At 47.7% G+C, this 60,948-nt stretch overlaps 2 protein-coding genes and 1 non-coding gene across 8 annotated transcripts; 1 reads left to right on the top strand and 2 right to left on the bottom strand.

Annotated features, from left to right (window-relative positions):
• The first annotated feature begins 1,478 nt into the window (after positions 1-1,478).
• On the top strand, positions 1,479-37,186 carry Atp6v1c2 (ATPase H+ transporting V1 subunit C2). Of its 6 annotated transcripts, none has more exons than XM_051205953.1 (14): positions 1,479-1,537; positions 2,632-2,784; positions 4,520-4,587; positions 15,891-15,976; positions 22,737-22,831; positions 25,716-25,807; positions 27,757-27,855; positions 28,279-28,347; positions 31,327-31,419; positions 31,521-31,614; positions 33,914-34,051; positions 34,819-34,916; positions 36,651-36,787; positions 36,951-37,186. In XM_051205953.1, the coding sequence occupies exons 2-14, from the start codon at positions 2,656-2,658 to the stop codon at positions 37,106-37,108; spliced, it is 1,356 nt and encodes a 451-aa protein (XP_051061910.1). In that variant the 5' UTR covers positions 1,479-1,537; positions 2,632-2,655; the 3' UTR covers positions 37,109-37,186. The 6 variants fall into 6 exon arrangements, with proteins under 6 accessions (XP_051061910.1, XP_051061911.1, XP_051061909.1 ...); XM_051205954.1 differs by having other exon boundaries at positions 1,490-1,540; positions 2,646-2,784; positions 36,651-36,783; XM_051205952.1 differs by having other exon boundaries at positions 1,490-1,540; positions 2,646-2,784.
• Positions 37,187-37,532: 346 nt separating this feature from the next.
• Pdia6 (protein disulfide isomerase family A member 6) lies at positions 37,533-54,530 on the bottom strand. The gene is made up of 13 exons (XM_051205958.1): positions 54,409-54,530; positions 50,793-50,934; positions 47,237-47,294; positions 46,705-46,831; positions 43,764-43,870; positions 42,447-42,577; positions 42,151-42,265; positions 41,378-41,518; positions 40,779-40,863; positions 40,602-40,674; positions 40,161-40,319; positions 38,623-38,719; positions 37,533-37,973 (listed from the first exon to the last, which is right to left on the bottom strand). Exons 1-13 carry the CDS (start codon positions 54,440-54,442, stop codon positions 37,905-37,907), a joined length of 1,338 nt encoding a protein of 445 aa, XP_051061915.1. The 5' UTR covers positions 54,443-54,530; the 3' UTR covers positions 37,533-37,904.
• LOC127237608 (small nucleolar RNA SNORA5) lies at positions 44,630-44,765 on the bottom strand. The gene has a single exon (XR_007835863.1). It is a non-coding gene; the product is annotated as a small nucleolar RNA SNORA5 (small nucleolar RNA).
• Positions 54,531-60,948: the final 6,418 nt, after the last annotated feature.

Below are 60,948 nucleotides of genomic sequence, written 5' to 3'. Positions count from 1 at the left end.
AGTGGCATTCATCACCTTGACCTCAGAGCACATGCGTGGTGATCCGACTTCTTGCCACCACCTGTCACAGCAGGTCTCAGACCACATCAAGTTCTTTCCCCAAGGATGGGAAAACATTCGCATGAGTGGATTAACTCCTTTGCCAAGGCAGCAGCAAACACCTTCTTCAACAGCTGCCTTAGCATTGTCTCTCCCAGAAGCCCCTGAAATCACTGCCTGCAGAAAAAAGACTGCCTAGCTTCCTCTTTCCAGCCCTAGAAATAAATTCAGGGGCTGGATTGTTTTCTCTGAGAGACAGTCAGTCCTGGCTTACCTCTGCCTCCCCTGTGCTGGGAGGTGTGTGGGTCACGATGTCTGACTCTTGTTTTACACTCATGGTTTAATTCTTGAGGTTTCCCCTTTCTGGTTTCAAATATTTTTGTAGATTTATTTATTCTCCTTTCTTCTCTCCCTCCACCCCCCCATGGCATGTGGTCTGTGCACACACCCCCCCAGGTACCCTTGTAGAGGTTCTCTCCTTCCACTCAGATGGTCAGGTTTAGTGGTGAGCATTTTTATCTGCCGAGGCATCTCATGACTCCACTTTCAATTTGAGATAGACTATGTACTTAAGCCTTGTAGGTAGGACCTTCCCCACCCACCCACCTATTCTTACCTACCTACCTAACTTCACTGGGAACCAAAACGGACATTGGGCTGAGCTGGCAGGAAGGAGCTCAATAGTTACACTGGAGTCCTATGAAACTTTCCCCCCATTTTATTATGTTTTTCTGTTGTAGCGATGGAACCCAGGGCCTTGCACCTGCTAGGCAAGTAATCCAGCTGAGTTCTCCCTCAGCACGACTCCAACAGCGTTAAATCCCCTCTGTGTGGGTGACGTGAGATGAAGATGACTGTTGCCTGAGCAACTTGGAACAACTGGCGCCCACGCTGACCGTAGAGGAGCCACTCCTCCCTGCAGGTGTGTGTTGGAAAACATCTGTGAACCTGTTGCGCTGCTTTCCATGGGTCTCTCGAGCATGTGATCTGGAGCAGATGATTTCCCTGGGTTCTCGGTGGGGCTGTGGTGGGGTGGGAGTGGGAGACTGTGGTGGGGTGGGAGTGGGAGGCGAAGGCTGCAGCAGCAGGACCATCTGGGAATCCCTTCGCTGAGGTGTCTGTACTAGTGCCATCTGGTCAGGCTCGCAGCTACTGCCCCCCAACTCCGGCCTGAGCCCACTTGCGGAAGAGATGTTGGACCCCCGCGTCAACTAGTGTCCCTTCTGTACCCTGCCTGTATAGTTCTTGGCCGGAGGATGCTCTGCAAGTGTCCGGTCCCCGACAGCGCCACTCGAACACCTAGGGAGGAGGGCAGTCCTATGCAAATATCCGAGGGGCCCACGGTTGGTTTGTCCCTCCCGCTGGAATAAAAGGGGGCGGGCCGTGCTGTGGACTGTAGAAGCCGCTGCCTCCCGGGAGCCGGCTGTGAGCTCCAGCCGAGCCTCCCTCCCAGCGTCCCCCAGTGTTTGTCTACAGCCCAGACAGTCTCCTGCCGCTCCTGGTAAGGACTCGTGGCCGAGTGGCGACAAGAATCAGGGGTGGGGAGCGAGCTGCTGAGGCAGCCAGGGGTGTCACACGTGTCCCCCACCGGGTCTGCACCTCCTTGTGCCCTCGCGGCTGGCCTGGGTGTGCACTTTCCCAACGCGAAGGTGGGAAGCCAGCACCCACGCTGCCCTCTCCCCGGCTTAGCAGGTGGCATCTCCCCAGGAGCTGCGCACTAGCCAGTTTGTCCCCAGGCAATATGCAGTCAGGTCGGAAAGAACAGCATTTAGTTTGTACAAGGTTAGCAGGGACAGGCAGGGTCTCTGGTGGATGTGAGATGGAGGTAGGGAGAAAGGAACACCGCAGGGGGGCTCACGCTGTCCCCTGGTGACTCCAGTTTCTGCAGATGTCCCAGGATGGAATGCACTAGGGAGGTGACAGGAGCGGAGAACCCGCCTGGGAAGGCGGGTGGATGTGCCCACGTTTGAATGAGCAGTACAAACCGAGGCTCCTACAGCCCTATGCAACGTTGAAACTGCTGGTTGTGCCGGCTCAGCCAGCTACCTAGCCCTACAAAGAGCCATCTCCCTCAGCAGAAAAAAAAGAAACCCTTCTGAAGTTTGTTTCCAATGCTAATTCCAGTCTAAACCAGCTGACATCTGGGGTTTAACCTGATGTTAGTGTGAAAAAATCCCTTGTTTCCCATCTCAATATACCCTTCCCAGGTTCCATAAAACACAGTATGCAGAGATGGACAGTGTCTTCCCAGCAGGCTCCTGACTGGCCCATCCTAGAGCTGCTGGGCACTGGAGTCCGGGAGTACAAGGAACATTGTCTGGGACCAATCAGAGCATCTAGGGAGGAAGGGTCATGAGGCTTCCCTGTGACCTGGGGCTTCCCTGGCCAGGACAGACAAATTGCTTAGGGGACAGGTGGGTGTCCTTAAAGCTGCTGAAAATGCACAAGAAGGTCAAAGCCAGGCATGACAAACAGTAAGGTGGCAGGGCCTGGAGAGGATTAATTCTGAGGTAGGAAGGGTGAAGTAGACACTTGACACATCTCCACTCCTGTTTCTGTTTGTGTGCATTTGTCTTGGTGCCCGTTGGTAACCGGATAACCGGAAGACTTAGAAACATGTCTGAGTTTTGGCTTATTTCGGCCCCTGGCGATAAGGAAAACTTACAAGCTCTGGAGAGGATGAACAGTGTAACCTCAAAGTCTAACCTGTCCCACAACACCAAGTTTGCCATTCCTGACTTCAAGGTAAGAGCCCCAGAGAGGAGGGAGGAGTTATTGATTGGAGAAGGGCAGGGATTTCTGAGTGAGGAGGTGATTTCTCCAAAGCTAAGAAGGGGAGAAAGATGTAGGGCAAATATAGGAATGGTGAAGAGACATGAGCTAGAGGGTGGACGGGGGTGTCAACGGAACTGTGGCCCTCTGGACTTGAAGCCATAAGTAAACATGGATGGGTTAGCCACGGTGGATAGAGAGAGTATGGATGGGAAGTAGAAGGGCTGCTTGGGAGAGTGGTCCTGAGTCTTCTGTTTGTCTGCAGCATTCAAACAGACCCAATGCATAGCTGAATGTGTGATTGGGGAGGCCTTCAGTTTGGATGGTTTTCTTGATCTAGAGGCAGGCCAGGGAGTCCAGGACCTTTCTGATTCTTTTGCAGGAAAAAAGGGGGTACAGTGGGGGTTCAAATGGGGGGTCCTGAGGGGACTCTTATAGTGGATGGGGAGGTTAGGATGAATGCTAAAGATGAGTGCAGTAAGGACAATCTTTTTAAAAAGTATTTTGTTTGTATGAGTGTTTTTGCTTGCATGTATATTTGTGCACCACCTGTGGAGGACAGAAGAGGCCATCAGAGACTCTGTAACTGGAGCCAAGTGGGTGCTGGGTATGGGACCTGGGTCCTCTGGAAGAGCAGCCATCTCTCCAGCCCCCAGGAATGATCTTTTTCAAAAACATTAGGCCAGGTGTGGTAGCTCACACCCTTAATTCCTGCACTCTACGGGCAAGTTAGATGATTGCTATAAATTCTAGGCTAGCCTGCTCTATGAAAGGAGTTCCAGGGCTGAACTGTGAGACCCTTCCTCCAGAGAAAGGAGGCTTGGGCTACAGTCAGTCCCCACAGCCATGTAAAAAGCTGGGTGTGGCCACCTGAGGAACAGACCCTTCCTTCCTGTGTCTCAGAAAAGACCTTTCAACAGATCTTTGGACATTACTATACTAAGAAACAGACCCTGAGTAATCAGAAAAGGACCTCTATAAACTGAACTGACGTCAGGCCACCAATAGTCCTTCCCAGGAGAGAGCTGTGTCAGCTTCTTCTGTGGGCCATCCTGTACTAGAAAACAAAATTTAAAAAAAAAGCAAGTTTGGGTCCCTAGCATCTAGACCAGGTTTCACTGGAGTGTACCTGTAACCCCAGCACTGGACAAGCAGAGACAGGGTCCATGGACATCCAGGCCAGCTGAACTGGTGAACTCCATGTTTCAGTGACTGTGTCTCAAAAGAGCAAGAGAAAGAAATTGAAGAAGACACCTTATGTTGACCTTTGACCTCTACATGTATAAGTATCTGCACACATGTGTGTACATACGACACACTGACATGTACACACTACACACAGATAACAATAACACTTAATAATAAAATTAAAAAGACAGGTTTTTGTTGATGCTTTTTGAGACAGGACAGCTTTGGCTGTCCTGGATCTCTCTCTGTAGACCAGGCTGGCCTAGAACTCACAGAGATCCATCCACCTGTCTCTGTCTCCTGAGTGCTTGGATTAAAGGCGTGCACCACCACCGCCCAGTTAAAGAGATGGTTCTTAATCTAAGTGTTTTCCCAAAGTGTTTTCCACCTTTCAGTCTGGCTGTTGGCTAAAGACATCCAACTCAAAGTGAAATAAGCACCCTGCACAGCTGTTGAAAGGATGCCTTACACTTGTTGGCCCAAAAGCACATGAGCTTAATTCCTTTATGGTCTTTTCTAGGTGGGGACCTTGGATACCCTTGTTGGTCTCTCTGATGAATTGGGCAAACTCGATACCTTTGCTGAAAGGTAAAATATTTCTTATTTACTATACACAAGTAAGAATTTGACACTGTTGTCAGAGCACACAGCACTCTTGCTTTGGAAAAAAACAAAGTATGACTTGTTTAAACGTGGTCTCTAGAAGCCGGAGGAAAGGACCATTGAACTCACATGGGGTGTTGTGTCGATAATGCTGCTAGTGCTGAGTCCTTTGCGTCCCTTACTGGGTTTCTTTGTTTGTTTGAAGACAGCTCCTTCCCTTCCTCCCCTCCTCCCGTCCTCCCTGTCCCTTCCTCCCCTCCTCCCTTCCTCTTCCACCTCCCTTCCTTTCCTCCCTTTTCCCTCCCCTCCCTCCTTCTCTTCCTCCTCCCTTTCTCCCTCCTCTTCTCCCTTCTCCCTTTCTCCCTCCTTCCTCCTCCCTTCCTCTCCTCCCCTCCTTTTGATCTGAGCCTCAGTAAGTAGCCTACGTTGTTCTTGAACTGTGTAGCAGCCATGTGGCTGCCTTTAACCTTCAGCATGCTCAGTGCTGGCCAAGGCACCATGTCCACCTTCAGTTTGATTTTTAGTAATGAATGTACATAAGAAAAAAATCCAAACAAAAATAAGACAACAGAGTGAAAACTAAATTTCTTTGCATCTGATTGCCTCCTCCCTGTTCCTCATCACCTCATTTCCTATCTCTTGAAGCTTTGTTATCATAGTTGAGTAGGTAAGGCTTCCAGAGACAGCCTATGAAAGTACAAGTTAATATGTGTATAATCTTGCTAGATGCAGGGACGCATGTCTGAAGCCCAACACTCTAGAGTTTGAGGTCAGAGAACTGCTTGAATCCTGAGTTCAAAACCAGCCTGCTCAGTTTTGCAAGATTTTTTTTTTTTGGAGACTGTTTCTCTGTGTAGCTTTGGAGCCCATCCTGGAACTCACTCTGTAGATTAGGCTGGTCTCAAACTCAGAGTACCATCTGCCTACCACTGCCTCTTGAGGGCCGGGATTTAAGGCTTGTGCCACCACCACCAGGCCAAGATTTTTCTTTTTTGTTTTTGTTTTTCCAGACAGGGTTTCTCTGTATCAGCTCTGGCTGCCTGGAATTTGCTCTGTGGACCAGGCTGGCCTTGAACTCAGAGACTGACCTGCCTCTGCCTCCCTAGTGTTGGGATTAAAGATGTGTGCCATTATGCCCTACTGAACACAGCATGATTTCAATAACAAAATAATAAAAGCTGGATGTGGTGGCACATGCCTCTAACCTCAGCACTTGGGAGGCAGAGGCAAGAAGATCCAGAACTCAAGGTCACCCTCTGCATAGCAAGTTTGAGTCAGCCTGAGGTACTTGAGACTGTCTCACAAATAGAACCGTGTAGCCTTAAAATAATTGTATATAAATAGTATATTCTATTCTCTATATAATAACATATAGTGTATCTTGCTCCTTCCCACCCTTTTGCTTAATAATATAGCTCAGCGAAAGTTTCATGCTAGCTCGTGACTTGGGGGTGTGTTACCTTGAGCAGTTCTACTCTCTCTTGATTGTTGGAAGTTTACATCTTCTAGTCTTTGGCTGTTGCCAATAGTGCGCTGATGCTGTCTCCTTGGTGTACTTGTAGAAGCAATGACAGTGGAGGTACGGACTCAGGAGTCTATGCACATACAATCGTAGGTGTGGCCCCTATCGCCCTTCGAAAGGTTGCTGATCCCATTCATATTCTCACCAAAATGGCTTCAGAACTGGATTTTCTTATCCCTGATCAGTCTTTTGCCCTATGAGACAGGATGGCTTAATACAGGTAGAGGCAACCCTTGTCACTGTCGTTTGCAAAGCTGTGAGAAGAAATTAGCCATGATGATAACCATGAGATAACAGTGGCTACTGCTCTGCTCTCATGGATGAGTGAAGGGGAGAGACGTAATGCCAGTCTTGAACCTGTGAAATAGTGTCACCCAGGAAAAAAGGAGTAGAGTGTCCCCATGTGTCAACTTCCTTTTGCTGCTGCTCTGTGCCACACAGAGGTCTGACCGGCTTTAGGTAACTCAAGTCCAACAGTTACATCAGATGATCTACACAGAAGCAAAGACCCCGAGAGCAGCCCCCTGTCGTAGACTGCCTCAAACTTTCAGCTTCCCCTCTCCAGGCAGGAAGTGTGAGATTGTGTGGCCCTGTGCATTTGGCTTAGGAGGCATGGGCTATTTCCCACCTGGCTGCAGAAACGGCAGCTCTTCAGAGTTTCCTTTTTTGAGATCTTGATACCATTAGCTGCCCTTCTGCACACACTGTAGCTCCTTCCTCACTCACTGAAGCTCACCCAGACAGCACTGAGAACTCTGATGTGGGATGATTCTGGCTTTTAAATTATTTTTTGCATGCTATTTCTTTCTGATAGGCATTCATATTTTGTCCTGTGCATTTTGATTGCACAAGTCTTCCCTGATGGTAACGCAGCATGTGCTTAAACACAAGAATACACATGCTAACAGGGTGAGGGCTGCCATTGGGAGACGCAGATGCCATAAAACGTGTTCAAAACAGAAGCAGGTGTGTTGGGGGATGCCATGTATTGTTTCTGTTTTCCTGGTTTGCATGCATTCCCAGGCACTTTCCTTCAGGCAATTAGGGCACTTGTGTGCTGTGAGAACCCTCAAATACAATCTCATATAAGGTAAGTGTCTTGCCTTAGGAGTCTGTCAGTACTGGATTCTAGTCATAAATCCTCCAGTCCTTAGGCAAGGCCACCCCAGTTCTTTAAATAGTACTCAAGGGTTACTAGCTAAATACGTGCTAGCTGGACCTGTAAGCCATGCAGCAGGAACCTGTCAGCACTGCCTCTGGCCAGGGGAACAGAGAAGGGACAGTTTTCAAGGTGTATTGTTTCCATATCCTTTTATTATTTATTTACTTGGGCACCCGAGTGTTTTTCCATGTAGCTGCAAGGCTCCTGCTTAGGAGAGCACTGTTTTTAGAAAAGCTTATTCCTTTATGACGCCTGTGTTAGTTCTCTCTGTAACTCATTTAAAAAAAAAATAATAAGAGACCTGGTGATTTTACCTTTAAAAGCCCCCTCCCCTTTAAATAGTCAAGTCCTTCACAGATCCGTAGCCTATGCTGTGGTAACAGTTGGCCTTTCACAGGCACGTTGCCCCATGTGGCCACTCAGCTGAGCCTCGTGGGCTTCTCTGATACATTGTTGACTGCCACTTGCCCTTGGGTGCTTTTTTCTTTCCCGTGTGGTTCCATGAAGTTGTCTAATAGTTGACTGATCAAAGGTTACATACATGGGGTGACTGTCTGCACGGTACTGCTAGAGTTGTCATGAGGATACCGTGAATGTATTTGGGCTAGAATTCTAGAGAGGTCTTTAGGTTTCCCGTCTCTGTCTGTGTGACCTATGACTTCTAACCTTTTAAAGTTTTACATATAACCTTGATCCCTTCTTGCTTTGTTTGGATGCTTTTCTTAGCTTTTTCTGAGAAAGCATATTGAATTGCTAGCTTAGTTCAAAATTTTTTATTACATTTATTTGTTGGATGTGCACACATAGGTCAAAGGATAACTTGTGGGAACCATTTTTCCCCCACCATGGCCCCAGAGATGGAACTCAGTTCATCTGAGCCATCTTAATAGCCTTTGCTTATTCTGTTCTTTTGAAATACCAAAAGCAATGAACTTTTCCTCTGTATACATATGCTTTCAATTTTAATGTGTATTGTTTTATTTTTACTTTAGGTATTCTACAGTTTTTAATCCTTATATGTTTGAAAGGTAATTTTTTAATTGTTTTTTTTTTATTTTGTTGCTGTTTTGAAGGCTAAATCAGGATTTGGGTGGTGGTGGCACACACCTTTAAGCCCAGCACTTGGGAGGCAGAGGCAGGAGGATCTCTGAGTTCCAGGACAGCCAGGACTGTTACAGAGAGAGAAAACCCTGTCTTGAAAAACCATTAAAAAAAAAAAAACAAACAAAAACTGAATCAGGAGCTATTTCTACCTTTGAGAATTTGAATTTTCTTTATGACTTCACCTACTATTGACTCTTTCAAAAAGATGTGCTTTAGTGTGTGTGTGTGTGTGTGTGTGTGTGTGTGTGTGTGTGTGTGCATGCAATGCATGTGAAGGCCAGAAGAGGGCATCAGATTTCTAGGAGCTGGAGTTAACAGGCTATTGTGAGCCACCTACAGGGTTGCTGGGAGACAAATGAGTCTTCTGTGAGAACAGGAGAACAGTAACCTCCCTTAACTGCCAAGCCATCTCTTCCACCCCACTTTTGTTTTATGAGACAATCTCCTTAACGTAGCTCAGGCTAGCCTTGAGTTCCTCTAGTCTTACTGCCTCAGCCCTTCTGAGTGCCTTGTTTCTTTCCTATTGTGATAGACTGACTATACATTTCACTAACACATTGAATAAATTAACCATCATTGTTCTTTTAGGTATTGCTTCCGTCGTTAATGCAACTTTATGTTTTTGATGATCCTAAAATTATACCCCCAGATTGCAATTATTAGTTCTCTTTGGTTTTGATTCCCAGTAACACATACACACGTGAGCGCGCGCGCGTGCGTGCACACACGCACACACACACACACACACACACACACACACAATTACATGGGCAAATGGCATGGTATATTTAAGCTGTTTGTACACATTGCCAAGAGAGACTGCCATTCACCTGGCAGAAGGAGGAGGCTGTGTGATTGTTTTCGTAAGTAGTTCTTGGATTCATGGCCAGACTAAACATCTTCAAGTGCCTATTAAACACCTGTGGTTCTGCTTTATGCTTCACCTGTTTCCTGTGTTTGTTCACGCAGCCCCTGAACACCTCCCTAGGGTGCCTGTCGCCTTGGGTGTCCTGGATCTTCGCTCTGGGGGGGGGGGAACAGGATCCTGTATCAGGGCACAGCGGCTGGACTGCTTTGTGGACTGACTTTTGGCAAAGTGTCAAAATGTAAATTTTTACTGTGTACTGACACGTTGCTCTCCAGATGCCAGGGGTGGGAGGTGAGGCACTGAACTTTTCGTAAAATGCTCTGGGACCCCAGACCATTCATTTCATGACAGCCCTCTGGGAGCCCAATTCAGATCTAGTAGCCTGCCTTATGTCTCCTCTGGGGGCTAAGGTGCTTTGGTTTCCTGTCTTTATTTTTTGATATAGGGTTTTAGGTAGCCCAGGATGGCATCAAACTTGTTATATAGAGAAGGATTACCTTAATCTGCTCTTCCTGCCTCTGCCTCCTGAGAACTTACTCGGCTGGGCCATAGCGTGGGCTCAAGTTCTAGAATGCCAACTTGGCAAAAAGAATCCTGTTTTGCATGGCAAAGGAGATTTTGTTGAGTGGCTGTACACCATAACAGGGACACACTGGGGACAGTGGGACATGGGGCAAGTTTGGGGTTTCTGGTTGTCCTTGGGGGCGGGGACTACACTTGAGTGCCTCTAGCAGACAGAGACCTGCCCCTTTGATAGTGATGAGGAGGTTCAGATGAGCTGTGCCTTGGGGGCAGTCTTCCTGGCTCTCCGGAGCTCAGTTTCCTCCGCAGTCAAACTTTGTCTGGTTGGTGAGGATTCAGATAATGCTCTGCAGAGCCCTCTGAGAACCAAGGAAGGTTCAGGACATGGAACTTGTTGCCTGCACCCAACCTTGTAACCTGTTCCCTCCCCTCCCGGGGTCTGGTGTGTGCATGTGTGTGAAGACCAAAGCACAGCCTTGGGTGTTGTTTCCCAGGAGGTAGCCACATTTCTTCTTTTGATACAGGGTCTCTCACTGGGGCCTAAAGTCTCATCAAGTAGCTTGGACTGGCTGGCCACGAAGTCTCAGGGATGTGGCTGTCTGTCTGTGCCTTCCCAGCACTGATTACAAGCATGTACCATCACACTAGTTTATTTTGTTTTTAACATGGGTTCTGGGGATCACACATAGGCCTTTGTGTCCCTAAGCAAACACCTCACCAGCTGAGCCATGTCCCTAACCCCAAAGCCTGGCTTCTGCAGTACCTATTTGTCCTTCAGGAGCTTGGAACCTTGCATCTGCCATCTGGGGCAATGGGGTAGACTAGCACTTCTACCAGAAGACTGGAGGCCTGGGCAGGCAGGGTTGCTTAGACACTGAGACTCTACCTTGGGGCCACTGTGTCTTTAAGGCCACTTAGGAAGAATCTGCTCTTTACTTGAGCCCCAGGAACTATGATTCAGGTGACTGTGGAGTGAGCCTTTCCTTCCAGATTCATCCAGTACCTGCAGCTTCTGCCCTCCTACCTACAGATGGGGCCTTCCAGGACATTAGGCCCTACACAGCAGCCATTTCCTGGCTGTGGTTACAGAAGTTGGGGATCTGAGATCTCTCCTGCCTGGTGTTCATCTGCACTCCAGGGCAGGAGAGCTGAAGTTCTGTGCTCAGTCCTTGGAGGGGGGGGCTACTTTTGGTGCCAAAATCTAGTTTTTGCATACTTTTTTCTTTTTTAAGGTTTCCAACTTATTGGTAGAATTGTCATTAAAATAAATACTCTCACAAATCAGTACATTTGTAAGATACAGTACAAATAAGACTATTTTAAATAAACCAGGATCAGAGGTGGTAACACACATCTTTAATCCCAGCATTCGGAAGTCAGATGCAGACAGATTTGAGTTAGAGGCCAGCCTGGTCTATAGAGTGAGTTTCAGGACAGCCACGACCACCCAGAAACCCTCTCAAAATACAAAACAAGAAAAAACAAACAAACAAAATAAACCAGGGTCTGGAGAGCTGGTTCAGTGGTTAAGAGCATTTGCTCTCTTGCAGAGGACTTGAGTTCAAGTTCACAATCACAAATGCCTGTAATTTTCACCTTCAGGGGATCCGACCTCCTCTTCTATAGTCTGTGGGTACCCACACTGACAGACTCATAAACCCACACAGACACAGACACCTAAAGATAAAATATATATTGAAAATAAAATTATAGAAGACTGCATTATTGCACATTGTTTTTAAATCTATGTTTTAAAAGCAAAGTTAACCATTTTTCTTTTCAAACTATTTGTATCTTTAAAAAGTTTGCAGTTTTGTGAGTCTGCATGTTTTTCTGTGGGTGCCTGTGTGTGCCCATTTACATGCCTTTGTGTATGTGCATGTTTGTGGATGCACATGTGTGCAGGTTCACATGCCTTTGTGTCTGTGCATGTGGAAGCTACTGGTCCAACTTCTTCCAGTGCTGTCCATTGCTTACACAGACTGGACAAGGCAGTTGAAGCCTGTAATAGCATTTCCAGGGGTGGGCCGAAGACTGAAGGACCCTGCGCTTGTTGGCCAAGCAGACTTGCTAATGAAAAACACTTAAAAAATAAGGTGTGCATGTTTAAGGAAGATACCCAAGGTTAACCTGTGGCCTTCACACGTATGTCTAGATGCTCATGTGTGCCTGCTCACTTTTGTACATGCAGACAGACAAACACACAGAGTATATGTAGTGAAATGTGTACATTTTCAGTAAACAAATTGGTGTGTTTTGACAAATACGTATTCACGTGACCAAGTGAGATCTTTTTACATATTTATTACATATGATCTATACATTTTCCCATGTGGGCTAATACTCATTACGTTTTAAGAAAAATAATTTTCATCGTGTGTGTGTGTGTGTGTGTGTGTGTGTGTGTGTGTGTTTGTGAACATGCGTGGGTGCCATAGTTGACATGTGGAGGTCAGAGGACAACTTGAGGAAGTTGTTTCTCTCACTCTACCACGTGAGTCTCAGAGATCAAACTCAAGTCTTTAGGGTTGGTAGCAGGTGCTTTGGCCACTGAGTCATGTCTCCCATCCTCACTACTCATCTTGGGCAGATGTTTTAGATTTGTATGAATTCTAGAGACCCTGCAGTTTTCCATCCGTTTCTTCTGTGACACTTGCTCACAAAGTCACTGTTAAGATGGCATTAGCCATCTGGAAACACTGTCCCCAGAGTTGGGCCTCCAAAACATGGAGGAAGCAACAGAGGAAAACAAAACTAAACAGGGGATGGACTTGAACTTGTAACTCAGAAGAAAGTGGCCTTCTGTAGTCAGCAGACCTGAGGAGGGACCTCCCTGAGGATCACAGACACGCAAATTGGGATGACAATGAGATTTCCAGCTAAAAGACTGGCAGAGATTAAAGGACTCCTAAGGTTGGGGTTGGTCAAGGTATTGGGAAACAAGGAGGCTTCTGCATTCTGCGGGGAGTGGACATTTGCTTGTAATTAGAGAGGACTTACTTGTCATTATAAATGTCATTACTTGTCATTCCTTTTATTCCAGTAGTCTGTCTACACACCTGTACAAGGGGGTAAAATGTGTGGATCACTGCAACATCAATTCAAATGGGAAACGACTCCCCTGTGGTAGGGCAGCATGTTGGGATACTTCGCTATAGAAGAAATGAGGGAACCTTCTCGCTTCTGACAAGAGACACATGTGATGTAAAGGGAGGAAGGGAAACGTGAAAATGGCACGCGACCCTTAAGTTCCTTTCGTCGAGAAAAAGTCTTCTGGTTCAGTGACATGGTAATTCTCTGGTGATCACAGTTACTGATCACAAGTTGCTTTTGTTCTGAAGAACAAGTGATTTTTCTAGCTATCAAGCTTCATCAGAGCATGCTATTCTGAGATGTCCCGGAAGCTGTGTACATGCTGAGGGGCCATGTTTGCTATAGTGACACTCTGAAAGGAGGGGCTCAGGTGGAGAACAGTAACCATAGAGGGTGGGCAGCTTTTGTTTATTCATTCAACAGGCATTGCTGAGCCGGGTGGTGTGGTAGCTATCACCTGGAATCTCACCTCCTTCATGTGAATAGGGAATTATTGGATGGATTGCAGTAGCCACAGTAATGGGTCCAACTCCCTTGTGTTACTATGGTGATTTGTATAAGAAAAGGAACTTTCAACAGCGCTGAAACTGCAATTCTGTGACAGCAGGGACTTTGCTTAGTTTGCAGCACCTAATTCTGCTTGGTGCAGAGTAGTCATGTAGTGTATACAATTTCCCTAATGAATCAGAAAATGACAGGAGGGAGGCTCACTCATTTCAGGGTGACTGGAGGAGGCCTTGTGATGAAGAGGCCCAGAGTAGCCTGGGACAATGAAGGGGCCTGGGCTGAGATACAAGTCCAAGGCTGCAGGAACTGAGATCACTGCTGGAGGGAAGCAGGCTGGACATTTGGTCTCCCTTTCTTTGATCTGCTGAACCTGCCTAGGAGCCAGAGGGCAGAGACCCACAGCACATCTCTTTTAAGGCAAATGCCTGGGAATGCATCCTCTACTCCATATAAAAGCCTGGGACACTGTCATAGCACCTCAGCCTAAGGGCTAGAAAACGGCTCAGTTAGGTTTGTGGCCAGGGCTCTCCTCAGTGATACTATTTACTGCCAATCAAGGAGAGGCAGGCAAACTATGCTGGGAGGCATTTAAACACAAGGCAGGTCCCAGTGACTTGTCAAAAATGCAGCATGATCTCCTGGCCAAGAGCCTTGTCTTTGAAGCCCACTTGCAGACACTTGATAGGGGCATATTGTTTCAGTTTTCTCATCTAAGAGGTGGGATAATACTCAACTTCCCAAAGTTCTTGTGAGGCTAATACAATGATTACGGAGCAGTTGACACCTAGACTCCTACAGATGAGAGCTGGTTATCAAAGGAACCCTAGGCACACTTGACCCCAGTGGGAGGTGAACTCTGGAAGAATGCCTACTTGGTGTGTTTCTTGTACTTGGATGACAATAGTCATCCTCTCAAAACATTTTATTTACCAGGGGCCACAGGCAGGTGGATCTCTGTGAGTTCGAGGCCAGCCTGATCTACAGAGCGAGTTCAGGACAGGCTCCAAAGCAATACAGACAAACCCTGTCTTGAAAAACAAAAAATTATATTTATGTACTTAAAAAAAACCCTTTTTAATTTTTTTTTTAATTTTATGTGCATTGGTGTTTCATTGGCAGGCCTGGAACTTGCTGAGTAGATTAGACTGGCCTTGAACTGAAGATCCACCTGCCTCTCCCTCATGAATTCTGTGATTAAATGCATGGGCCCAATGCTTGACCTTACTAATTTTTGAGACAGGGTTTTGTATATCTCAGGCTGGCCTCAAACTTGCTAATTAACCTCCTTTCACTTACCGAGAGTTGGCATTTTGTATTGTTTGTGGTGCTGGGGATTGAACCAGAGCTTTATCTGCTAGGCAAGTATTTGAGCTGTATCTCTAGCCTGGTTCATTTAATTATTTATTTGTATCTTTTTAAGCTGTGCTAGGGATGAAAACTAGGGCCTCGCACATGCTAGGCAAGTGCTCTGGTTGTTCAGTTAAAACTACTTCATCCTTGCATCTCTCAGTTTCTGGCCATCAGCCCTGATTTACTTCGATGGTCATGAAAACATGTCTACCCTCTTTCCCTTACTTGCTTTCAACTACACGGTCTTTCAATCTGTCTCAGTTTCTATGGCAGGCCCAAGGTACCATACTCTGCATGGTCAGTGGGAATTGTAGCTGCAATAATGGAGGACCTTGGAACTGGGGACAAAGCTCAGTTGGTAGAATGTTTGTCTAGCACATACAAGGGCCTGGGTTCAGTCCCCAGCACCACAAAAACTGAACATAGGGTTGCATGGCTATATTCCCAGCCCTGGGCAGGCAAAGACAAGAGGATCAGAAATGTAAGGTTATCATTAGCTACATAGTGAGTTTGGGGACATCCCGGGGTACAGGAGACCTTGTATCAGTTAGAGGAGAGAGAGAGAATGGAAATGAAAAGGGACATAGTCCATCCTCCATCTGTGATCTGGTATATGGCTTGAGTCCTTTTAGTATGTTTACTGGAGGCCCAAGATTTATTTTTTTCTATAAAATCAATACCAGATTATACTAGAAAAACAAGTAGAAATATTTGCCCATAGCAATTGCCAGCGATTGTCTTACTAAGTTTCTGTGTTGTTTTTTTTTTTCTTTCCATCTGACAATATAATGTGTGCCTTGTTCCACCGTATTTGAAATTCTTTGTAAACCTTATTTTCAAGGGCTGCCTAATAATCCCTGCTTGGGTAGAGCATCCCTCAAACAATCCTCTATTGTTGACTCTTCAGGCTGATTCCAGCTTCTTATTGTCAGAGCCCTGCTGCAAAGAACATTTTTTATTCAGAGAGCTTTTCTGGGTTCTTTCCTGTTTCCTCCTGATGGTTTCCCAGAAGTGGAGTGACTGGTTCAAAGGTTCTTAATGTTTTAAGTCTCTCCTTAAGATTGCCAAACTGCTGCCCCAGTGGCTTCAAGGGCTCCTTTCTCTGCCAGGAGGATGGGGGGAGCTCCTCACCCTCACTGGATCTCTCTTCTCTCCCCTAGCCTCATAAAGAGAATGGCTCAGAGCGTGGTGGAGGTCATGGAAGACTCCAAGGGCAAAGTCCACGAGAACCTCCTGGCTAATGGAGGTAGGTCCTCGGGAACCATGTCCCTCATGATGGTCACAGTGGGAGCTCTGTTGAGCCTAACTATCCCATTTGTGAGAAATCTCACACATCTCCACCCACTTATCATTTAGTACTAAGCAAGGCCTGGAATGTGGCTGTATGAGCTGAGAAATGCCTCTAACCACAACACTTCACTTCCAAAGTTTTGGCTTCCCATGCTGGATGGATATGTGCCCCAGTACTGTTTTTGCTGTTAAGTGTACACATGCCATTTGGGCTGTATTTTAAATGGGCAGCAAAATGTGGAGACTTTGGTGGCTCACACCTGTAATCCTACCGCTGGGGAAGTAGAGGCAGGAAGATCAGGTGTTCAAAGACATCCTGAGATACTTGTAAGTTCAAGGCCAGCCTGGGTTATCTAAGACTGTCTCAAAATATTTATAAAAGCAAAACCAAAAACAAAACCCAAAAAACAAAAAAACAAAACAAAACAAAAAACCAAAACCAACCAAACAAACAAAAACCCCAAAAACCAAAAGACAATAAAACCAAACCAAAACAAAACAAAAAAAAAACCTAAACCATACACACTTGAAACAAAACTTGAACACTTTGAAAACTCTAGAATTAAATATTTACATGTCTGTAGAGAGAATGAACCCTGACTGTACATATTTGTTGAAAATGAAAGCATACATATTTACAGTTACATCATTTGGATAAATAGCACATATAGACACACACGCATGCCACCTAGAAATGTCTGAAATCTTTTACTGGTTTAAATTGGCCATTCTGAACCTGGAGCTACAATGTCTTTGTGGTTTAACAACCCCATCTTATGTTTCAGGTCTGAAGGAAAAGATGAGATGTTTAAAGAGTAGGTTGTGTCTTGTTTGCTGTGCACATGCCCATTGTGCTGCTGCATGTCCCTGGGAGAGTGGGGTCTCAGGCTGCTCGTAGGGTACAGTGATCAGGTCTCCACAGTTTCTCAAGCAGCCACTCTCGAGCTTGGTCACCATACCCAGACGACACAGTTCACAGTTGTTCCTATCTTCCTCTCGTCCTCTCTGTTCTCCTGGGCAACCTGCATGATACCTGGACATGGGTTTGGGGTAAACTTCGGCATCTTTTTGCTTGTTCTCTGCCTGGCCTTGAGGCTTGTCTCTGGTGACCCACCTGCTCTGTACTTTACAGCTCAGCGAGGCCTTGTTTCATGAGGTTCACCTGGATCATGAGTTCTAGAACAGGCTACTCCTGGTGTAGCTGTTAGAAAGAACCATTGGCTTAGTATTTTCTCTCATGTGCTGTAACTGGCAGAAATGAAAAAATGAGTAATATTATTTCACATTATTTTTTGAGAAGGTGTCATGTGCTCAAGGCTAGCCTAAAGCTCACTGTATAGCCGAGGGTGACTTTGAACTTCTAACCATCTTGTTGCCACTTCCCAAGTGCCAGGATGATGGGTGTGTACTACCACACCTGGTTTATGCATTATTTAAGCATACACTAAAATGCTGATCAACATGCTTACCACATCCCAGGGCTGGGAATATGGCTCATGTTTACCTAGCAAAGCACCAGACCCTGAGTTCCACCCTAGCACAGCACCAAACCAACCCTGAAAAGCAAACAAACCCATCCACTTAGCTTTCAACTAAGAGTTGATGCCACTTAAACATAGGTGCTGCTCTGTGTGGGATGTGGCCCGTCTGAATGTACTCTTTCTAAGAGAGAGCACACTAAGGGATGGGGAGAGGAAACTTGGTCTTTGTTGCTTGTGCTCAGTGTGTGTAATTATCTCCAGGCCCCTGCAAGGCCTCTGTGGGTCAGTCCCAATCACTTCCAAGGCTATTTCTTAGCATGCTCTGTGAACCAACCCTGCCAAAGGCCTACCAGCATGATGAGACATTGCCTACAGTAGCAGCCTAACTTTAAGTCTATACCTTTGTGTTGATGCCTCCCAGGAAGTCCACTGAGGGTCAAGAGACCTTTTCAAACTTCACTGGACTCAGACTTTCCCAGAAGTTGCCCTTCTGCAGGGCACTCTCAGACTGGGGATGGGATTTCCTAGAGCTCTCTGTTGTTCTTTGCATGGGGTTTGAATCCTGCCAGAGGATTTAGGGCATTGATCTCATAAATACTTGAAGGGGTCAGCCCTGGTCATGCCATGCACTGCCCATCTTGACCAGCTCACTCTCTGGGCCTTGCTTTTCTCACTTGAGAAACAACTTAGCAACAGTATCAGTCTAGGTTCTCAGCTTTGCTAGGTGTCTTTTGCTTTTGCTTGACTTTGCATCAACTGTGTGAAGCATGGTGAGACCTAGACCCATGTGACTCTAGTAGAAGCACGAATGCACACACACACACACACACACACACACACACACAAACACACACACACACACACACACTTCTGGCTTGGGCTGTGGAAGACCTGTCTGACTAGGCAGGCATTGGGCTGCCGCCCATGCAGTCATAATCCTGTATGCTGGCAAGGCTTTGGCTTGGTTTTTCAGATGTTGCTCAAGAGGCAGCCACCTGTGGGGAGTGTGTTTGGAGAGAGCAGGAAGGTTGGGATGGCAGAGGCCACTCAGGAGTAATACGCCTACCCAAGGTATAGACAGGGAAGGACTTGCAGTTTGTGATCAGGAGCAAAGGTTGGTATCCAGAGCTGGCATTGAAGTGGAAGACATGATAGAGGAAAGATGAGGAAGAGGACACTGCCACCAAGACAGAGGCCTGCTGACCGAGCTCCCACAGGAGACCACCGTCAGCCTCCCGGTGCCCTGGAACTCACAGGCTGGTGGGAGAGACCCACAGTGCCCCGCACCCTGCAGTGGAACATGCTCTCCTAAGAGGGAAACCACAGGGACTTTGGGTTGGTGATGAGTCATAAAGAACAGAGCATGCTCTTAAGTGTGTCTCTGCTTAGCAGCCTATAGAGTGTGAATTCCCATGGCCGTCTTGGCTGTGATGAGTGAGGCTGGCTATGTCTTGAGCATTCTATGGAATTCTTGGTTCTGTGGGGTTCTGTGATGAGCTCTGGAGACATGGAGGAGGGGTAGAAAGAGGTTGAGAGGTTGGGCACTATTTTGCCTGGGTGGAAGGGCTCTGGGATGCTGCAGGTGACATGGAGGGCCCCTGAAAACACATCATCCTGACATCTGTCCTGGCTGCTAGTTCCCCACTTTCAGGAAAGGCTTGAGGTCTCCAGTGAGAGTTCTTTCTCTTGCCCAAAGCTCTCTCAACAGTTAGCATTGCTGTCTCTTCAGAGGCTTCATGTGACCTGTTTAGCTTTTGGGTCACAGGAATGACAAAACTTGTCCTACTGCCAAAGCCTATACTGGTATCTGCCAGTCCAATTGGACCACCATCACTTTTCCACACGCAATGAGGTTTCCATAGCACTGTGTCACTCTGTGGCCGAGGCTGGCCTAGAACTCACTATGTGTGGTTCAGGATAGGCTCAAATTCAAAGGAATTTTCTGCTTTAGCCTCCTGGAAGTTGAGATTATGGCTGTGCACCACCACACCTTGTCAGGTGTTTCAGGTTCTAATGAGGTCTCTGCCTGGTTGTGAACAGTCACAGTCTGTGTCATCAAACAGTCTTTCCTTGGCTACATGTGGGTGAGCCTGGGCAGGGTGCTCTGATGCCCCCTTTTCAAGAGCACAAAGCCCCCAGCATCTTAGAGATTCTCTTGTCACAGGCCAAGGTGCTGTGTAAATTCTAACACCAGCGTGGTCGATGTCCTACAGAGGTTCTCTCCCAAGCCTCTTCTAAGTCCAGCCACTCTGGAAAAAACCCAAGAGTGTGGGTCTTGTGAAGGGGCTGGTGGGTGGTTGAGCCTCCTTCGTGCAATATAGTTGGACCCATGACTGGAAGAGGGACCAAAGACACTTCTTTGTGATGGGCAGGGTGTTGGGTACTCTGCGTCATTTCTTCCTGCTGCAATGCCTCTTACATAACTTATTCTGTGCTGGAGTTGCCTCATGGGAGATAATGGCATCCCTTAATAGGGCTGAAGAGTCAATCAAATGACTCAAATGTATCCCAGCCCGAGGTAAGCTCCAAGTCCACAGCTCCTTACTGGTTGGCATGGCATCACTGTTATCTTAAGGCATCCCTGCCAGTTAAGTAGTAGGCTACTTCCCTCTTGAATCCCCTTTGGTTTCCATCTTCTTGGGGATTAGTACATCTGTGCGTCAAAGTTGGGCTTGCCTCACACTTTGCCCTGTCCCTTCCACTGCTCCATGGTCCCCAGGTTAATGACTGTCCTTCCCTCCACCCAACCTAGGAATTTGGGTGTCACTTTACTTCATGCCCTGTGTGTCACTGTCCCTGCATCCTGCTGAGTGGGTCCCCTCCTTTCTGCTCCCAGAGCTTCTTGTCTGTCTCAGCTTTTCCCTCTCCCACATCCTCACTGGCTTCTGTCCACTCCCAGACACGCACCCTTCCACTGCGTACTCTTGTTCTATTTCTTCATGAGCAGTTCTAAGCATGGAGGTCCAGATGTGACCTGACACCCAGTCTCCTAGCTCCTGCCCACCCCCTGCTCCAGCAGCTTCGTCCGGACTCCTAACTTTTCCCCCAATGTGGTCCACCACTTCTTGAGACACTTGACACTCACAGCCACATAGGCGGCCCCTGTCTGTCAGCTTCTTCAGGGTCCCTGTCCAGTTGTACCCATGGTGGCTTCTCTAGGAGCCTGGTATCATCTCCCCCCACTGCTTACCTAACTGTCCCTGGCACTGTCATAGAACACTTGAGGCTGGGTGGGAAGGGTGTTTGTCCTGGACTCCATACACAGGTGAAGGTGACTGTCAGGAGGTTCTTTCCATGTGCTTAAGGGCAGGCATACACACGAGAGGGCTGGCATTCACAGACCTGCCGTGCATGGGAAGTCCCGCCTTGGAAAGTGTCATTCCAGTTAATTGGGAGACTGAGGCAGGAGGATGACTTGAACCCAGGAGTTCAAGGCCAGTCTGGGCCACACAAAGAAATCCCCATCTCTAGAGCAATAAAAGCTAGACAGTGATGGTCCACTCCTTTAATCCCAGCACTCAGGAAACAGTTCCAGGACACCTAAGGCTGTTGCACAGAGAAACCCTGTCTCAAACAACAAAACAAAAACAAAAACAAAAAAAAAAAAAAAAAAAAAAAAAAAGAAGAAAGAAAAGAAGAGAGTGGAGGAGAAATAACATGCTCTCATACTACTCTCTGGATATGTAGAGTATAAGAGTAATTAGACCTTTACTCTCACCGTTTGGGAGGCAAAGGCAGGTGGATCTCTGTCAGTTTGAGTACAGCCTGGTCTACATACTGAGTCTCAGGCTAGCTAGCACTATACAGTGGGGCAGTCTCAAAACAATTGAGGTGAGTGGTCTGACCACTTTCTCAGGTAGGAACGCTGACTCACTTCCTCTCTTGCTTGGGATCTGGGACTTAAGTCAGTGTCCTGGTTTCATTTGAGATTAAAAAGAAAATGACCAAAGCAACTTTAAGAGAGAAAGGGTTTGTTTTACTGACAATTGAAGGTAACGGTGCATCACTGAAGGAAAGTCAAGGCAGGAACGTGAAACAGCTAGTTGTATCCATAGTCGAGAGCAGAGAGAGAAGAACGCATGTGTGCTTCTCATGCTCAGGTTCTCAATTTCCTATCTACACTTACACAGCCCAGGACCCGGGCTGAGGGAGTGGTGCCGCCCACAGTGGGCAGGGCTTCCCACAAACACACCCACAGGCCAGCCTGATCCAGACAGTCCTTCACTGACCCTCCTTCCAGGTGACTCTAGATTGTGTCAGTTGACAATGAAGACTAAGTATCACAGCTAAGCATGGTGGCACACACCTGTAATCCTTCCACAGGAAAGTAGAGACAAGCAAATCTCTGTGAGTTCCAGACCAGTCAGTTCTACATAGCGAGTTCCAGGACAGCCAGAGCTACACAGTGAGACCCTGTCCCAAAGGAACAAACATACAAAACAAAAACAAAAAACTACCCTAAATATTATAATCATCCAGGCTCTTTGGATAAAATGTGTCAGTCCAATTGAACCATCTTCAGCTCCCTCATTTCTCTACTGCACAGCGTAGGCTAGGGTACGCAGGGACATCCTTTACTGTGGAATTTGTTTGGTTTTAGTGAAGTCACTCCAGACTTCGACAGGCACACGCAGAATGATGCCCATGGTTCCGGGTGGGAAAGCCAGTGACAAGCAAGTTCCAGGGTGTGGCTGAGCTGTGACATGTCCTCCTCAAAATGGATGGTGTGGGTTAACATTGCCTTGCTCTTGTTGGGGCTCAAGAAGCAGGGACCCCCCCCCATCAGGTGGCACCTGTGACAGGTCATGGCTGGGTGGTTGGGGGCCTGGTCTGATGCTTTCTGCTGTGCCTTTTGGATGACTCAAAACAGATCGGTGACCCACCTGGGGAGGGTAGGCCCAGCAACTGTTGAAGGTGGAGAAGTTACCAGTGGCCATGGGATGTCATCTTGTTGGTTTCAACCTCTAGGAAGAACAGGCTTCATAACAAGCTCCAGGTGGAAGCTGCAGAGGGAGAGTTTGGGGTTCATGGTACATTGCTACAGTGCCTTTTCCTCTGCTTTTGAGGTATATGATGGCAAGCTGACACCTCCCACGGGCTCTGAACTGCTCCTGCGTGGAACTTCAAAGCCCATGCCTGTTGTTCGCTTTCTCCATGATTGGTGCTTTGCTGTGAACAAGCTCTCATGTCTCCCTTGACTTGGTTCTGGGTTCAAGTTAGTCTTTACTCTTCCAGTTGACTTGACATCCTTTGTGACACACTTCGAGTGGGACATGGCCAAATATCCTGCCAAGCAGCCGCTGGTGAGCGTGGTGGACACACTGGCCAAGGTGAGGAGAGTCTGCTTGGAGACATCTGACCACCTGAGGTGATATCCGACATACTTGGAGTTGGGACTCTGACAAGGCAGAAGGCAAAGGGCTGGGATCTTAGCTCTGTGAGTGACCCAGGGTAAGGCCTACTCTTACCATGCCCTAGGTTAAGGTTAGAACTCAGGAGAGACTTGAATGTACTTGTTTCTTGTCCCTGTCACCCACAGAGCTGGCTGTAATCTCACAGGAGAGTTCACTGGATGGGCCTGAGGCCCTTGTGTTCTGACCCCAGACCACAGTTCATTTCACTCCCCTACTGTGATTCAAAAACTATGATGGGAAGGCTTAATCTTGCCTCCCTCACCATACATGTGGGGACCCATGCTCCTTGGATGATTTATTGATTTTGTGATACTGGATGTGGATCCCAGAGCATTTCACATACGAAGCATTCTACCACAGCCCTCTTTTAATTTTTGAGATAGGGTCTCATTAAGTTTCCTAGGCTGGCCTTGAACTAATTCTGCAACTCAAGCTAGGCTTAAACTTTTTATCCTTCTGCCTCAGCTTCCTTAGTAGCTGGAATCACAGGGCTTGGGCACCAGGCCTGTCTCTCTTGGAAAACAGTTTGCAAAACCTCATTGCTTTAGAAGACAGTGTCACCCCTCAGTCACATTGTGCCACCTCATCCCCGAAGTGTTTTGTGACAACAAAAAGTCCCATGACACGGTGCCATCTACTAAGCCATGGTCTCCAGCTCACACTGGATGCAATCCTCATAGCACAGGGATCTGCAGAGACACCGTGGGCATCCCATAGCCAAGGTGACTGACTTCTATGTGCCTTCTCCATGGGTGAGGGTCAACTGTCCTGCCCTATTGCAGTTGCATACACAACCCCTTATATGTCCTGTCTCTGGCTGGCCCATTGGCTGGGAGATCCCAGCTCTATGATGAACAAAGCTGCCCTGTTCTCTAAGTAGCTGAGCTTCCCTGAGGGAGGTAGACAGGTCAGAGCAGGAAGGGTAGCTTTGAGTCCTTTTCTACTTCAGGTCTCTTGGGAAGCTGGGTGTGGCTTCTTGGGGTTACATCCCCTTCCAAGACAATGAGGCAGAGATTCTCAAAGATGCTTCTAGCAGGGGCAACCCAGGGTGCTGTGCCAGGATGGCTTTCAGGAGAGCATCACATACATCCACCGCTGAGGCAGAGGATACAGATTTTTGTGAGGTTGTCATGCCGACTTGGGATTCTGAGTTGGAGAGCAGTAGAGTGAAAGGAGAACTGGCTCCCCTCTAGTCCAGAGTACCCAAGTGCACAGCTATTGAAGCAGCAGACTAGGAGGAGATTTGGGTCAGGAGATCAGATCCTACAAGGTGCGCAGTGTGCATGGCTCCATTCCCCATCCACCGGGAACCAGCTCCTGCAGGCTAGCAGGACAGAGCTTGGGGGAGACTGGATCTTTAGTCCACGCTGCCCCAAGAGCTTGTGTATCAGCTCCATCCTCACCTTGTTCTTCTGAGGTGGCTTAGGGCTTTGTACAGTTTGTCCTATAGTCATGTGGTGTGGCTGCACCTTGAGTGTGGCGTGTGGTGTGGTCCAAGTGTATGGCATAGCTGTGCAGTGTAGTTATGCAGGGGGATGTCATCAGTGAAGGAAACTCCTCAAGGTACATGGATCACTGTGGAGGGTTTTTGTTGTTGTTGTTGTTTTGTTTGTTTTGTTTTGTTTTTTGAGAAATACACTCCTTTTTTGATGTCTATTCTGAGTATTTAAACCCGGAACTTCCGTGGTATAATACTGGGTTTCATCTCATGATTCTCAACATGTCCCCCAGCAGAAGTGTGCACTGCCTACAGCATGGACACACATATTCGGCAGAGAGACCCTCATCACATCCTGTTGCCAAACTGGTGGCAAAGGGATGGCCAGATGGCTTGTTTGGGCTTACAGACTCTGAAGTACCCCCCTGCTGTCAGCTGATACACGCATGGTTGTGCCTGATCAAATACACAGCCACCTGTTTGTGGTTATGGCCACAGGGTGGTGCTCACTGTTACACTGTGTGCCCTTGGAGGGCAGACCTGTCCTTAGATTACCACAGAGCTCAGCCCTCGGAGGGACTCACTGTGGCTCTGAATCACTCTGCCCTCTGGCCTCAGAAAGCTTATTTAGCACAGTCTTCTTGAACTACTCTTTACTGTGGCCAACCATCCTTGGGGCCTTTTGGGAACTTTCTAAAGATGGCGTTCCTCCCCCCTATTGAGTAGATGGCAGCCTGAGGCAGGGAACAAAGGCATTCAGTTACTGTGCCCCTGAAGGTGAGGAGGATCAGTCATGCCCAGAGAGGTGGATGACTGGGAGGCTGAGCATGGAAGGTCAGCGTGGAAGACAGGATAGCTCACGGGCTGCCCCCCCAGCAGAGGTTACCGGGGCCTGGACACCAGCATTACTTCCTGGGAAGGAGCCCAAGCTAGTGTGCGACACTGGGCATGCCGTGAGGCCTCAGTACCTGGAAAGTTGTTTCCACCCACTTCCCAGTGTGGGGACTGACTAGGAGGCCCAGGTGCTGGGTTTTTGGGAGAGTCATAAGGAAGACAGATGGGGCCACCCTGGTGAGCAGGCAGGCTGCTGATTTTCTTAGTTTCTGTTTTTTTTTTTTTTTTTTTCTTTATCCTGAGACAGGGTTTCACATAGCCTAGGCCTCCAATTGGCTCTGTAGGTGAGGATAGTCCTGAACTGATCTTCCTGCTTCTGCCTCCCAAAGTGCTGGAATTACAGGAATGCACTCTGGTGGCTGCCTTGGTTACTGTTGTTAAGTGTCCCATGGATGCTTGGCCAGATTTTGAAGAGTTTCGCTAACTCCTCAAGGTCACCAGGAGCGTCTCTCCCCCCCCCCCTCCCAGCAACTGGCACAAATCGAGACAGACCTGAAGTCCCGCACAGCCGCGTACAGCATTCTGAAGGCCAACCTGGAGAACTTGGAGAAGAAGTCTACGTGCGTACTACCCCCATTGCATTCTCTGTGCATGCATCTGGTGGGGGCTGGGGGCTGTGTTGGTCCTCTTCCTCTGGCTGTGGACAAGGGGAGCTGTGTGCTAAGAACCTGGGGCAGATGCAGATGATAGCGCCGGGCAGGGTGGCCACCCTGTCTAGAACATGGAGGAGCACAACATTGCTTCCTGCTCATGCCTTCTTTCCTTTGTCCCTACTCCTCACCCAGTATGAGGCTCTGGGGAGGCCTCTCACTGGGGGGAGGGTGGGGATAGGGTCACTGTTAGAGCCCAGACCTCCTCACAGGGTAAATAGGATCATGGGCAGCCCCCCCCCCCAGGACAGCTGCAGGATCTCAGGTACCCTGACCATATGCTGGTTTTGTGAAGAGAATGGGTGGTTCAGGCCCCCTCAGCCCAGGGTCCACAGTGGTAGAATCAATAGAAAAGTAAGCCGACGGCCATGATGGCCGACAATGTGGGGGACGGTAGTGAGGGAGGAGCCAGGCAACCCCACGTGAGAGGAGAACACTCACTCTAGATCCTGAGTCTGAGCCCAGAAAAGCCAAGTGCCCCAGGAGCTCAGAGCCAGCTGCCCTCCCTGTTTGGTGCCTCTTACTTAATCTCCAGGTAACTGGGCATGAGCAGTGGTGGGTGTGAGTCAGGTGGGCACTAGTTGCATGAGCCTGGGGTCTACACCATGGTGGGTCACCCACTAGCTTCACCACCACATCATAGACAGTTTGGTGACTGCCAAGATAGATCCCTGGGTAATGGTACCTACCACATGCATGGGGGTCCAAGTTCAATCCCTGGGTCTCGTCTGGCAGAAAGAGAGAACTACCTCTTGCAAGTTGTCTTCTGACCTCCTCAAATGTGCCGTGACACATGGGTACACACGCACACACGTGCACACACTAAATGGATAAAAAGTGTAATTACAAAACTGGGACTTTAGCGCTGACTGGTCCGACCTCTTCTCCCATACAGTCTCTGCTTCCCCTCCTTTACCAATCAGATGCTGGCTCTCTCTTCTTTATTCCTTTGATGTACATTGCAAAGCACTCACAATGCCCTCAGGCCCTGGAGACATAAAGCAAAGTGAAACCTTTCTACACTTGAAAAGCCAGTTATTCATTCAGCAAACCTGTGGGCATGTTGCTTAGGGCTGGGTTCACTATTACCCAGCGATAAGGCAGCCTGCTGGCAGGATAATATGCTTGCTGTGGTGACAGCAGGGTTGTGCCTGTGTCCATGACCCTGTAGCTGTGTGCTGGTACAGAGTGAAGCAGACCCCCTCGGAGGAGGAAGGGATTTCTTTCTTGCCTTTGAAGCTTTGCCTTTGGCTCTGTGCTTGGGAAGTAGGAAGCAGTGAGCTCACATTACAGCCTCCCTGCTCTGGGGGTTAGGACTGCAGTGTGGGGAACCACCATGTCTTAGAGGCTGCACCTGCCCCTGTGACAGCATGGTAACCATACCGTGCTCTTGACCCGAGCCAGAGCTGCTGGCCTAGACAAAGCTATTTCAGGTGAGTGTCCTTAGCTGCTGGGCTAGGCGGCCTATAAAGTGACACAGAGCTAGCTCTATCTAGACCTATCTGTCCCTTGGGACTTGGAGATCTTGCTGTTCTGATACTTGAACAACTTTAGCTGCTTGACACATGAGGTCCCCTCCCAGCACCCGAGTTGGCTTTTGGGGACAGTGCAGGTCACTGAGGTGTTAGATTCAGCAGCCCCTTGAGTGACAGAAGATAGTTGCAGAGGCTGTGCCAGTTTCCCTGGCCCTGAGGGAAGAGGAGGTAGCTCACTTACAATTTGGCTGTACCTGGCTCTGGCACACAGCTCGGAGACTCCCCTGAGCCTACTCCATTCCCTGCTGCTTGTCTGGACTCTCTAGGCATGCCGGGTCAGTGAGCCTCTCTGCTGGGCTTACACGATGTCTCTCTGCCGTCCAGGGGGAACCTCTTCACTCGGACACTGAGCGATATCGTCAGCAAAGAAGACTTCGTACTTGATTCGGAATATCTCATAACCCTTCTGGTCATCGTCCCCAAGTATGTAGATAGGAGGGTGGTGGGGGGTGTGCTCAGTGGAAAGTGACGTGGGTTCCCTGTGCTTGCTGGCCCCAGGTCAGTAGACATTGCTGCTCAGGGCCCATGGAGGGCCACTGTCTGCACAGGCACAGAACCAGGGAGAAGGCAGCAGTGATGGGACATTTATTGAGCACCTGTGTTGTGCCTGCAAGAAGCCAGAGAGCGCTACTGTTCCTCTGACTTGAAGCTAGGATAGCCATTCCCCTGGTCTCAGGTCACCTGGGCCAGGATGAGACACTGCTCAGCATGACACTGGATAATAGAAGGAGCTTAGGGGATACCTCCTGACTTTTAGTCTTAAGGAGAAGGATGCAAATAGTTTCTTGAGACAACAGAAGCCTTCTCTTCCTAAAGCCCTCAACAGTTCTGTGTTCACCCTCACAGGTCGAGTTATGCACAATGGCAGAAGACGTATGAGTCCCTATCAGACATGGTTGTTCCTCGGTCAACCAAGTAAGTGAGACTTTAGCTTAGTCTACATCTGATCTCAGAGGGGAACACCAGGCATGTGACAAGGGTGGGACACCTCACAGCACCGTACGTGAACATTATGTCCCTATGGCCTGGAATTCCTTCCTGGCACCTTGGGATATTTCTGTCTGCCATTGTCCTTCGAAGCTCCAGTTCCCTGACCTTCCTCTGGGAAGGCTGTTCTGGCAGCTTCCAGCCCAGCCTCTGTGTTCGATGCCCTCCTGCTCTCTATTCTCTACTAAACATCTGTCTGACCCACCTAATGGGGAGTGGTGTGTAGGCTATTGAGCAAATGCCTGAACAGAGTGACAGCCTAGGGCTGGCCACAGCGTCTGAGCAGGGAGGGTATTCTCAATGTCCAGGAACAAGTGAGTGCTGCAAACACAGTGTATAACTGGGTTGGATCTGTGTCTGCCATGGAAAATGAGTAGGACAAGCTCACACATCAGGGCTCACTTTGAGAAGAGCATACGTTAGCTGTTGGCAGGTGTTTTAGTCACTGTTTTACTGTTGCAAGGAGACACCAAGGTAAGTCTTAAAAGGAAGCATTAATTGGGGCTGGCTTACTGTTTCAGAGGCTCAGTCAATTTTCATCACGGCAGTGCACACAGTGCTGGAGCAACAGCTCAGAGCTATGCCCTGATTCACAGGCAAGACAGAGAGACAGGCAGACACAGAGAGATAGAGAATGCACACCTAGGCCTGATGTGGGCTTTTGAAATCTCAAAGACCACCCTTAAAGACACATTTCTTTCAACAAGGCCACACTTCCTAATCCTTCTCAGAGACTGCCACTTCCTGGTCAAATATGAGCCCACAGGGGGCCATTCATATTACCATAGCAGGTATACAGAGAACCATACCTTTTGTCTAGAATAAAAAAAAAAGTGTGACAGGAATGTCTCAGTGCCGGAGCCATGGTCAGGTCACATTAGAGTCACAGGGGCCATGGGAATGAGAAAAGTCACCAGCAGGGTCATAGTGATAAAGAGAAACGTGTCTAGTTCAGTGGGGCAGGACCTATGGGACTCTTAACCATGTGGAACTTGTTTGTGGTCCGAAGCCATGTATCTTTATGTATGCCATAAAAGAAATTCACTTGTGAGTTACAAGTAATGAGCTCAATTATCTGCTCCACCACACTGCACCCAGAGTGGCCCACCTCACCCCACCCCATCCCACCTCACCCCACCCCATCCCACCTCCCCCACCCCATCCCACCTCCCCCACCCCACCTCACCTCACCTCACCCCACCTCACCACACCCCATCCAACCTACCCCATCTCATTTCATCCAACCCCATTCCACCCCATCCAACCCCATTCCACCCCATCCAACCCTATCCTACCTACTCCATCTACTTTACCCTATCCCATCCCACCTCACTCATTCCTAGCCATTCATACTCTACCCCCATTCTTCCACACCCCATCCCATTCTACCCACCACCCCATCGCATCCTACCCACCCTACTCTCCCACCTCACCCTCCTCCATCCTATCCCATCCCATCCTGGCCCTGAGGAACATGCCACCAACTCCCAGGAGATAGCCACCAGGAGCTATTGAGGGGTTGCAAGGAACAGGTTAGTCACAGCCTCAAGTCTTGGGAGAGGAAGAGCTTGAAGATGAAGTGGGCAGGCAGCACCACCCAGGAGCTACCTGGTAAATAGTTTTTGTTTCTTTCTTTCTTTTTAAAGATTTATTATGTACACAGTGTTCTGTCTGCATGTACACCTGCACACCAGAAGAGGGCACCGGATCTCATTATAGATTCTTGTGAGCCACCATGTAGATGATGGAATTGAACTCAGGTTCTCTGGAAGAACAGTCAGTGCTCTTAACCTCTAAGCCATCTCTCCAGCCCTGGTTTCTTCTGTTCTTAAGGATTGCCTTTGGGACCCTTTTAGGATGATCAGTGTCTTAGAGTTCTATTACTGTGAAGACATCATGACCATTCCACTCTTATAAAGGAAAACATTTAAATGGGGTTGGATTACAGTTCAGAGGTTTAGTCCATTATAGTCATGACAAGAAACGTGATGGCAGACATGGTACTAGAGAGGTAGTGAGAATTCTACATCTTAATCCACAGGTAACAGGAGACTACTCATACTAGGCCTGGCTTGAGCATATGAGACCTCAAAGCCAGCTTTCATAGTGACACCCTTCTTCCAACAAGGCCACATCTACTCCAACAAGGCCACACTTCATAGTAGTGCTGCTCTCTATGGGCCAAGCATTCAAACACATGAGTCTAGGGGGGTGGGAGGGGCATTCCTACTAAACCACCACATTCAGCTTGGCAGGATACTGGGCCACAGAGCAGAGGCCTCAGCCCGCTCATGATTCAGAGAGCTCAAGAGCCTTCACCAAGAGTTCTGGGAAGGTCTGGAGCTCAGGGGCGGTTTCTATGGATGTAGGCTCTGAGACACCAGAGAGGTGAGCTGCCAGCCAGGTATGCCTAGGTCCCCAGGATTTCTTGCCCAGACCACTGTCTCATGTTGCTGGGAAGTGACTCCAGCAGCCTGTGCTACATGCTGGCAATGACATGCCCAGTGAGGGTCCACGATATTGGAAGTGGAGTGGCTTCAGCATAGCCAGCAGCGATGTCAGGCGCTGTGGGGCTGGATCACTCAGCCATTTGAGGAGCATGAGATAAAGCAGACACTGTGCTCCTGTCACTCTCAACCAGAGGCTCTGCTGGAGCTTCCAAGGCTGAGTCTGGAGGGGTGGGTGGTGGGGCTCAGACCAGGAAGCTGTCAGGACACCCTTGGTCCCCAACCCCTGGTGGCTGCCAAGGACCCACAAATACAGGGAGCCTGACTCTGCCAGTGGGAATGGCCTCCCGCGGTTGAAGAAGGGCTCCCGCGGTTGAAGAAGGGCTCCTCCTAGCCTAGCTTCAGAGCCTGGAGTGGAGGGACCCTAGGTTACCCAGCCAATAAGTGCTTCTCCCTTTAGACTGATTGCTGAGGACAACGAGGCCGGCCTCTTCACGGTGACTCTCTTCCGCAAAGTGACTGAAGATTTCAAAGTTAAAGCAAAAGAGAGCAAGTAAGGGTACAGGCCACCAGTCCCCGGGGTTCGCTGTGAGTCCCTGGGGAGAATCTGCCTTGACCAGGTTCTCAGTGACAGCCATGGCTGCTTTTTTGAAGGTTCATTGTCCGGGAATTTTACTACGATGAAAAAGAAATTAGAAGAGAAAGGGAGGAGATGACCAGGTTGCTGTCTGATAAGAAACAACAGTATGTGAGTACCAGGGCATGGGAGGGGCTCTCTAGATGTACTTCCATTGTTCTGGGGGCCAGTGTCCACTCCTTAGTCTCACTGTCCCCACCTCCTGGGCTCATGCTGTCAAGGCACATACGAGTCCACATGGCATATGTCCTGAGCCCCACTCCCTGACACAGCTCACTCCTGCCCCGGTCACCTTCCTCTAGCTGGGCTTCTTTGCTGTGCAGTAGATAAGATGCCAAAGTGTACCCTGGCCAGGGGATTCTCCCTAGGCTCTGCCGCAGGTCAGTCAGAGCAAGGGCACCAGGATGAAGCATGTCTGCCCAGAGTGGACAGTGTCACCACCTCAAAGATTGCACAGCCACTGATTTCCTATCGTCTGTGACTGGGTCACCAGTGCAGAGTGGGTGCTTATCTGAGACACTCTGGCTACAGACACCTGGAAACTTTGTGGAGAGGTCAGCCTCCATTCCTGGGGCAGAGCTGAGCTTGGTGGTGTCTTTTAGACTCTGGTGTCCTGGAATGGCAGCACTGGCCCAGTCCTGTGCTCTCGGCACTTGTCCACTTGTCGGGGTGTTTTCCAGCTCCTCCTTCTCCAGCCACAGAAGGAGGGGAGGCTTCCTCAGAGAACCTTCTAGTGTCACTTCAGTGGCAGGTGGGAGAAGTGGAGTGTCCTTGAGTCCTCGGAGTAAAGTGTACTCAGAGCCGTACTGGGTGTGTGCTGGGAGGACAGGGCCTCTGGGCTGGCACAGTGATTCACATGTGTCCCCAGCGTTTGCCCCAGGCTGCCTCCCACACTAGGCAGATGACCTGATCTTGCTCAGTGAGTGGCTTTTCTCACCCACCCTTTTGGGAGCGAACACAAGCCACAGAGTCCCTTGACGTAGATCTTGGAACCTCACCTGCCTGCCACTCCCTTTTCAGAAGGAAAGCCCAGCTGGTCATGGTTCATGGCGCTGGGTTTTCTATGTTGTTTGTTTCTGAGAGACTGTCTCATGTATTCCAGGCTGGCCTCTAACTTGATATATAATTAAGGATGACACCTATGGAGTGTGGGGTTACAGGTGTATGGTACAATACTCAGTTTATGTTCTGGGGATGGAGCCGAGGTTATTGTACATGGTAAGCAAACACTCTGTCAAAAGAGTGACACCGTCACCTTCAGCCCCATGTTGGAGAGTTTTAACCCTCCTCCCTTGGAACATAGACACATATGGACATGCACACATGCATGCACACCATGTGTATGCACTGAGGTGGCACCAACACTGCCCAGACCCAAAGTAAGCTGGATGCTAGCCGAGGCTCCTGAATATGAAAGGCCTGGCTGGAGCCCTGGGCCCTGAGCCTCTAAGGGTGTTCAACTCCTTAGTGCAATAGGGTAGATATGGCACATTCTGATAGGAGTGGCTGTCACTAACAAGAACAGAAGCCATTGCCTGACCTTGGCTTCCTGGGACCCTGTCCATCATGAATGCCCAGGCTTGCCCTTAGGTGGGGTTTTTCCTGGATTGTTGATCCCCTGACTGGGTTCCTACTGTATCTCTGGATGGGTTCAGATTATGTGGGCCCTGCCTATATGCCAAGTAAGAGGTTTGACACCCACCCTGAGTATTAGGGTGACACAAGTAAGCCTGCCACCTTCCCCTTGGGGTTCAGATTGCCAGCTGGTGCTGTCTTTACACGGCATAGATTTCTGCAGCCGCAACTGCCCCAGGAAACCTGCTAGAGTCTGTTTGTGTGTGGGAAACAGTTCCTGCTGAATGAATAACCCCCTCCACCCCCAGCACCCTGAGTATCTCTCTTGTTTGGTGTGGTTGGGATTGGATACAGTCAAGCATTCCATATCCTTTAGTTACTGGCCCCCTGTAGGCTAGGGACTGGGTTGCTCTGGGAACACACAGTTGAGTTACCCTGTGTTTTCTACCCATTTGCAGACAGGGTAATAAGGAGTCAAATAGCCTAGCTGCATGCTTAACTAATGTCTTGTATGTGACATGCTGAAGTGTCCCATGAACACCACAGAGGAAGCTGTTCCTGAGTGTCACGGCTCAAACAGATGAGCTCCCTAGGTCAAGATCAGTAATACTTCTGGGAGCTGTTTTGTCTGCTGCTGCTGGGGTCCTGACCCAGGCAAGCACATAGGTTTGTCTCTGTCCCTAGTGTCTGAAACACAGGTCTTGACCCCCTGCCACATGCCTCTCTGAGCCTGGACTCCAGAGGTTGCTTGCACATGCCTTCCAGGACATGAGAATTATTTGTGTTCATGATGCATGTTTTCTGAAAGATTAATAAGTAATTTCTGTGCCTTTAGCAAACATCCTGTGTTGCTCTTAAAAAGGGATCAGCCACCTACCGGGACCACAAGGTTAAGGTAACCCCGCTAGGTAACCCTGATAGGCCCGCTGCGGGGCAGACCGACAGAGACAGAGAGAGTGAGGGCGAGGGCGAGGTAAGCACCCCTGGGAACCGTGGGGGTCCCTGGCTCAACTTTCTCCCCAGCTGAGGAACAAATCTTTGCATTTGCTGTTGTTTCCTATGGCTTGTGAGGTCTCAAAAATGCAGTAGCCCAGAATCCTACTGTCCTAGCCTTCATGGTCTTCTTGGAGCTGGTTCTCTAGGCAGGGAATGGGGCTTGTTGGCTGGCTGGAATGTCTGTGCTCTGGCTGACGGTGGCTGGAGCTGGTGTCTGGTGATGGGCAAGGCTCTGGCTGGAGGGTGGGTTGTTCGGTTGCTCAGTGTTCCTCTCTGACTGCCCTGGCTGGATCACCTCTGGCCTTGTTGAGCAGTTAGAAGTGTCAAATGGGGGCTGCCCCTTCACATCAGGCACGGTAGCAGCAGCTATGGCCTAGATGAGGTTTGAATAACCCCTGGCAGGTGCAGCTGGTAGATGGGTGGGCTGGATCCTGCGGGCAGTGCCTTCCGATGAAGTAGGCAGTGTCTTGGCTATGCAGTGCTGGCCAAGAACCTATCAGCTCATGTGACAGTCTTGAGGTCAAGAGCTGCCTAGCTTCCCACGCCTGGTCTGAGGTGGCCTCTGGCATGTACAGAGCCCCCCAGTACCAGGTACCTGCATGCAGTGGTCCTGAGCCTCCCAGGGCTCTCCTCTGCTTCTGCTGGCTCCCTGGCCTTTCTTCTGGTTGCAGGGTTTGCTCTGTATACTGTGAGCCCTTTCTTGGCTTTTGTCTGGAGGCTCATGTAGTTCTTCCATCTCTGCAGGGACCTCTGCTGCGCTGGCTCAAGGTGAACTTCAGTGAGGCCTTTATTGCCTGGATCCACATAAAGGCCCTACGAGTGTTTGTGGAGTCTGTGCTCAGGTGCGTGGAGGGGGTGCTGGGCTGGACAGGTGAGTGGCAGGGCCTGGAGGGGAAGTGCCAATGCTCCCACCTCTTCTTCCCTCCAGCTCTTTGCTTTCTGTGACCATGTCTTGGCAATCTCCATTCCTTTCCATCAAAGGAATCCCAGTTGGCCGTGTGTCCCGCTCTCCAGGGCTCGCTCTTTCCTGCAGGAATTGTGTGCTCTGCCTGCCTCACCTGTGTAGCCCATACAGGCCCTCCTTAGTGCTGGGACTAAAGGCTTGCAACACCACTGCCTGGCCTCATTTAGGTTTTTAGGGTTGTATTCTCAGTGTTTTCAAGTACAGGGAATCAAACAGCAAGCGTTTTTCAGAGGGTGGCAGTGGTTGAAGAATAATTGACATAGGTGTGCAGATTTGGCTCACGGGATCAGGACCGAGCTAGTTCATGTTAAATCAAAGACTTGTTAGTGGGGAAGCCTGGGTCCACCAGCAGCAAGACACCACCTAGTGGCCGACCTCATCACAGGGGCTGTGGCGGGGGCATGCTGGGGTGTCACCTTGAGGACAGGCACTAGAACTGGCCTGCCCTGCTGAAGTCATGTCCTGGCACAGGATGTTCATCTGAACTGTCACAGGAAGGTTGGCAGGATGGGTGTCACTGAAAGAAGCTGAAGAGGTGTAGAAGGATGGCATGGCCTTCAAGCATGTTGGCTCATGCCTATAATCCTTGCATTGGGCGGGGGTGGGGCAGGGCACAGAGGCAGGAGGATCACTTAGCCTCTGGTCAGCTTGGGACAGAAGAGCGAACACCTGTCTTAAACAATCAACTGGGATGTCTGCTCACCTGGGCTAACCTGCATGTTACAATCATCCCACTGGCCAGAATGGCACTTGCCTTGGGGAATATTACAGCCCTTTCTGGCCATCAAAAGCAGAGGCCTGCCTCCCTCTGCAGACAAATGGGAAGGGCCATTTTCCAGGGCTACTTTGTTCACATAAAGACTAGGGAGGCTCAGAAGTCATTCCTGACACAGATCCCAACCTGACTCATTTTCATAGCGGACTCCAGTAGGAAATCCTGCTGCCCGGCGAGGACATTCTCCTGGGGCACAGAGGATGGACATGGACACTGAACCTTAGCTCAGTGATACACCTGAACACTGTTCTGGAATAACAGATACCCCAGGCAGTGATTGTTGAGGAAATGATTGGGCAGACTTAAATCTTTTTCTGTATATCCAAACACTGAACAAGAGGACCATACCTTGGCAGGACTGCTGTTCTCCTTTAGTGGACAGAACAGCTGAATGGTGACCCTGTAAAGTTCAGATCTGCTCCTTGTGCAACTAAGTATGCAAGGACCCAGCACAGGTGAGCAGGGCCACGAGCTCCTGTTTTTGTCAAGCTGTGACCTTCAGAAGTGACCAGTCAGGAGCCTCATTCCTAGCCTTTGGTTACCTGGCCCAGGTACTTTTTGATAGTTTTGTTTTCCTAATGTTTGTCAGTTACAGCCATCACACGTGCACAGGTGTCCAAACAGGCCAGAGGCTGTGGGATCCTCTAGAGCCGGAGTTACAGGCAGTTGTGAGCGAGCCCCTAGTAGAGGTCCTGGGAGCCTAGCTGGAATCCTCTGGAAGAACAGCATCTCTTAAGCACTGAGCCATCTCTCCACCCTGAAGCACTTGTCCATCCCGAGTTGCTCCTCGGCTTTGGCCTTTACACTAAGCACCCACTTGGTCCTCTTGTCTAGCAGGTATGGACTTCCAGTAAACTTCCAAGCTGTGCTTCTACAGCCCCAGAAAAAGTCAGCCACCAAACGCCTGAGAGAGGTGCTCAATTCCGTCTTCCGGCACCTGGATGAGGTTGCTGCAGCTAGCATACTGGATGTAGGTATTACGGGGACTCGGGTGCACTCTACCAGAGTAGGGCTGTATGAAGCCACATACTTTCAAGGGGTGTACGGTAGCGGGACAACTGCACAGGAGAGTGTGGCCAGAAGCCAAGAGAGCTTCCTTAGAAACAAGACCCGTGTTTGCCGTTGCTCCCTCTGTAGGCCTCTGTGGAAATCCCTGGACTACAGCTCAGCAACCAGGACTATTTCCCGTACGTGTACTTCCACATCGACCTCAGCCTCCTGGATTAGGTGGCCAGCCTGTGTCACCGCAGCCTACCTTGCTCACAGCCAGACGACCAAGTCCTTCAGGATCCTGACTCACAAGAAACTCAAAGACATTAGTTAGAGTGTATTTATTTTTTTAAGTTACAATAAAATGCTCAGTTCTGAGGCTTTTCTGGTGTTCTAACATAACTCCAAACTTTGTCCTGAGCATTTTACACAAAGTGAAACCCTGAGCCTCATTGTCACCGGTGAAGCCCAGTGTGGTTTTCACTCGGTACCATGTTCATTTACCACACAGAACCACACCCTTGCTAAAAGGTCTTGTCTTCATTTTTTGGTTGTGAGCCTAGCCTTTAATGGTTGTGAGCCATCTCTCCAGCCAGTCTTGTCTTCTTCACTTAAATACACTTTCAGAAGGTGGTGGTGTGGTGTCATCAATGCACAGGGTTAGTTTTCAGGCTAAACACCAGACTCCAATTTTATGATGTGCCACTAATTTCATACATTTATCATCAGCATTGTCCAAAATATCATTTTATTCTTAATGGAAAAAGCCATTAATATTCAAACAAAGGAATCACATTTTAAAAATCCTATACATAAGAAACAGCCTCCAAGAACATTCAAGCAGCAGTCAAGAGGAGGGAAAATGTTTCAACAACCCACCTTGCTTCAAAATATGTCAAAGAATGCAATCCAATTCACTGCTACAATTCATAGAATTCTTCAGTGTTTTCTTGAGACGCTGAGGTTCACTGCTGCAGTGTTTCTAGTGCCTGGCCAGCAAGTGCAGCTTGGGAAGGCCAACGGCAGACAGCCGACCAGAGCCTTCACTGTCAGAAAACTGCCTGCTCCCAAGAAAGGGCATTGGAAGGCTGGGCTGTGGCCTCACAACTCGTCCTTCTCCAGGTCATCAAGTTCCACATCGCTGAGGTCAATGTCATCCTCCACAGGAAGCTGGGACAGACAGGTAGGTTAGAGCCTTGAATGACTAATGGTTTCAACAGAAAAGCAACTTGGGGCAACGTCTCACAGACAGTGTAGCCTGGGCTGGCTCCACAATCCGTCCACCTCAGGTTCCATAGCAGACTGCACACATGCACCTCACCTGGGCTTTCTGTTTTTGAAACAGCTCCATTCTTTAGCTCAGTCTGGCCTCAAACTCATGGCAATCCTCCTGCCTTAGCCTTTTAAATGGTGTAGTGTGAATTTATAGGCATGAAACCAAGCTCACCTGACCTTTAAACTTAAAATTTTTATTTACATGTATGAATGTTTTGCCTGCATATATGTTTGTGCACCATGTGCATGAATACCCAAAGAGGCCAGAAGAGGATACTGAGGTTGACACGGATATAAGGCATCATGTGGGTGTTGGGCATTGAGCTCTCTGGTCCTTTTGGAAGAGCAGCCAGTGCTCTTAACTTCTGAGCCACTCTCCAGCTAAGTCAGTTTTAGTAGAAGAGTCTTTCCCTAAAACTGAAGCCATAAGCTGGTTATGCCCCAGGCAGGACAGCAGAGGCACAGCCCTTGATCTGACAGTGGACTTGGTTTGCAGGCACAGAGACAAAGGAGCTGGGGAGAGAAACCCCTTGCTGCCACTTACCTCACCATCTTTACCATCCCAGGGCTCCCTGGCAGTGATGGCAGGAAAGGAACCACCTCCCACGGGTGCTGTGGAGCCACGTCCAAAAGACAGTTCCCTTGGGGGGAAAAATACCAAACATATTTATATGTACTTCCAATGAATAAACAGTCAAAATGCAATGTGTCTTGCACCCATAAAGTCAAGCACTACTTCTAAGTCCTTTTTTTAAAAAAAGAATAAAACATGAAAGACTGCTCAAGACCCTTGCCTGCTGAGCCCACGAGCTTGAAAAGCACATTACTAGTGAGGTGAATGGTTTTGACTAACCCAGCCTGGTGCTGGAAGAACAGAGATATGTAAAGAGCTTACCAGTAAGACGTGAACATCTATACTTGAAAAGTACTTATACAAGTGACAAGTCCTGATCCCCTGGTCTCTACCAACTGCTGGTCTATAGCATCGCCCATTGTTTTGAGGCTGCTGTAGTCCAAGCCAGCCTTGTACTGCTGATCCTGCTGCCTCCACCTCCTGAGTGACAGACAACAGGCATGTACCACTGTGCCAGGCTAAAACCTGTCTTTTATTTTGGGTTCTTTAGTTTTATACTCTTTACTTTTTGTAGAATACTTTTAAGAAGAAAACCATTAAACAAATTCATTACTAAGGCAGTGGTGGTGCATGCCTTTTATCCCAGCACTTTGGAGGCACAGGCAGATGGATCTCTGTGAGTTTGAGACCAGCCTGGTCTACAGTGTGAGTTCCAGGGCAGCCAGGGTTACATAGAAATTTTACCTGCCTTGAATAACAGTAACAAAAATTCATTATTCTGGGTTCCATTTATTACCATTCTTGAGGAAAATGTATGCTTTTTACTTCATGTTTTACTGATATTAGAGGACTTACCCGAAGATTTTTTTAATGCAGCATCCCCTCACTATTATGAAGCATGGTACAATTTATAGTCTACAGCAGCCTCAGTGAGACCCTTGGTCCACGCACACCTACAGGATAGTCTCTACATAGTGTCAGCCCTCAACTTTTGTACCAAGCAGAAAGTTAAAAACCTCATTTCACAAGGCAGCTGAGAAACGAACAAGGAAGAAAGCAGGAACAGGAAACACAATTGATCTCTTTAGGTCAATGCCTTGTATTTGCCCAAGAAGTGATATGAAGAGGTGAATAGCAGGGTGGAGAGCTCTGCAAACTGGCTTTTGAGTTAAGAGCCCATCATGTTTATTTACAGCAGCAGGACTCTCATTTTCACATACATTCCAAAGCCTTCAAAGGCTCTGACCCTAGGTCAATAATACCAAGTACATATGAAGGCTGGGGACTGTGAGACAGACACTGCCACCTCGATTGTGTACAAGATCCCATAGTTAGAGTGAGGCCAGAGCAGTGTATAGTATGACAAGAGGGCCGCCACAGGGAAGAATAATGATTTCAAAGCTCAATTTTATAAACAGCCAATTACGCTTATGTTTTAAATGCCTGGCTTACACATAATATAAACCAACAAAACCCAACAGATGAGACAATAAACAACTAAGAATTACCTGAGAAACTCATTAATGCCTTGTTCACTGAAAGACCCTTTGAGAAGAGCAAATTTCATTTTGCGAGCATTGATGGCTGCCATGGCAGGGTACCCGAACCCTCCAATCCCCAGTGCGTTCTCCAGCTCATACTGAGCTCCGGCTTCTGTCCACAGCCACCTGGGAAAGCAGACTGGCTTTAGGGTGAGGATGCCTTTTGGATTAGAAATCTAGAGTTAAATTCAAGTCTTAGAAAGGCACATAGGACGGGTGTGTGCTCAGATCCTACTAGGCTGCCCACTGAGTCACATGCATTTCCTGTGTCACCTTTAACTTAGGTTATCGGGTATAGTAAGCGACAAACTAGTGTCAAGCACAAGCAGGCAAACCGGTGCACAGCGCACTGGAGGAGAGGCAGGAAGCCTGCAACCCACTTAGGAGACAGACAGCTTCAGAACTCACCCCCACATCTTCTTCTTGTATTTGTCAGCCAGTTTCAGAAGAACTTCCAAGTAAGAGTTCCTGCCTGCAGCCCCTGGTTTACAGACAAGAGACATTGAAGGTGAAATAAAAGCACTTCCCTCAGGAAGCACTCTGAGCAGCCAGCAGCGACAGCAGCCAGAAACAGCCTGTGCTCACCAGTGTCCAGGATGTGGGGCAGCACGGCCACGACACAGAGCTGGTGCTCCTCACATGTCTTCTTGGCCACATCTTCATTAATTATCTGCACAGAAGACAGGGTAGTTGTGCAAGACAACACTCAGACTCCTTCCACACGATGCCTCCTCGCACAGACATGCCATCTAGAACCCTCAAAAAGCGCATGCCAGCATTCATTCCTAAGCCGTCTGAAAGTGCAATGTCCTGGCACAGCCTGGCCTGCCACAGCTGTATGAACAGGACACATGTCTGTGCACAAGGTATCTACGCAGGGTGAAGCTCTTGGTGTCTGTGAGAACTGAAAGAGGCTGCACTACTAGACAGGGCTTACAGCTCATGTGAGAGTGAATCCATAGTGTACGTATTTGAATCCCAGAAAGTTAGGAAAAGTAGTAAATCAGACACAGGGAGTCATTACTGGGGCATGTGCCTATAACCTCAGCACTCCTGGGGCTACAGCAACAAGGTTGCTGTGAAATCAAAGCTAGCCTGGGCTACATGGTCAAACTATAAAACACAAAGGCAGAGAGCTCATCCAAATAAAGGCAGCTTCCTCACCAGCAGGGGGAAGCACTTACTTCAAGCAGCTCTGGAGGCGGGGCATTATCTGAGAACAGATCCAGGGCCCTCGACACTATGTCCGATCTTGTCCGTCCACCATCATAGTCCACAGGAGACTCGCCTTTCTGAAATATCTTGATTGTAGGGAATCCTCTAATCTATTAAAGTATAATAATAACCACAATATATAAAACATTGATTGAATAATAAGCCCAAAATCTTTATGATTTCTAAAACCAGACATTTCACTGTCACAAAAGTATGCTCCAGACACAAAAGTACGCTCCAGCCAAGCATGGGCACACACTTGTAATTCCAGTTGAGAGGTTGAAGCAAGGATCATAAGTTGGAGGCCAATCTGGGCCACTTAATGAGACACTGCCTCAAAAATAAATACATACGTGCCGGGAATGTGGCACAGTGGTGGAGCATTTGCCTAGCATATGTCAGTTATGGCTTAAATCAACAAAACTGGGGTGGGGAATTCCCATCTAGAAGCATAGTCACAGGTTCCCCTGTCCAAGCTCTGGGGATTGAATATAATGTGTATACTCCAGAGACAGAGGATCAACTTCCAAAAGCCAGATGATATAAATCAATAAAACCCAGGGCAAGCAAAAGCCAACTGGAGAGATGGTGCACAGACCCACAAGTCCTGAGTTCTAGACTCCATAGCGATGAACACCATGTCTTCATCTAAAATCTCCCTGCCTACTTCGAAGGCAGGAGTCAAATAGCTGTTGGAAATCTTGAGTATCTCTCAAAGTAAATGAGCCTTAAGTATACTCACCCCGTACCGGCTGGCCAGCACCTGATTCATGGTGGCATCCACAGCCGCCAGCTTCACTTTCCCCTTCGTCTGCTCCTTTACCTCTGTGGCCGCAGCAGCCCATTCTGGCTCCAGGCTGTCGAAACATTTAAAAAGTGCATGAACTCATGTACACTGTGCTGTACATTCTGTTCTAATTTATGCCACACTTCAAATACATCTTGGTGGCTTCAAAGGAGATGATGCACCTGTGCCCTGGATGGGAACAGCACAGTTTACCACTGGATGGCTATCCTGGAAGTGCTGAAGGCACTTACTTTTTGCAGTGTCCACACCAGGGAGCGTAGAACTCAACCATCCAAACATCATCACTATCCAGGACGTTCTTATCAAAGGTGTCATCCGTCAGCTCTATCACATCCTTCTTACTTGAACTATCACCTCTGCCCTGTCACAGTAACATAAGTGTTAAACTACTGCCATCCCCCACCAAAATGAATAATCCTACTGCAAGTATAAACAAAACAATCATTTTACAAGGTAATCAAAGGTAATCAAATTTCTTATTTGTTCATTAGCAAATAAATGAAAACCATTACCAATATGACTGAATTGGAAGCATTCCTTAATATGACTTTTTCTTTGGTAACAGTCTTACTTTAAGACAATTCTGCTACATTTAGTACAACATATGATCTGCCTTGACGACTTTTACCTGTAATTTTTATGAAGAGCTCAAGTACCCCACAAGCATGGCTGAATGCAGGCTTCAGTAGATTGCTCTGTGTAAACACAACTGCTGCTACTTTTTCGTATCTGAAGTCCAGATCATTCAAGATAGCGGACACTAGTGTTTCATCTTCGCCAGGCCTTGCACACGACAGGCAAGTACTCAGCCACAAACCCGTAGACAGTGATGTTCATTCTGCTGTGCTTCTGTCTGCTGCCAGGCTAACTGCCGTGGCAGGGGCAAGGTAACGGTGTCACCTCTGAACTATCTACAGCTAGTTTTACTAGTCCCCTGAGGGGGTGGAGAGCCATTTTACAAATAACTTCAATTCTAAGGATGCATGGACATTATAGCCAAGCTTTACATTTTATACAAAAGCATGTAAAATACCAATCCTACAAAAGGAACTTGAGTCTCTTCCTCTTCCTATTTATCCTGCAGAACTTCCCATGTATTCTGGACTGACTCACAGAGGCCAAGAGCTCTTGAAAAGGCAGGCTGGAAAGTAAGTTCAGGATTCTATTCTCCTCTTGGAACTGGGAAGGTCATGAGATCCCAGAGCCTGCCACCTACCCTTGGCACAGAACTTCTTTACTCTGTACTTCCAACTCCCCATTCCAACCTACGGCCCCAAACATCTATCTGGGAACCTCATTCTCAGACTGCCAGGATGTTCTGGGACTAAGTCTATCCTGCCATGTAGCTCTAAGGAAGGAACAGGCTGGGCAGAGATCATATACTCCTGTAATTCCAGAGCTTGGGAGGCAGAAGTACAAGAATTTAAGGTCATGCTTGGCTCCAGAGAGAATCCAAGGCTAGCCTAGGTTACATGTCACCCTCTGTAAGGAACACAAGTTCAGGCAGAAAACTAAGATGCACTAAGACAGTCACCATATAGCCTTACCTGTTTTCCAGAACTGTACCCACCACTCCGTCCACTAAGGCGATCTTTCACGAGCTGGCGAAGAGCACTAAGGGCAGCATCAACGATGGCCTCCCCAGTTCTGCCACCTGTGAGAGAGCAAAGGACAGTCAAGTGAAGGCAGGCAACCTCAGGCTGGCCTAGTGCACAAGTGCCTCTCTGGTGCCTGTGGAGACTTGTAACTCCTATCTGGTAATCAGGTCTCAGGTGCACTTGCTGCAACCACTCTTGCACTCTGCCCTAAACTCCCCACCCAAACGCCAGTTTCTTCAGTTTCCAGTTACTATGTGAACAGAAGCTCTCTGTTCACTGTGTGGAAAACCACATCTTCTCATGAGGAAATCTCACTTCTACAGAACATACAACATGGACATGGCATAGAAACTTAACATCTAGATAGGAAATTTCCCAAGTACAGAGGAGAAAGCCACAACACCTTTTCTAAGACATGGAGAATAGACAGTATGGGAGGAGTAGCACATGGGAGGTCTCTGAAGCCAAGTAACCAGTAGTCTCTTTCATTGTGCTTCAAGTTCAGCTACGATCAACTCAAGCCCCAAGCAACCACCTCACCTTAATAAAACTCAGGGAGCAGCCAGGACTGCATGAGACCCAACAGTGCAAAAAAAAAAAAAATCGGCCAAATCTCAACCAGCCAGGAGGACAGTGAGTGTGGAAGTCTACCCAAGAAAGAGACTCAAAACCCCAGGACTACTAACTGTTCCAGAAGAGCAGGGATAATACATGCCTTGAAGCTACCTTCAGAGTTCAAAGGCCAGTGTCATATTGGAAGGAAAACACTACAGGAACCATCCTGACCTGTGGGTCCCACTTTTTTTTTGTATGTACAATGTCTGCAGCCAAATTTATCCCTAGGTCCCAGGGCAGGGGACACAGGGCCCATGAGCAGCAGAGCTTGCTGTGGCAGCCATCTGGGCCAGCTCCCATCATGAGAAGATGGGAACTGAATTTGACTTGACTGCAGGGTTCCCATTGTCTATGGTCAGCTTAACCACTGTTCCAGAATATGGTTTGTCTTAGCTCTTTCAATTGAGACCTCAGTCACTAACTTCTACAGTTCTAGTTTGCTAATGGTTACTGTTATTACCTTCTGACTACCTACTTTATAGAGTACATATGGATAAGGAAAGTTTTTATGATCTACTAGGACTTAGACCAACTGTATGGAGGGAACACTCAGGAAGAGCTCAGGTAACTGAAACGCCAGACTCAACATGAGAGCATCCTTTTGCTCCTACTGTAGAGGGTTCTATGTCTGAGCCAGCGTCCCTGTCCCACCCTTTGTACAGGCTACACCCAAGGAGAACTCATCTGGGGAAAGAGATTTTTCCCCCTGTGCACCAGTGTTTACCCACTCTTTCCGTAATGGGCCACAGCATACACCATCCATCTTTGAGGCCATTCTGCCTTCTGCAGCCATTCAGCTCTACTGTGCTCTGGTGCAGACATAGCCTCGCTAAAAAGCTACAGGTCTGGCTCTGTCCCAAACACCTTATTTAGGGCAGGTGGGATGGCGAAGCAGGTGAAAGCACTTAGCACCAGGCCAGGCAACCTGAATTCAGTTTTTGAGATGTACATGGTGGAAGGTGAGAACTCCTATAATGGTCTTATGACTTCACACGAGCACTCAAGCCCACACATGCCACCAGTAAGTGTGTAATGATAACCTTATTTACAAATAGAGACAGCAGAAAAGAAAGCTCTAAGTATTCTGTTTTGTCAAACAGCAAAACTATAACCAATTATCATTTCAAAGCAAAAAGACAAACATTTAACTCCAGAAAACAAAAGCTCATCATCAAGGGAAACAATGCGACCAAGGCGTTGTCTCCAAGGATTCTGACGCCCCCAAGTCTGGAGATTTACCAAGGAGACTGGTACCTATTAGCTAGTATGTGTCTCCTATCCTATGCATGTACTGTTTTAATCTCATTCTGGTAACCTGGGAAGACCTCCTGCCCTGCTTACAGAAAAGCAGCAAGGCTAGATAGAGCAGAAGTGCTATGTGGACTAGAGGCCCGAGCATGGAGGGCAGGGCAGTTGTGGCAGGCTGTGCCTTGAATTTACTCTTCAGACTCCACAGCCCTGGGACCTCCATAGGCTGAATCTGACTGGGATTCTCCTACTCAGCCCACAGGTACCTCTGTTCACATGCAAGGACCAGCTCTTTATGAAATATCTACAAACTTTTAGCCAAATTCACCATAATGTAAAAATTATGCTCAACGTTTTCATAAGGACCAAGATCCGTCCCAACCCATCAATTCTGATTAGATATTGTGTGCGTAACTAATGATCAACTAAAGATCATGCATGTGTTGAACATGAGCTAACCACCCAGCCATCCCACTCCCCAACCCTGGGGTGCTTTAAGAGCAGCGTGACTGCTCCTGGGAGTTCAGAGCCAGGACTCTCTGGCTGCCTGTGACTCCCAACACACACACACACAATTTTCTTATCTCTAGAACAGGGAGAATTTGGAGTACCTATTATCAATAGTTTATGACACTATTAGCAGTTTCATAGTCAATGGCATATGCATTAAGGAATAAAGAGCATAGGCAAATACACGTATGCTTTGCCAGACTCTAGTCTTACAGTAAGGGGAGGAAAACACAGATTTTCATCAAATATTAAATAGCTGTATTGAGAAAGGCATGGAGGTAAAAAGGTGCGGGTCTACGACCACTCTAAATAATTCACATTCATGCAGGAATGCACACACACCTGCATGCATCTGCAGCCCTCCCCACTCTTCCCTACATGCTAATGCTCAAAACTTGGAGGAGGCACTAAGTGCTGTGTGCTATCACAGAAAGCAATGTTAAGATGCTGCAGGAGCCAGGCTAACTGGTTACAGAAGGTGTCGCCCACAGGGGAATGGAGTAGGAAGAGTCCTTACCCTGATAATCTTCCGGTTTGTTTTTGTTAGCTCCAAATATCTTGATGGTAGGAAACCCCTGGACGCCATACTGACCTCCCAGGGACTGATGCTTATCTGCATCAACTGCACCAACTTTGACAACATCCTGAGGAAACACAGACAGATTACCTCTTTTTCCTAGTCCTACAGCCCCATCCAAGTACATAAGGTAAAGGGCTTGGTGAAGTTACAAGGACCACTGAGGATTTTAGCCTTGAAAACCACAAGAGAATTTAAGTTGTACAATGGGTGAAGGGCAAGTCTAGCCATCGGGGGTCTCTGGAAGACTGGACACCAAAGCCTTCAGAACCAGCATGGCTACAGTAATTATGTAATTTAGCTTGGAAACAGATGGAATAAAAATGACATAAGAAGTACCATCTATCCTAAGCCCTCTCCCATAGGGTATTCGGCAGCACTCAGGACTTCACCATGCAATTTAACTTTCAAGAGTATACTAACCCATGTGCAGATTTAAACACACAGTGGGGAGGCGGTCTCAGATACTCACTTTCAACGCAGTGGCTGCTTTCTTCCATTCTGGTGTTAACCTCTGGCAATGACCACACCTGCCAAGAGACAAAACACAAATATGTTGTTGGTTAAACCCTCTGACTAGTGGGGGTTCCCACTGAGCTGGGAGCTTGCAAGAACAAGGACCAAGAGGCCCAGTGACTACTTTCACATCCCAATAGAAACTTCAGTAAACCATAATCATTAAATAAACTCCATCACTTGCTGACTATCCAAACAGGCCTGTCAGAACATAGGGAAAACCTTTGTTTTTCATGCACTAATTCCGTAAAAGCAACCAGAACATTCTGTAAATCAGGCAGGACAGCACACACCTGTCATGGTGGCAGGGACAGGATCACAAGTTCAAGGCCAGCCATCTGCACAGTGAGCTCTGGCACAGCAGAGACAACATAGTGAGGTCCCTCTCCAAAGCCCAAACAAGCAAAATGTGAAATAACATCACAGCACACTGTATGACGGAGATAGAAACCCACTTTTACTATCCAATAAGGTCACGGGCCACTGCACTGTTCATTCTCACTCCTGTGTAATTGCGGAATGCCCACTGTATGCAGACTGTGTGGTTTACCCACAGGAAATATGGTGTATATTTTAAAAAGGTTACACTCATCTCTTCTACTTGTGTCTCTAAGGACATCAACTTCACTGTTTTTACACTATAAATAATAAAATAGAGACTGGCAAATGACTGGATTCCCACGCTGGCCTGCCTGAAGTGAGCCACTGCCCCATCATGCTCCCACACAGACACCATGTAATTCATACTCTACAGGGATCTGAACTCAGTCCCAACATTTTAAGCAAGGTTATTTTGTGGCAATGCCTTGAATTGGTGCTTTGACATATTTATACCCATTTACATATATACTTTGCTGCAGGTGAGGCACTTAGAATCCAGAAGTCAAATCTTCACATGGCTTAGCTTTCAGGAGAGAGTCAAATTAAATGTTTAGAGCACACACTACCTCTATCTAATGTTAGGCACTATGCACAGACCACAGTACTACACGAAAATGAGTCCAGAATCTAGAAGTTCTATTATAAATGTATGTATTCCACAGTTGATGTGATCACTGCTACTTAATGACATCTATGAATAAAAACCACAGTTATTTTCTTATCATTATAAATGATCAATAAAATCATCAAAGACATTCTAACATCATCTATGTGTACAACTTTAGAATTGAATTACATAGCTGTTAGCTTGCTGATGCCTTTTGGTATCTATTAGTGAGAAAAGAAGCGCTAGTTGAGTATCCATAACCCTGAAACTTTAAGTCCAGGGGTGGGATGCAGCTCAGTGTGAGCTGTGTGTGAGCAAAGCCCTAGCTCAATCCCCACACAGCAGAGTAAAAACCAAACAAAGCCACCCAAACAGGACACCTTTTGAACACTTTACAACATCTAGTTCTGGGCTTTTAAATTTTAGAGATGTTCAGCGGGTAAAATCCGTGTAAATATTTCAAAATCTGAAAAAATGCAAACACCTCTGGCCCCAAGCATTTTAGACAGGATATTCTCAATTTGTACTCTATTACATAGGCTCTATCTCTTGATTCTTTTCTGAGTCTCATATAGTCCAAAGGTTGACATTGAACTTCTGATCCTTGCAAAAGTTTTTCTTTTTTAAGAAAAAGTCTTGCTATGTGGCCCTGGGACTCCTCACAATCCCTCCTGCCTCTGCTTCTGGAGTGTTAGAGCTAAAGGCATGTGCCATTTGCCCAACTATCTGCTCTAGTCAACATCCAAAGCCTTTAATCTATGAAGGAACCCAAGGTTGTCCCTGGATGGAAGAATCCAAGCATAAAAAGGCTCAAAGTGATTGTTCTAATTAGACATTTTCTCAGAACACTATGCATAATTGTTACCTACCATACCCAGAACCTGCCTTTGAAATCACACCATCTGCTAAAATTTCACGAGGAAGTTTTCTTGCACTCCCTCCAGCTCTCAGAAACAAATCAACTACTCACGACATAAGCGATAAGAAGCTGAATGTGCAAAAACACCTCACAGAGCTGTTTAATAACGCATCAGCCTGTAAAGGTACTATTTGTCCAGGCTAGTTCAAATGGGCTGACTATATAAACTAGCACTTGGATGTAAAAACCTTTATAAAATAGTCAAAGCATTAAAAAGAACCAGGTGCACAATGTGCTGGCACGAATGTCTAGTACTGCATTCCATCTACTTGCTACACTGACTTAAGAAATCTGCTGAGAAGTAGTGCTAAATTTCTAAAACTGTCTCAGAACCCACGAAAGAACTTTCAACAGACACATAGTAAAATGCACCCACTCAGGACTTCAGAAGTGGATGGTGAGGATCCCATGAGAGCCCAGGCCTGGAAGCACAGGTCTGTAGAGACAGAGGCAAAGAATGAGCTCAAGGAAGGCTTTCCTGAGATTTGGAAGTGAGTTCAAGGCCAGCCTGGACAACTTGATCAGAATCTGCCTTAAAAATAAAGTTCATGTCATACTCTGGAGTGGTTCAAAGGAGATGCTCCCCTGAGTCCCGGGCATTGTAATTCTCAGTGTCCCATTGGTGGTGCTGTTTGGGCAGGCTGAGGGGCTACGGCCTTGCTAGAGGCCATGTGTCACCGGATCAGGCTTTTGACAGTGTACTCACATCTTTTCTAGTTGGCTCTCTGCCGCCTCAGCTACGCCTTTGGTCTGCTGCCTCTGCTTCACCACCCTGTCTTTCCTTTTGGAACTGTAAGCCCAAATAAGCTCTTTCCTCTGTAAATTGCTGTGGTTGTGGTGTTTCACACAGCAACAGAGAAGGAACTAAGGATATCTTCCCAAACCTTGAGATGCTGCTCACTTGTGAGGGTTCCACCCTGTGTTTGCTCACCTTCAGACACACAGCTGATAGTTAGCTTCTCTTGGGGGGTCTTACTTTCTGCTGCTGCTTAAAGCCACCACAGTCCTGTACACAGTTTACCTAGTTCCCACCTGCCATGTGTCTTCGCTTCCCTTTTCATCACATGCTTTAACTAGTAAGCCATGCAACACTGCATTCTGTATATGCATGAAAGCCCAGGTCTCCTTCCACCACGTGGGTCCCAAGGGCTGAATCTGGTCACCACGCTTGGCAGCACACCCCTTTTCCCAGGAGATACCTTGCCAGACCATCCCACAACTGACTCAATCTCCCTGGCTTTCAAGTGCAGTATCCTAGTCTACAACTATTTGGACAAGGTGGCACAGATTTGTAATCTCAGTTCTTAGGAAGGTGAGGCAAGACCATATAAATTCTAGGCCAGCTTGGGCTACATAACTCCAGGGTTGCAGACCAACCTAGACCACACAGGACACCTGTATTTATGTGCACATAAACCATTTAACAACAGCTGGGCATGGTGGTGCATACCTTTAATCCCAGCACCTGGGAGGCAGATGCAGATGGATCTTAGCAAGTTCAAGGCCAGCCTGTTGTATATAGTTCCCAATCAGCCAGAGCAAGCGACCCTGTCTCAAAAAAGCAAAATCAATCTTTTAAAAGAATAACTATTTTACAATACGTACCATGGGGCATAAAACTCTACAAGCCACAGACTATTGCTCTGAATAACTTCTCTGTTGAAATTTGATGGCGTTAATTCAATGACATCATCACTGGAGGAATATAGACCGCTGACGGCCAGAAAGAAGGTACAGCTCACCAGACCTGGACAAATGACAAAACAGCAATGACAGCACAGTGCACAGCAAAGCCTCTTCCCCAACCTAAGGCCCTTGCAGAAGAGGACAGCCTGGACCTGCCCCTGCCCTTGGGTCCTCTCTGTTGCAGTGCTAGGCACGAAGGGCATGGATCACTCAGTCATGACAGTTGCTGCTTTCAATTTCAAGCAAAGCACTCTCTTTGCAGCTAGGATCTAGGAACCACGCTCATTTTGTAAATAAGCAAACATAGGAAGAAAAGGCCCATGCACTGTCAAGGTAAACACACCAAGTGGCAGAGTGGCTCTCTAACTTCTGTTCCAAGCTGCTGGTTAAGCATGCCTTGGCATGAAGAAACAGATACATTATTCAAGAACGCTGCATCTGATGGATCCATTTTTTTTTTTTTTAAGATGTGAAAAACAAGGGAGATGGCTCAGTGAATTAAGAACATTTGCTATGCAAGCATAAAGATCCAAGTTCATATCCTTAGTGTAGACAGAAAGAGCTGACCATGGCTCTACATGGCTGTAACACCACTGTGTGGGAGGGGAAGAGAGGGGCAGAAGGATCCTGGAAGTTTGCTGGCCAGTCTAGCTGAAAAGTGAGCTTTTGGTTTAACTAGTGACCCTCTCTCAAGGGAATAAAAGATAGATTAGAGGGACAGAGGAAGACACTCAACATGCCCCTTTGGCCTCGGCATGTGTAGGCACGGGTATATACAACTCTACACTCAAGAGAATGCACCACACATGCCCCCACATACAAACACAAAGACACAACAGAAGGGAACTATGGAGAAAGGACTGGGACCAGAGGGGAACGAAGAAAAGGTAACCGGGTGTTGTATGTTGTGAATATGGCCATGGTACATTATGTACATGTATGAAAATGTCTCAAGGAAACCTACTATTCTGTCACTTACTATATTCAATTATCAACATCTAAGAAGTATAATACATTTGAATTATAGAGAGGGCCAATATTGTAGGAACTTATGAAATAAAAGTGGCCTTTACTAAGAGTGATGTCACATACACACCAAGAAGTATGGAATGAGACAGCTAACACACTACCTGGGGACAATAGGGAAGGCTGAAGCTGGCTACTGCACTTAATGACAAAGTTGACTGTGAGCACCTGGGCAACTGTGACAGTGAAAATAACCAGCAGTCAGTGGGCAGAAGATTGGAGGAGAGGAGGCAGTAAGTCCAGAGAACACAGACAGTTCTCTGAGTTTCGTTATGAGGAACTGGAAAGAGTGTGGGGTGGAGTGAAGCTTCAGTGTAGAGATGGGAGTCACCTGTGTGGATATGTATGTATGTATAGTGGGACAGGTAAAGGACACTGAAGATATCAACCAGAAGCCCCAAGTCAGGGCAGGAATCCAGAGTCTGCGACAGAGGAGCTATGGACCCTTCCATCTAATTCACAAAGTGAGACAAGATGAGTATGTTTGGATGCTGGTTCAGCCAGTGGGGTCGTTCCCTCAAATGACCATCCACTGTGGGAACCATCATTCACATGTGGTTACCCAAACTGAGAGGTCCTGCAGGAGTAAGAAAAAGCATACCGGATTTCAAAGACTTGAAGAAAAAAAATAGAAACAAACTTTATTAATATTTTCATACTGATTGAGTTTGTGGTGAAATCTTGATAGCTTAAGTATAGATGATCGGGGCTTAGTGACAGCATGCCTGCAGGCTATGTTACCACGTGACAAAGGCACAAATAGGGATAGCTATGACACCAATCATTAGGGCTAGAATCCAATGGGGTTGCCACCATAACTGTGGTCATTCTGCTTCAGTTGCGGCTCCTAGAAAATTTAGGATTACATTATATACAAAGTTTCACACATCTCTATTGGATGGCATTGTTTGGCAAAGGGAATAATAGTAGAGCTTGCCTCCAAGAGCTGGGATTAAAGACACGTGCTCCCATGTCCAATGAGTTCTACTACTTTATAAGACTATGTATCTTGTTTACAAATTCTTACTTGCTTGACATACTAAGTCTTGTGAGAATATCAGAGCTCGAAAAAAAAATCAGAAGTTAGGGACACTTTGTACACAAAGTCATATAGACTATTACCTCCAATGTAAAACTATAAACTTGTTGCAATCTACCTCTGACTGAAGGCCATCCTAAGTTTTAAGGTGTTTAGGTCTTAGAAGTTTGATAAGTTGTTTCTATTGGGTAGCCATCTGTCAAGGGAAGCTCCTGAGAGACCTAAGCAAAGTGTAAAGACAAAAAGATCTTACCACAATGTCTAGGAAAACAAATTGTCCCAAAAAAGCCTTCCTGAGGCATGGAATCACCATCCATCTCTGTGGATGTCCGAAAGGGCCAAGAGAAGCAGAACCACCCAATTCTAAAGACTGATGGCTCCAAGATGGTCTACCAGGGTCAGGGAGGAGCAAACACACTGCTCTTGGCATCTGTTCTCCAGCCAACACTCCTCTTCTAGGATGGAGTGGAGGCTGACTTACTATGGCAGAGTAGGTCAAAGCTGACCCATCAGCCACTCTACACAGCTACAATGAGCACCACCAGGAAACAGAACTCCCAGGGTCCACACTACATGCCTGCAGATGGTTTTGCCATCTGTGGCTTCCCATTCAATCTCCGTAGCCGTTAAGGGTGTTATAAATTCACGCCTGTAACATTTCTGCCTGGCACCCGCCTGCAGCAGGGTGTCCAAAAAAAAAAAAAAAAAAAAAAAAAGCTGACTACCTGATTAAAATAATGAGTTAATTGATAGGCTCACTTTCACAGACACGGGAAAAGTAGAGATTAAATCTTTCCCTCTCATCTGCTTTCCACAGTAACCCAGCAAGTACTTCTTAAACACGTCCTAACTACCGATCAAGGGGTGAGCATGAGCACGGCTGAGGAAAAAAAACAAAGCAAAACAAAACAAAACACTGGCAGAGAGTTGAGAAAGCATGCTCCCGGTCACAGACAGTAAATGAAGGGGGAGGGGGTACAGGGACCCATCTCCCCTACTTTCCAGCCAGGATCTAGGCTGCGTTAAGTAACGCCTGAGATTTTAGGGCCGTGAACAAAGGCAGCCGGGGAGGGAGAGAACCCCCAAATTCACCCACAGGGTCGCTAAACATCATTCCGGGGCACCTGGATGGACGCTCAAAGGCTTTAAAAGTGATCAGGTGCGGTGAGGCCTCCCTCGGAAGGCACTGGCCACCTTCTGTCCGCATCTCAGGGCCGGCCTCTGCTACCCGCGTCAATAGGTGAAGGCTGAGCTGGACCGGCGGTGGCTCGCACTCGGGGTGAGCAGAGGCAGCGAGTCCCAGGCTCCCCAGGGCCTCCTGCAGGGGGCCCGGCCGGGCCTCTTTCACCCCGCCGGCCGAGAAGCCCTCAGGCCGGCCCGGCACCCCGTCCCCTCCACTCGGGCCTGCTCCGCAGCCCCGGGGCCTCCGATCATCCCCGGCCCGGCCTCCTATCGCAGGCCCGCGCTTACCGAACCCCAGGCGAGCCATGCTGAGAAGCCGCATCCCGTCCGCGCTGCCACCGCTCCGGCTCTGCCGCGCCCACGTCCCGCCCTCGTCTTCTAGCGGGCGGTGCGCCGGCGCGCGGGGGCGGGCCGGAAGGGCTCGCCGCGCCGTGGCCGCCGCTCATTGGTCTCTGTGGACTTCGCTCGCGTGCATGGCCAATGGGAAGCGGCCGGGTAGAGGTTACCGGTTTGGTTTTTTTTTTTTTTTCTCCTGTGGGGCCAGGGACTAGCGGTGGAGCGGAGCTGGGCGGGGCGGCGATGGGCGGGGAATGAAGGGGCGGGAACAGAGGATACCCTGTCCCTGCGGGTCCCCTTGTACCCCTAATTTTTCCTGGGCTAACTGGAGAACTCAGTACTGAGTCTTCATTTCTCCCAGTCCCTCATTCTCTTTCCTCTTTGCCTCTCTTGTTGCCCCTTCCAGCCCTCACTCCCTGACCAGTCTCTATGTTGGGAAACTAGCCCCGGCTCCTCAAATGTGTTTAGGACCTTATTCTTTTGTACGTGGGCTGAGTATTCAGTGGAAACCATTTGCAGAGTTTATCTTGTATAAAGCACCTTTCCATACTTATTATTTTGTTAAATTGACCGCAAAGCCTTGCACACTCACGTGATCACTGGACCCTTATAGCTTAAACAGCTGTGATAAGTGGGGGAGGTGGGGGCTAAAATGTATCACCTGGCCGAGTGTCCTCTGCAACATTTACAAAGTGTTTTAAGGCGAACATAGTAAGACACAATTGAAAATAATGGCTGGGGATACAGTTCTGTGGGTGGAGTGCTTGCCTACAAGCCCTGGAGTGGATTTCAGGCCACAGAAACACACCATGGTGACTGTGCTGGCTAATTTTATAGCAGCTTGACTCAAGTAAGAGTTGGAGGGAACCTCAACTGAGGAAATGCCGCCATAAGATCCAGCTGTAGGACATTTTCATTAGTGATTGAGCGTGAGAGGTCCATCCCTGGGCAGGGGATCAATAAGAAACAGGCTGAGCAAGCCATGGGGAACAAGCCACTAAACATCACCCCTCTGTGGTCTCTGTTAGACACAAACCAGAGTCACTTGGGAAGAGGGGGACCTCAATTAAGGAATTGCTTCCATCAGTATGGACAGTGGGACAGATGTTTGAGCATTTTTTTGATTGATTGATAATCCATGGAGGAGGGCCCAGCCCACTGGAGGTAGTGCCTCCCCTGGACAGGTGGTCCTAGGCTGTCTAAGAAAGGTAACTGAGCTGGGACCAAGCCAGGATGAGTGATCTCTGCTTCAGTTCCTATCTCCATGCCTCTCAATTAACCATTTACTTCCCAAGATGCTTTTGGTCAGTGTTTTATCACAACAGAAAACAAACTAAGAACGACTAACTGGAGTCACAGCCACAGGCCAGGGACCACACAGCCTACAGAGGCAGGGAAAACAAAGGCACATTATACTGCTATGTTCCTGGGTTCTGATTCAATGAAGACCCTGGTACCATGGAACCCAGAATTAATCTCGTTTTGTTTGCTTATACACACAAATGCATATTCTCACAGTGCTGACTATCAGACCCAAAACTCCCCCATGCTATCAAGTGTTCTGACACTGAGCTAGCTATGCCCCCAGCTCCTCACTCACAATATTCTGCGGCCATCACCAGTATACACACCCAGGTCTTTCCTTGTTCTAAACCAAAATTCTGCCCATAAGAACATCACATTCCTTCCCTCGTCTGTGGTCATCATACTTTATTGTTCATAAACTTGGCTAAGTTTGTGTAAGTGCTTTATACAAACAAGATCATTTATGTCCTTTACTGTCTATTTACTATATACAACATGGTGTGCGCGTGCTGCCATACATGTTTTCAAAGTCTCTCCATATTATTGCAGGTGCTAGAATTTCATTTCTTCCTGAGGCTGACAGATATTCCATTGTAGGAATGGACCATGTTTTCTTTACCCATTTCTCTGTTGTTAGGCATCTGGGGGCCTTTTGCTTCTCAGTGTTAATACCGAGGCAAGCATTGATGTTCAAGTAGCTTCAGGTTTTTGGGAATATAGCAAGAGTGCAATTGCAGACTCCTGTGGTAATCCTTGTGATTTACATTAGAGAAACTGTTACAATGTTTTTCACAGGAGTTGCTCCTGCTCATAATGTATAATTTGTATCCTATTTATTTCCATCAATCTGAGCAGACGTCAGATGTGAGACCTCTAAGTAGATTGAGAGCCAGTGTGAGTCTGGGCTGTGGGTGCCCTCCCTACTCCCATGAGATCAGTGGGACTCTGATAGGGGCTACTCCATCCCCAGGTCCTGTGATTTTCTGTGGAACGGAGTGGAAGTGTGGCTGTAAGAGACACAGGGCATGGGAGAGAAACAGCCTGTCACTGGAGTATGTCACCAAAGTTCAGCTCCATACCTAACAGCAGCAGACCCCTGTAATCCTGACTACTGCTGCATCTGAGCTCTGTGACTCTGGGATACTGGACACACTTTGTTCTGTTCTTGTTTTCTTAAGTTAATGGTGATGACTCCGTCCTGCTAGAGCTGGCTCTTTCACTCAGCGCATATTTCCTGAGTGCCTACTGTGCACACAGCTGTGTTCATGGCTTGGCCTCGGGGATCTCACAAATGAGAACATGGAGCTGTATAGCTCACTTGGTGGAGTGCTTGCCTCACGTGGCAAGGAGGTCCTGGGTTTCATCTCCAGCACCACATAAACAGGCACATGGGAAGCCATTTTCTAAAATGAATGTTCATTTACAGATATTGGTTGGTAAACAATGATGCTTATAGTACTGTTTGTTGTTGGGGTCAGTGATGTAACTGTTCCAGATTTCTGAGTGAGGGCTCTCTTCCTTCCTCATGTGATGTTTTCTGTATAATACAGACACAGAGAGAGTGATCACACTCATGCGGGCACTCAACTTATTTTCTCTGCTTAGAGACAGTTCAGGATCCCTTACGTAAGCAATGGTGCCACTCACAGTGGGCATGTTTTCCTAAGAACACAATCAAGAGAATTCCCCCAGACATGTCCACAGACCACCTTGATCCAGACAATACCTCACTGAGACTCCATGCCTGGGTGTTTTTACATTATGGTCAGTTTGAGAATTTACCCATCAGAGAAGAAAAATAGAAGGAATTCATGGGTGAGGGTTGTTTGTTAGTTTTGTATCTGCAATCAAAACCTCTTTTATACTTCAGCTTTTAGCTTCAAAGATTTTTTTTAAAAGAAGATCATTCTATTTTTTTACAAGATTTATCTATTTATTTTATGTATATGAGTTATCTATCTGCATGTATGACTTTATGTCAGAGGAGGGCATCAGATTCCACTACGATGGTTGTAAGTCACCATGTGGGTGCTGGGAATTGAACCCAGGACCTTTGGAGGAACAGCCAGTGCCCTTAACCACTGAGCCATCTCTCGGGCCCCCAGTAGCTTCTAGAGCAGTGGTTTTCAACCTTTCAAATGCAGTTACCCTTTAATACATTCCTTATGTTGTGGAGACCTTAAAAATATATTTGTTGCAACTTTGTAGCTGTATTTTACTACTGTTATGAATCATAATGTAAATATCTGCTATGTAGGACCCCTGTGAAAGGGTTGTTCAACCCCAAAGGAGTTGTGACCCCAGGTTGAGATCTCTGTCTAGATCTATCACGGGTGTGAAACAGCCAATGTGTCTCACTCTGATCCAGTCATAATTTAATGTGAGCCCTCTGCTCTGAAAGTCACTTGTTAATGGCCCCAGGCTGGGGATTTACTCGTGTTTCCCTCCACTGTGAAGGTGCTGCCAGAACTGGGTCTCTTAAGCAGGAATGCAAACAGTCTGTCATGTAGGAGGCATCTCCTTGCCAGTGGCGGTGGATGGGCAGGAAGATTGTGTGTCTGGGCCTTTTGCCACTGCACTGTGCCAGCATGATGATGGGCCAGGTAAGCCACCCAAGCGCCCATCAACAGAGAACACAGGATGTGAACCTTTGAGTGGCTGAGTTTGCTGACCAAGTGTGGTGGCTTGAATAGGAATGGCCCCCATGGGCTCATGGATTTGAATACTTGGTCACCAGGGAGTGGCACTATTTGAATGGGTAAGGAGGCGTGGCCTTGTTGGAGGAAGTGTGGCACTGGGGGTGGGCTTTGAGGTTTCAGAAAGCCCATCGGAAGCCCAGAGTGTCTCCTCCTGCGGCCTGCAGGGCCAGCTCTAGAGCTCTCAGCTATTTCTCCAGCACCGTATGTGTCTGTGTGCCTCTGTGCTTCCCACCATGACAATGGGCCTGGAGTCCACAGTTTTCCCAGCTCTGCTGGCTGGCCACACAGTGCTGTCTGTCCATTGTCCTGCTGTCCTCTGACCACTCCCTTCCCCATTACTGGGGTTAAAGTGTACCCAGCCATGCTCAGCTTTTTACAAGAGTGCTGGCGACCAGAACTCAGGTCCTCAGGTTTTTGCAGGGAATGTTCTTACCCACTGAGCCATCTCCCCAACCCCTTGGCCTGGCTTTTTATGGGGAGAAAAAATATCTGCTTTTAAGTAAAGATTTTGTTTATAATGGAATTTCTACACTTCCTCCCTTTGTCCTCTTTCTTCCTTTCAGTATTTTAAGACAGGTTCTTGCCAAGAAGCCTAGGCTAGACCCAAACTGGTGATCTCTCTACATTACCCTCTAGTGTTGGGATTACAAGTATAAGCCACCAGGCCTGACTTGGTTTTTTTTTAGGTTGTTTTTTACATATTATTTCTCTTTAAAAAAAACTCTGTGTGGCTGGACAGTGGTGGCACATGCCTTTAGTCCCAGCACTCAGGAGGAAGAGGCAGGCAGATCTCTGTGAGTTTGAGACCAGCCTGGTCTACAAGAGCTATTTCCAGGACAGCTTCCATCCAAAGCCACAGAGAAATCCTGTCTCAAAAAACAAAGCAAAGCAAAGCAAAGCAAAACACAACAAAACAAAAAAACCAAAAACAAACAAAAAAAAAAAAAAAAAAAAAAAAAAGAGAAAGAGAAAGAAAAACCAAAACAAAATTAAAAAAAACAAAAAACAAAAAACAAAAAAAAGAAACCCTGTATGTGCACACACACACAAACTTCTGGGTGTGTGTGTGAAGGAGTTTCCTGATTAGGTTAGATGAGAGGGGATGATCCATCCTGGATGTGGGCATCACCATGCCTCGGGCTTGGGATAAACTTGAGAAATGGAGCTGAGTGCTGCACCCAATCTCTCATCTCCCTGACTGCAGACACAGTATGACCAGATGCTGCCCCACACTCCCCGCCATGACGCCTTCCTGCCACAAACTGTACCCTCAAACTGAGCCAAAACAAACTCTTCTTCATCCACTTGCTTTTGTCAAGGCACCAAGTCAAATAACTATCACACCTCTTCTGGAGAGACACCAAGGACCAGTCCTTCCACAGAGCCTAGTCCCCCTTGGCTCTCAGTTCTCCTGAGCTCTCAGACACACACCTGCTTCCTCCACTCTGGTCTGGGTCTTTGCCAAAAGCCACAACAACAAGGATGTTGACTTTGGGCTTTTCAAACAAAAGATCCTGGCCTATCAGGATCTGCTCCTGTCAGAGGCACAGGGACATTCCACGTAATTTTCTTCCTCATTCACAGATCTGAAGCATTAGCAGCACTTTCTATTTCCTGTGCATGCAGATCTGGCTTCAGTTGCCAGAGTGCTTGCCTGGCATGCAGGAAGGCCTGGTGGCCCTCCAGCACCACACAAAACCAGGTGTGGTGCTGACACATTCCTGTAATCCTGGCATTCAGGAGGTGGAGGCAGGAGGCACAGTAATTCAAGGTTATCCTTGGCTACAGGGCATAATGGTGGCTAGCCTGGCCATATGAGTTCCTGTCAAAACAAAACAAAACGAAACAGAAACTAGGCCAGGCATACTAGTGTATACCTTTAATGGTATACACTTGGTAGATAGAGGCAGAGGCCAGACTGATCTAGACAGTAGGGCTACATAGGTAGTCCTTATCTCAAAAAACCAAAATAACAAAGAAACAAAAAACAATGGGTCAACAGGACTTTTTGAGTGATAAAAACAAAATTTAAAAAACCGTGTGTGTGTGTGTGTGTGTGTGTGTGTGTGTGTGTGTGTGTGTGTGCGCGCGCGCACGTGCGCGTGCACGCTCCCACCTCACCCATCTCCACATTCCAAATGATTTCTTACACTTTGTAGAAGCCACCCCCACCTATCTCCTGCTGTGCTCAACACACAAGATGAAGACGAGTAACTTCACGTTACTTGGCCTAGTGGAGATCCCCTGCTCCAAGCTCCAAGCAAAGAGACGAATGAATGGCTGAAGAATAAATGTACACATGACAAAATGACACAGAAGTCTGTGCCCCCTTTTCATTTATTCAGGCAGTATTTGAACCAGTGAACTTGCAAGACAGACAACTATTAAATTTCGGTTGAAGAGGCAAAGTCTTCTCCAATAACCTCCCTTGCGGGGTGAGGCGGAGGCGGGGGCTGTATATATTGCACTGGTATAATCATGAAGGCCA

Source organism: Phodopus roborovskii, unplaced genomic scaffold (assembly GCF_943737965.1).
Source record: "Phodopus roborovskii unplaced genomic scaffold, PHOROB, whole genome shotgun sequence".
NCBI classification, from domain to species: domain Eukaryota; kingdom Metazoa; phylum Chordata; class Mammalia; order Rodentia; family Cricetidae; genus Phodopus; species Phodopus roborovskii.
Note: the sequence above shows the minus strand (reverse complement) of the source record. Positions and strands in the feature narration are given on the sequence as shown.

What these genes read in the sequence shown, in the direction of transcription:
- Pdia6 (XM_051205958.1), bottom strand. Translation starts at nt 54,442, where the DNA reads ATGCGGCTTCTCAGCATGGCTCGCCTGGGGTTCG. An exon ending in CATGGCTCGCCTGGGGTTCG is followed by an intron (nt 50,935 to 54,408) that starts GTAAGCGCGGGC and finishes TCATTTGTCCAG; the next exon opens with GTCTGGTGAGCTGTACCTTC. An exon ending in GGTACAGTTCTGGAAAACAG is followed by an intron (nt 42,578 to 43,763) that starts GTAAGGCTATAT and finishes TTACTGTGACAG; the next exon opens with GGCAGAGGTGATAGTTCAAG.
- Atp6v1c2 (XM_051205953.1), top strand. Translation starts at nt 2,656, where the DNA reads ATGTCTGAGTTTTGGCTTATTTCGGCCCCTGGCGATAAGGAAAACTTA. An exon ending in TGGTGGACACACTGGCCAAG is followed by an intron (nt 22,832 to 25,715) that starts GTGAGGAGAGTC and finishes CCCCCCTCCCAG; the next exon opens with CAACTGGCACAAATCGAGAC. An exon ending in AACTTGGAGAAGAAGTCTAC is followed by an intron (nt 25,808 to 27,756) that starts GTGCGTACTACC and finishes TCTGCCGTCCAG; the next exon opens with GGGGAACCTCTTCACTCGGA.